A 71,282-nucleotide genomic window follows, 5' to 3' on the forward strand; every position below is an offset into this window, starting at 1 on the left:
GTGTTCTCAGGTCCTGCAGGTGCTGCCTGTGAGGGAACCAGGCTTTGAGAACCACTGTTCTAGAGTTTAGGAAGTTGGCAATTGGGGTAAATGGGCTGAGTTCCAGGAGAACCGGGGAGGGACCATTTGAGACACGGCTGCATCTCAGCTCTGTCCTGGGCTGCAGTGGCCACTGTCATCCCCACAGGGACCTGCATTTTCAGCCGCTCCCTGGGGAGCCTGCCCTACTGAGGACAGGGTGTGGGCCAGGGGGCATGGAGGACCTCTTCCTGTGGGCTCTCCAGAGTCCCTCTGCCTAGACCCTGGCCTCAGTTACCGCCTCTGTTAAAGGGAATAAACTGAACTCCCAGCAAGGGTAACACTGAAGGGAACACACCCCAGAGCTGGGCAGGAAACATGCAACCATCCTCAGCTACTGTTGCAGTTTTGCATTTTCCTGCAGCCAAGCTTCCTGTATCAACACAGGTGGAGCTCCCAGATATACCCTTGTGAGGAAAAATACAGGTTGCAGAAGGATACAGAGTTTTATACCTGGATTTGATCCATAGGTGCCTATATGAAAAATTCAAGAATAAAAGCGGGCAAAGAAGGAAATACTCCAACTTCTGTTTTCCTGGGGTGGTAACTACTATATTGTTTTCCTTCCTACACCGGGAAGGGAGCACACAGGAGTTTTGCTTCCATTTGTTAGTCTCTAAAATATATCATTTGAAATTTTTAGGTGGTAAGTGTCATCAGTGTTTTTTCTTTATGTCTTGATGTTAAAGTCGCATCCATTACTAAACTTTTTCCTGCTCCTTTAACACTTTGTACATTTAATTCTTTGCTATGAGTGTACTCATTTTTGAAACAAGGAATTAAAAATTTCCCCCCAAATGCCTCTGCTTAATGTCACTATTGAATAACAGGTTATTTTGCCACTGATGTGAAATGACACCTTTTACTGTTTACCAAGGTCCCATATGGTGGCTCAGTGGTAAAGAATCTGCCTGCCAAGCAGGAGACTCAGGTTCAATCTCTGGGTCGGGAAGATCCCCTGGAGAAGGAAATGACTACCCACTCCAGTATTCTCGCCTGGAGAATTTCATGGACAGAGGAGCCTGGTGGGCTACAGTCCATGGGGCTGCAAAGAGTCTAAATGACTAAACAACAATAACAACAAAGCCTCATATATATGTGAATAGGGTATTAAGGGCTTTATTCAATTCCATTAGTTTTTCTGATTGCCCTTCTACCAATACTAGATCATTTAATACAAAATTAAATTGGTATTTTTGTCAGAAGAGCACGTGTTCATGGTCAATGATGTTGGCACAACACAGGAAGAGGGTAATTTCCCATCACCCCGAACCCCACCTCCACCTGGGTTAGGGTTCCTGGCAGGATTAGGGACCAGAGCCCAGACAGGGTGCCTGCACTTCAAAGGCAGCCCTTCCCAGCCCCTGATCAGCAGGTGGGCATGGGGTTCCAGTCATTCACCAAGATTCTCAGGGGTCCTTATATATGAATGGACATGGTGCCCCTCTGGGGCTAGCAGTATGATGATCTGTGACTATTGCATTTTGCTTCCCTGGTGGCTCAGATGGTAAAGAATCTGCCTGCAATGCAGGAGACCTGGGTTCAATCCCTGGGTCAGGAAGAGTACCCTGTAATTTACCGATGAAAAAAATGAAGTCTCAAGCCATTAACTGTCTTTTCCAAAGTCAGGCAGCCAACTGATAGGTGAACATTTTCAGGGTAGAGCTGCATAGCAGGACATGGGCTGTTTCTTTTGCCTGGAATGTCTCTCCTCATCAGGCTTTCACACTTTGTGATTCTGTATGTTGGACTGAGACCACAAGCCCGTGGAGGCAGACACTAGGTCTGTAGGGTTCACTGCTCTATGACCAATGCCTGTAATCCTGGGAGATGTGTAGTAGGTGGTCAGTGGTTATTTGTGGATCGGCAAGGTAATGCTTAGCCTACTGCCTGGAGCCTAGGAAAGGCTTAAGACATGCTAATGTCTTAAAATGTCTTAAAAATGCTGGAGGGCATTTGCCTGCTAACAGGCTCTATCTCCAAGTGGCCAGAGCAGAGTCTTCTCAGGCTGCTCAGAATTCCAGCATTTCAGTAACAGAGAAGCCTGTTCGACTACCCATCTGTGCGGTGCATCAGTGCTATTTCTTCGAGTAACACAGCCTGTGAGTGAGCAGAGCCTGCGTCGTTTTGGCTGCTTTTATCTAAACTTTGATAACAAACCATCTTTGACAGTCAGCTGAACCTGGGAAGTGCAGAGAAATCACGGTCATCCACTGGGCTCTCTCAGACCACCTCGTTCCTGTGCCGAGGCCATTTGGTTCTGTCTCCCTTTGGGCCATCCAGGCCTTCCCTTCATCACCACATTACGAGGAGGGAGGTGCCTCATAGATTCACTGCCCTCTGATATGATGAGAGTTCTAGATTCTCCTACATATTTTCTCAGTTACTAAATAACAAACCCTTCAAGTTCAGGTCATCCAGCAGGACTCCTCTACCCCAGGAGAGAAATATTGGTTGTTTTTATTGATTAATTTGAAATCCATTTTTTTGCAGGTATTTTTAAAAATGAAACATGTCGGTAGCTAATAATGCAGAAGCACGGCCAACTGTATTGCTGGGTGGTAAATTTGTGTAAAATAGCAAAGAATAAAATCTTTATAAAAGCTGCTTGCAGAGATATATACTTCAATATATAGAAAAAGGGCTTCCCTGGGTCTCAGTGGTAAAGAATCCATCTGCCAATGCAGGAGACTCAGGTTCGACCCCTGGGTCAGGAAGATCCCCAGCAGAAGGAAATGGCAACCCACCCCAGTATCCTTGCCTGGGAAATTCGATGGACAGAGGAGCCTGGCAGACTACAGTCCATGGGGTCACAGAAGAGTCAGACACAACTGAGCGACTAAACAACAACATAAAGAAAAAGGATTCCAAGGATATATCAGTTATCTGGGGATTAAACTCAGGAGTAAGACTGACTTCTAGGAGAAAGCCAAGGAATGGACATTCATATGTTCTGTAGCTGTACATTTATGTATATTTCATGAATGTTTTATAACCAAAATATATTCATGCATTAGTGGGTAACTGAAAAAAAATACTTTAAAGCAAACAAAATCAACAGAGAGTTATAAAGTGGGAATACAAATCTGTGTTCCCACCCATTCACGTCCCCTCGCCCTCCCAGGTAGCCAGCATAAACAGTGGTTCCTTAGATCTGTAATCGTTCCTTTGTGAGTGAATAATTTGTGTTAAAAGAAAATGTTAATAGCAGTTTTCGTGAAGTTGGATGGTTATGCATTGGGTGTGGCCCCAGGAGGAGAAAGGAATTAGACCACACCTCCCACAAAAAGGAAAAGAAGAATCCACAGATGAAACACTTCTTTCTGAATGTGATCTGTTATGCAGGTTACTGAGACACTGACTTCGTGGAACTCAGTCTTTTAAATAAGACTGATGTTAATTAGATTTGTACTAGCAGCTATTGTGTGCCCGACCCTGTTTCAACTCTAGCTCAACTGCCTTCTCTTGAAAATGGAGCTCACATCTTATTTCCATTTTATTTGTTATTATCGGAGAACTTTTCAAACCCATCCCAAAGTAAAGAGACTTGTACAGCGACCCACCCCCTCCCTCAGACTCACTGCTGGTTTGATCACCACTACTTCCTGCCACTTGCTTTCCATCCTTATCCTCCACGCCCCCATCACTATTTTAAAACGAATCCAGACTTTGTATCATTTCACCTAAAAATAAACAGATAAAGATTGTTTGCTTGTTTATTTTTATTCTAATCACCTAACCCCAACATGGTTATTATTACCGATAGAAATTAATAACCATTTCTTGCCATCTAATAACCAATCCCTCTTAAAAAAAGAATAACCAGTTCCTCTTTCATATTGTGTTTTTTAGTCAGGCCAGGGGAAGACCTAAAGTTGCCCAACACCGTAAGGCATTTAAACAAACAGCGAGTGATATCTGAGAATTAGGGCCACCACATCCCCAGGATCTTGTTAGAAATGCAAAATCCCAGACCCAGACCCTCCATTTCAAGGAAAACCACAAGTGATTGTATGTATACTGCACGAACATATCCAGCCCACTCTGGATTAATCCACTTTCTCCCTGAGACCTGGATCTTGCTTAGCTACGTGTCTCCTTCAAGGATTACACCCAGAGTGAGAGTTTGACATGCCACAGGCATCAACCAGGATCTTGGGGACAGAGAGGACCCCACTATTCTAAAGCTCCCACTCTTGTGGAAAAGATGGATGGCAAATTTATAATTAAACAAAATAATTGCAAGTTGTGATTATTTATATATATAAGCTGGGTGAAGTCTCTTCTGAGACTTTATTTATTTTTAAAATTTTTCTTTTGTTTTGGGATATAGCAGAACAACAAACAATGTTGTGATAGTTTCAGCTGAACAGCAAAGGGACTTAGCCATACATATAAATGTGTCCATTCTCTCCCTTTGTTTTATGACTTATTTTTTATTGAAGTATATAATTTACAATGTTGTATTAATTTCTGCTATACAGCAAAGTGACTCAGTTACACATACACACATTCTTTTTTATCTTCTTTTCCATTATGACACCCTGTTTAAATTTTACTGGCTCCTGAGGCCTTGTCCCCACCACTCCAGCATCCCACCTGCCTCCCTCCTCTTTCTTCATTTCACTCAGTGGTCCTCACCTCCAGATGTTGGATGTGTTCACAGCTTTTTTCTTTGGCTAGGACATGAGGTATAGAATAAATATTTATTGAACGAAAGTCTACTCAAAGTTTTTGAACAATGAAAGAAAGCACTCACTAGTGATCAATGTGCAAGTGAAAGTTGCTCAGTCGTGTCCGGCTCTTTGTGACCCCATGGACTATACAATCTGTGGAATTCTCCAGGCCAGAATTCTGGAGTGAGTGGCCTTTCCCTTCTCCAGGGGATCTTCCCAACCCAGGGATTGAACCCAGGTCTCCTGCATTGCAGGCAGATTCTTTACCAGCTGAGCCACAAGAGAAGCCCAAGAATACTGGAGTGGGTAGCCCGTCCCTTCTCCAGCGGATCTTCCTGATCCAGGAATGGAACTGGGTTCTCCTGAATTGCAGGTGGATTCTTTACCAACTGAGCTATCAGGGAAGCCCTGAACCCAAGTGATCAATATATGAATCAGCTATTTAAAAAAAAATCTATTTCATCCCTACCTACAGGAAGAGTTCCTATGAGGATAGAGGTTGATACAAACAGCAGCTACTGAAAATAACTTGCACGGGACCCTGAGGTGGGTGGGTCCCCTCAGGGCTGGGAGCCCTGCCGGCACACCCTTGCCTGGGGTTGTGTCCTTTGGAAGAAATCCAGGAAGCCCGCCAGAGGCCAGGGCGCCAGTGAGTCACTGAGGACTCTATGCCCTTGTGGCCAGCCTCTGGGTCACCCATCCAGATTTTAATTTTTCTCACCCGAGGGCTCTGCATCAGGAGGCTGGTGTTTTATTGTCCTTCCTAGACAAAAAAGGGACCAAATCTCAGCTTCATCAGTATAAAGATCTCAGGTGTCTCAAGACCTGTCTGTACATTTAGAGCAATTCTACTTAAAGCAAGATTTTTGGGAGGAGGAGGGAAGAGCGTAGGTTGAGGGCTGGAGCAGAGCAGATAGATTGTGAAGCTCTCAAGGAGGATGAAGGCAGTGAGATGAGGCAGGTGTGGGAACGAGTCTGAGAGATTTTGCCCTCTGTCTTGAAACAGGGGTAGGAATAGAGGATTTAACCAACACGCAGGACAGCGACAGCCCCACGCCTATAAGGGAATCCAGGAAGTGACGGTGGTAGCGCTTCAAACAGGAGGAATGTAAAAATCAATGCTGATGGATACGTCTCTCCATTTGCAAGCTGTAACACGAGTGTTTTCTCTCCAAACTCAAACACACACAAATGTACACACCACAATTCCATATACCCAAACCTCAAACACAAATTCTAGGAGAATTCTTGACATAAGACAGGTAAAAAGATAGTGTGATGGAAGCTCGGGCAAATAGCATGAAATACAATCAACAAGGGAAAGATTAGTCATCACCAAACTGTCTCCACCCTTGGATTGTGCAGAAGCTGCAAAATGAGATGGAGCTGCAGATAACAGTGAAGAATAGCCAAGAATATTGCCACGTGGAAAACTCATGTCAAATAGGAAAGAATAAGCTCTCCTTTATAGGTTGTGTGCAGAAAATGGGCTTAACTAGAAAAAGGACTCAAAGGACCCTTCCCAAACTTGTTAATCATGGTTACTGGTGGGGAGAGGCTAGGACATTCATACTTATCCTAATGTACAAGTGTGACCTTGTGAGGACGTGGCCTTCTCTACACGGTGGGAGTGTGTGATGAAATTGATTGCAGCCTTTTATTCTATTTTTTAATTTTTTGGAGGTGCCCTGTGACTTGTGAGATCTTAGTTCCCTGACCAGGGATTGAACGTGGGCTCATGGCAGTGAGAGTGCTGAGTCCTTACTACTGGATTATTAGTCCTTCCTACAAGTGGGAAGTCCCAGTTATAGCATCTAAGAAACTAAACAGATATTAGTTACAAAGTCTTCCATCAAACCCCATAGATTCTATGGGCTCTTGCTCCATTATATTCTACAGCAGAATCTCCCACATCTTCATGGCACCCAGACCTTCCACAGCCTATGAGTGGCTTTGGTTGGAGTCATTGGCTCTTTGAAAAGGTGATTCCATCAGGTAAGTGGTTTGGCAGTTGGTGTTAGAGTCTCATCCTTGAGCTATCTGCCTGGGCTGGGAAGGACAAGTCTTGAACCTCTGTGTCCCTGGGGTCCCTCCTGGGTGCTAGGGAGTCACCTCCACAGTTGCAGGCCCCCCACCCCCACCCTGCCACACACACACACTAAGACACACGCCCCTTCACTTCCTATTCCTGCCTTTCCTCCTGATGTCTGACCTGTCTTAGGTGTGGGGTCCATGGTGGTCTCTATGGTAAACTCTGAGGTTTCCCTTCCCTATCATCCCCTGGTACCCAGAGGTACTCAAGGTGCATCTCTTGTAAGATGGAAGGACCTGCTCATCTACCACCCGGGCAGCCTCAGAAAAGCATCTCATTTATAAAACAGCCTCTGGTAGGACAGTGCTCAGTGGGGTCTGGAGACAACAGGGGGAATGTGTGTGGACTGAAGCACAGAGCTTCTGACTCCATCTCGGCGGCTCCAGACTCCTAAGCTCACCATGTGCTGCCCCAGGGCTTGCCACCCTCCCCTCCCTGCTGCTTCCTCTGAAGATCTGCTCTCTGTCCTTCTGACCCCTCTTGGTTTCAGTATTGCCTCCTCTGAGCACCTGCTTGACCTCTAGGATAGGCTGGGCTGCCTTATCCCCTCAGCAGCCTGTCTCTCTGGGGCACTGACGCCTCGGTAAAGTGATGAGAGGTGTGGTCATTTGTCAAGATGTCATATCCCACCAGCGACGGGAAGCCCCGAAGCCAGGGGCTGGAGCCTCTTTCGTTCCCTCTGAGCTTCCCAGCACAAGGCCTGGGACTGTGTAGGCGCTCCATACATATCTGTGGAATGAAAGATGGAAAACAGACAACTCTGGACAGAGATAGGGAATCGCAGGGTGGAGGGACACTGTGGAGCCGGGTGACAGGGGAGAGGCTGGTTTGAGAAGGTGACTCAGCCCCGGTCCAGGAGGGGACCAGTTAATCAGGCCTTCTTAGGTGCCAAGGCCCCAGGAACACAAGGACACTGAGAGCACCACCAAGCGAACTTTTAAGGTCAAAACTCCTACTTCGGAGTCCAGATACTGCTTTTCGCTCCTCTCGCCCCAAACAAACCCCAAGAGCTTGAGAATGCCTGGCCTGAGGACAGAGGTTTCTGCTCTGTCCGCCCCCCGGCCTCCTTTGGGGTCTGGTTTAAGACTTGGTGGGATTTAGCGCCCAAACTCCTTGGTTCCGGGGCTCCACCAACTCCTAGTGCCTAGAAATGAGCACTGTATCCTGTGCTTGCCCACCCAACTCTGTCAACTGGGAAAACTTGGGGGTGTCTGGCTGGTGGGGATTTTAAAAGTTTCTTGAAGGATACAGGATGTGCTGCAAGGTCCTGGATGTGCAGTCAACGCTCTGTAGTGCTGGGTTTTAGCACTGGGATGCTGGCCACCACCATCAGGCTGGCGCTGGACGCCTGACGCCAATTCCTCCCCTTGCCCACTCACTCCTCCCGCCACGGCCAGCCTTCTTAGAGGTGCAGAGGCAGACTCGCTGACCTTGCCGGAGACTGTCCCTGAACCATCTGTTCCCCTTCAGTCAAACAGAAGGAGAAAGGCAAATAAATCTAGAAGTGAGATGGCATCGAGGGTGGGGAGGGAGAGACCCACAGTAGATGCAAACTAACAAATAAACGAGAAGGTTTCTATTGTATTCATAACCCAACCTTCCTTCCCCAGGCCAGGCCCTTTGCTGACTTCTCTGACTCAGAGAACCTAAGCATAGCATTCTTAGGGGGACCCTTTCATTTCAGTTCAGTTCAGTCGCTCAGTCGTGTCCGACTCTTTGTGACCCCATGAATCGCAGCACGCCAGGCCTCCCTGTCCATCACCAGCTCCCAGAGTTCACTCAGACTCACGTCCATTGAGTCAGTGATGCCATCCAGCCATCTCATCCTCTGTCGTCCCCTTCTCCTCCTGCCCCCAATCCCTCCCAGCATCAGAGTCTTTTCAAATGAGTCAACTCTTCACATGAGGTGACCAAAGTACAGGAGTTTCAGTTTTAGCATCATTCCTTCCAAAGAAATCCCAGGGCTGATCTCCTTCAGAATGGACTGGTTGGATCTCCTTGCAGTCCAAGGGACTCTCAAGAGTCTTCTCCAACACCACAGTTCAAAAGCATCAATTCTTCAGCACTCAGCTTTCTTCACAGTCCAACTCTCACATCCATACATGACCACAGGAAAAACCATAGCCTTGACTAGACGGACCTTTGTTGGCAAAGGAATGTCTCTGCTTTTGAATATGCTATCTAGGTTGGTCATAACTTTCCTTCCAAGGAGTAAGTGTCTTTTAATTTCATGGCTGCAGTCACCATCTGCAGTGATTTTGGAGCCCAGAAAAATAAAGTCTGACACTGTTTCCACTGTTTCCCCATCTATTTCCCATGAAGTGATGGGACCAGATGCCATGATCTTCATTTTCTGAATGTTGAGCTTTAAGCCAAAATTTTCACTTTTCTCTCTTACTTTCATCAAGAGGCTTTTTAGTTCCTCTTCACTTTCTGCCATAAGGGTGGTGTCATCTGCATATCCGAGATTATTGATATTTCTCCTGGCAATCTTGATTCCAGCTTGTGCTTCATACAGCCCAGTGTTTCTCATGATGTAGTCTGTATATAAGTTAAATAAGCAGGGTGACAATATACAGCCTTGACGTACTCCTTTTCCTATTTGGAACCAGTCTGTTCCATGTCCAGTTCTAACTGTTGCTTCCTGACCTGCATACAGGTCTACTCTCTTAGCAACTTTCAAATATGCAATGCAGTCTTAATAATTACAGTTGTCATGCAGTATATTGCATCCCCATGACTTATTTATTTTATAACTGGAATTTTGACTTTCCTTACCCATTTTGCTTGCCCCACACCGCTGTCAACCATCAATCTGTTTTTGTATGTTTGAGCTTGGTGTTTTGATTTCACTTTTTTAAGATAACTCATATAAATAAGATCATATGGAATTTGTCTTTCTCTGCCTGATTCGTTTCACCTAGCATAATGCCTTTAAGATCCATGTGTGCTGTTGCATGTGGAAAGACTTCAGTCTCTTTTGTAGCAGAATAGTATTCCATTGTATATATGTATGTGTACACATGTGTGGAGATATATATATACATCCATTCATCTGTTGATGGACATTCAGGTTGTTTCCATATCTTGGTGATTTTAAGTAATGCTGCAGTGAAGGGAGGGGTACTGCTGCTAAGTCGCTTCAGTCGTGTCCAACTCTGTGCGGCCCCATAGATGGCAGCCCACCAGGCTCCCCTGTCCCTGGGATTCTCAAGGCAAGAACACTGGAGTGGGTAGCCATTTCCTTCTCCAATGCGTAAAAGTGAAAAGTGAAAGTGAAGTCGCTCAGTCGTGTCTGACTCTCAGCGACCCCATGGACTGTAGCCCATCAGGCTCCTCCATCCATGGGATTTTCCAGGCAAGAGTACTGGAGTGGGGTGCCATTGCCTTCTCAGGAATGGAGGGGTACAGATATTTCAAAAACACAATTCTTCATTCATGTACTTATCAACTTATTTATCCCCCCATATATCTATTTAATCATGTAGTAAATGAACACCTGCTTGGTGGTGACAAACCAAGGTCACGAAAGGGTAGAGATTCTCAAAGTTTCCATCTAAGGACCTCTTCACATTGAAAAAACCTGAAATTGATTATGTGGGTTATCAATAATTACTGTATCAGAAATTACTGAATCACTTAAAACATGTATTTGAAAGTAACAATAATACACCCACTACATATCAACCTAAAAGCATATTTTGTGGAAAAAGTAACCATATTTTCTAAAACTAAAAAAGAAACGTCGTGAGAACGGTGGTTGGGATTTGTTCGTTGGTTGGTTTATTTACCTGTTTTGCAGCTCCCTTTAATGCCTGGCGTAATAGAAGGCAACCGGGTTCTCCTATCTGCTGTGATAGGCCATCGCATAGCCTCTGGAAAATTCCAGCATGCTGACCGAGTGAAGCAAATGACATCGTATACTGTTATGAAATAGCCATGCTCTCATGACCCTCTGAAACGGTCTTATGGACACCACGGCCACAGGACACACCCGCCAAGGGCAGTTGCACCAGATGTGTCTGGGGAACCCCAAGCAGCCCGGCGCGCCCCTGAAGCCATGGCTGCCCCCGGCTCTGTCTCCCTTGACCTCCTCTCCTTGTCTCCTTTCATCCCTCCCCATCCTCCTCTCCAAAGTTCCCCTTCCTGTTCCTCTGCCTGGCTAGATAACTCTCTGGAAGCTCGGTGTCTCTGCTCAGCTCAGGCTTTTCAGACTCTGAAGCCTGTAGCCCTGGTTTTTATTTGGTGTGTGGCCTGGGGCAAGTTATGTAGCTTTTCTGTCCCTCATCCACCCCCTCTTCAAGGTGAGGAAACTAAGACCTGACTCTTTGTAGAGTCAAAGAGATTTTATGGTTAACCGATATTAATGACGCGCCTACTCTCTGCTGGCGAGTTGTAGATGCAGGGAATGGGACAGATTCTTTGGCCCTCAAGGATTCTACATTACAGAGAAAAGGTGCATTTTCATTCATAAAACAAATGTTTTGAGGGCTTCCCAGGTGGCTCAATGGTAAAGAATCTGCCTGCTAAGCAGAGACTCGGGTTCAATTCCTCGGTCAGGAAGACCCCTTGGAGAAGGAAATGACAACCCAATCCAGTATTCTTGCCTGGGAAATCCCACTGACAGAGGAGCCTGGTGGATTACAGCCCATAGGCTGCAGAGAGTTGGACATGATTTAGCGACTGAACATCAACCTCCTATAGGCCTGATACTGGATAACATGTGCAAAGCACCAAAGTTCAGATTATGAAATTCTGTGCAGTGGTTTTTAAAACAAGGACTTAGAATATGGTTAGAGCTTGAGGCAATGGCACCCCACTCCAGTACTTTTGCCTAGAAAATCCCATGGACGGAGGAGCCTGGTAGGCTGCAGTTCATGGGGTTTCGAAGAGTCAGACACAAATGAGTGACTTCATTTTCTCTTTTCACTTTCATGCATTGGAGAAGGAAATGGCAACCCACTCCAGTGTTCTTGCCTGGAGAATCCCAGGGACGGGGAAGCCTGGTGGGCTGCCGTCTGTGGGGTCGCACAGAGTTGGACACGACTTAAGCGACTTAGCAGCAGCAGCAGAGCTTGAGGATGTATCCTTCAGTAGAAAATGCAAGTTGCGGCAGCAGAGGGAGAGTGAATGAGGGCAGAGTGGCCTTGCTGAGCTGCGGAGGGAGCCAGCCCAGCTTCCTGGATGTGTGGTCTGTGCATTTACAAGGTTGCTGAGCTTGAAGGGCCTTGTGGTTGGGTTAATGCTCTGCTGTGATGCTCCTGGAATTCCTCACTTTTGAACAAGGGTCTGGCAAAACTATAATTTTGCACCGGGGCCTGGCAAATTGAGAAGTGATTTCACCATCAGGAGTGCACCTAAGGGGTGGGGATGGTGCGGACACATTGCACCACCCCATGTTCTGCTTCAGTTAATCTCCCCACCGCCCCCCCCCCACCCCGCCCCGTCCCTCCCCCCCAGGCCAGTGCCGCCAGGAGTCACTGGACACAAGGTGCCTTGGTGTCATTCCTCCAGCCCCTGACTGGATTGGGATGAACAAAGCAAAATAATGCAGGGTTTCTTAACCTCGATGCTGTGGACACTATGGACCAGATAACTCCTGTCACGGGGGCATCCTGGGCACTGTGGGTCCACCTGGGAGATGTCAGGAGGGCCAACCCCGGGAGCTGTGACAACCAAAGAATCTCCAGACTTTCCCAAATGTCCCCTCGGGGTGGGGGAGATCACCCAGCTGAGGATCTTAGTTTGAATCCAGAGCTCGGCCCCAGGCCTAGCTTCTTCCTGTCTCTTCCAAGACCCAAAAGACATCTAATCTCAGCCTTGTTAGTACAAAGATACCAGATTTTTCTAGCTATACCATTCTGAGTAATTCCACTCAAGATGGAAGTAAGATGTATGTGCCGGGAGGGGGTGGGGGGGGAGGAGGATGTGGGGGTGTGTGTCCGGGGTGGGGAAGAGCCTGACACATTGATTTCTAGATTTTTCTGGAAGACTTAAATCAGGGAAATGAGGCAGTTATAGAAACAGGGCAAAAGCTACAATCATCAAAGCATAGCTTGGCACTGGCACTTTAGACAGGCAGAAAAATACATGTGGACAGAGATCCACTTACGTGATTAATAGGGGTGTTTCTTTCTGCCCATTCTTACTGTGAGGGCCTTGGCTAGCATCTCTCCTCTTGGGAAAAATAAAAATTAGGTCTGGGACTTCTTTGGTGCTCCAGTGGTTAAGAATCCACCTGCCAGTTCAGGGGCAGGGGTTCGATCCCTGGTCTGGGATGATGCCATATGCCGTGGAGCAACTTAGCCTGTACACCACAATCATGGAAGCCTGCCAGGGCTAGGGCCTGTGCTCCACAAGAGAAGCCACCACAGTGAGAAGCCCGAGCACCGGCACTAGGGAGTAGCCCCCACTCGCTGCTGCTGGGGAAGGCCCTCGCCCAGCAACGAAGACTCAGTGCAGCCAGAGATAAAAATTCATTAATTAATTTAAAAAATTAGGTCTGTCTAACTTAGACCATGAATACATCTCCCTTCCCACTCATCTCCCTGCCCTCATACCAGCTGCAAAAAAGACTGAAACATGAACAAGGATGTATGAAAATCACTGAAAAAAAAATATTGTTCTGCTTTTAGTATATGTGCTCCCGAAGCGAGGGCTGAAAATATACTGAAGAAAAGATGCCTCAGTAGAAAAAAGGGCAAGTAGCACAAATAGTCTGTGGAAGAAATCACACACGTGACCAGCAAATTATAGAAAAGATGAATATCAAATGTACCATTTTCTGTTGAACCAGCCATTTAGCAAAAAATGTCATTGTTGTTTAGTAGCTAAGTCATGTCTGACTTTTTGGTGACTGCATGGACTATAGCCTGCCAGGCTCCTCTGCCCTTGGGATTTTTCCAGGCAAGAATTCTGGAGTGGGTTGCCATTTCCTTCTTCGGGTGATCTTTCCAACCCAGGGATTGAACCCAAATCTCCTGCACTGGCAGGCAGATTCTTTGACACTGAGTCACCATGGAAGCTCTGGAAAAAATTAAGAATCAGTAGAATAATGTCTTTCCACTTTGTAAGTGGGAGGAGGTAGACACATTTTCTACACCACTGCTGCTGCTAAGTCGCTTCAGTCGTGTCCGACTCTGTGCAACCCCATAGATGGCAGCCCACCAGGCTCCCCAATCCCTGGGATTCTCCAGGCAAGAACACTGGAGTGGGTTGCCATTTCCTACACCATTGGTGGGGATGTAAAGACTGGATGACGCTGCTCCCCTAGGCTCTGGTGCCCAAACCCCACTTCTAGGCATCATCCCTGGAATCTAGGCATCACGTTTGCCTGTCTACAGGCTCTCTGTTTCCAGCAGTCTTTCCATTGCAGCCCTCAGGCCTTAAAGAGCCTGTGGCCGTATTTTGTTTGTTCCACAGGCTATTTTAAAAGACAGCTTGACTCAACTTGTTAGGCTATGAGTTTAGTCTTCAGCAGACACCTTAGCACCCAGGGTCTTATTTACATTTCTGTCTCCTCCCGGGCTTTGAAGGGCAAGTTACTAAAGTGCTGTGTTTCTGGGTTTCTACACAGGCAAAATGGAAATAATAATAGTTCTCACCTCACGGGGCTCCTGCGGGATTAAATGGGATACTACTTGCAAAGGACCTGGAACATTGAGGCACACATGGTAAGTGTCGGTGCAGGTCAGCTGGGATGCAACGGAGAAAAGCAAGAAGCAGTAAACAATTCTAATGTGGCAGCTCTCATAAACATTAATTAAACTTCAGACCAGCAAAACAGAAAAAAAAAAATGGAAAGAAGACAGAAGAAAAATGAGGAGGAAAGCAAAAAGGAAAGAAGTGAATCTGTATATGAAAGTCGCTCAGTGTTCAACTCTTTGCGACCCCATGGACTGTAGCCCATCAGGCTCCTCTGTCCATGGAATTCTCCAGGCAGGAATACTGCAGTGGGTTGCCATTTCCATCTTCAAGGGGATCTTTGCGACCCAGGGATGAACCCAGGTCTCCTGCATTACAGGCAGATTCTTTACCATTTTAGCCGCCAGGGAAGTCCCAAATCTACATATATTAGCATGCAAAGAAGTCCCCATTCTACAGCTAAGTGTAAAAAAGCAAATTGCAGAAGATAAAGTACTGCTATTGTTATTTAAAATTTTTTAAAAATATAGATATAATGTAACATTTGTGATATCTTCTATATCATGTGTAATATAGATTATGGATAGAACATGTAGAATTATACTTCTGTGTTTTAATGATGTTTATCTCTGGGAATGAGACAATTTGGGGACTTTCTCATTTATTTGTTTCCTCTGGTGCTGCATTTGAAACAAACCCATCACTGCAGTGCCTGCTCAGAGATCACTTCCTTCACGTGACTACATCCTTGAAGCACCCAGTCTCCTCACTATTCTGGCCCTTGCTTTTCCTCCAGTGCCATCTGATGCTATATGTACTGTCTGTCTCCAGAGACCCTGAGCCTCTCGAGGGCAGGGACTTGGCCTCATTGCCACTGTCCCCTGATATGGGAGAGGCCCTGGCAAGCTACCTGCCCAGTCAATGAAGAAAGTGGTCACCCGGTGAGCTTCTCCAAGAGGGGAACAGCATTTCTCCTCTAAACATTTACTCTGGGCTGAATATCCTGAAGCCAATAGGAGCAAAGAGTCCAGAGGGCCTCCTTCCACTCTCCTCTGGACCAAAGTCGGCTCTTCAGCACCATCTGTCTGACCCACAGGCTAGTCAGTTTCTCCCCAGCCTGTATGGAACCCTGGCTTCTGTTCTAGCATTTCTCCTCATAGCAATCCCTCCCTGCCTCCCTTCCCTCTTTAATTCCCTCCTTCCTTTTCTCCCTCCCTTCCCTCTGTAGTTGTTCATTTAAAGCTATAGGCCCTGCCAGCATACACTTCGCAAGTTTGGGGATTTTGTCAGTTCTGTGAACATTATCCCCTGAACTGCAGTAGAACTTGGCACATAAGAGGGCCTCAAAACACTGTTGGATGGATGTGCAGCTCCCACTAGACTAGAGGTTACAGAAGGGCGGGGTCCTTACCTGCCAACAGCCGGGCAGAGATGCTCGTAACTACCTGTAACTGTCCATTGGAGGAATGAATGTCTCCAAGAGCCTCTCACTTGCTGATTAAAAAGAGGGCTACCAACTTGGCAGGTGTACCTAGGAGGTGAACTTGGGTGAATAAGGGGTGCAGGGAGGTGGCTGAGAGTGGGAGGGGGTGAGGGGATTGCGGGTCAGCCAGTGGTCCTCCTGAGGAGCAGGTTCGGCTGTGGACAGAGCAGCCTGTGCTCTGAGGGTAAAGAGAATGTAGCCGTGATTTTAGTAACCAATACTGTACAACACTAACATTGGTCAGGCTTGGGGATCTTAGTTCCCTCACCAGGGATTGAGCCCTGGCCCTGGGCAGTGAGAACTCAGAGTTCTAACCACTGGAGCGCCAGAGAATTTCCTAGGAATTATTTTAAACCCTCTTCATACGCTATCTCATTTCATCCTCACTCCTAGGAGGTAGGCCCTATTATCTCCATTGTGCAGATGGAAACACTGAGGCGCTCAGAGTTGAGGCAGAGTCAGGATTTGGAGCAGACACAGCGGCACCAAAGCCTGTGGTCTTCACCAGGTCTTCCCCTCTTACTGGAGGTCAGGGTGTGGTACATCCCAGGATGTGCAGGGCACCACCAGACTTCCACCTGTCCTAAACGTGATAGGAAATGCAAGGCATTTGGACATCTTGCTGTCTAGTGTTCGGTATGGTGAGACATGAACCGCCCGTAGGAGAAAGGGGTGATTTGCTTGTTTGGATAGTATAGGGCTGGGGAAGTCTTGGTTTCAGGTAATCACGTCTTACAGGGCCTCAGCATTTTCCTGAATATATTTCTAATCTAATCCTTTGGGTGGGGGAGGGGACATACAGGAAGAAACAATAAAATTCTTTTTTTAAAAAAATCATGTTCAGCCTAAACTTCTTTGCCTCCTCTTCCCCGAAGTCCCAAATCCATATAACTGGTAGAATTTTTATAACTTTGTATGCATGAATGAAAACCTGTTTCTTTGAAACAAATAGTCTACATGAGTGGTTTTGAGCAGGGTAAACTGGGTGTTTAAAAGGTCAATGTGTGATAAGACTAAAGCACGTCCTTTCAACACAGAAAGAGTTTAGGTGACCTGAACCACAAAGACAGACGGGGGATCCCCTAAACGATGCAGTTATGGCTTTGGAACATGTACGGTTGATTCATTATATAGTTTCTGGGTCTCACATATGAACGGGGAAGAAATAATTTCACACTTGTTTTCCTATGAATCATTTAAGCCGGTGGGTCTCAAGGAGCTAGAGAATCAGCTGAAGGCTGGGTCCAGGCAGAGGTTGCTGGCTCTGCCCACTGAACTCCAGATTCAGTGCGTCTTGGGTGGGACCCCCAGACTTCGAGTTCCTAGGTGATACGATACTCACCATCCTGATCCCGGACTTCACTTTGGGAATCACTGTTCTATGCTATGTCTGAGAGCCTAATGAAAAATAGCTTTTCAATGGACAAATAAATGAAACTGGACTTCGTTATTACAGGTCTGCTTATGCAGCCGCGGAACATTTTTCAGCAAAATGAAAACTCATTATTGCCAAATAGGATAAATTAGGGCAGGGTAGTGCTCTGAATCTTCTTTGAGCATATCAAAGCTCATGAAAAGAAAATGCCAAATACATTTTCTTGACAATATATTGTCATTTCCTTGACAATGTATTGTCAAGATATGGTACAGGATATTTTCAGTTCTTAGTTTTTTAATATTTATTTATTTGCTGTGCTGGGTCTTAGTTGCAGCATAGGGGATCTAGTTTCCTGACCAGGGATGGAACCCGGGTCCCCTGCATTGGAACCATGGAGTCCTAGCCATTGGACCACCAGGGAAGTCCCTCCAGTTCTCCAGTTCTTAGTTTTGGAGGCTACAGATTTTGTGCAAGTGAGGGGAAAAAAAAAAAATATATATATATATATATATATATATATCTTTAAGATTTTTTGTTGGTATTCCTGGTATTAAAGAGGACTTCAAAACTGATATTTATTTTATATAATAGAGTGGATCTAAAGAGTAGTATCTGTTCTTCCTTTTAGGTTCTGGTTTTAATCTGCTGTGGATTTTTGCTGGCTAGGTTCCCCTTTAGATCCTTGGGTTGCCATGATGCCATTTTGGCTTTTTAAATGTTGTTGTTTTCAGGCCGTCAGCCCCACTGAAATGAGTTCTTACATGTAGAACTCAAGTGCTTGGCACCAGGTTCAGGAAAGCCAACGTTTGTGTGCCACGTGAGGGAGATGCCAGGGTTAAACTGGAGCTACTGCAGCCTGGTTTGTAGGATTTAAACGAGAGGGCAGAGGAGAAAGGACACAGGTGGCTGCCTGTTTGCTGAGCACTCCTGCCGAGCGGGGTCTCGCTCCAGCTTCCTTGAAGACCGCGCTAGTGGAAGCTGTCTAAAGAGACCCTGGGGTGCTTGACACCCTCTCCAGGTGCCGATATTTCGTAATTATGCTTTGTGACAGTACGAGATGCTTCAGCTTCTGAGGTCAAATAAACACATTCGGGCATTCACAGAGGTTGTTGCATTTTTTAAAAAAGTTATAAAAGTAAGATGTAATCATAGCAGCAAGAACCAAAGAAGACCAGAGACACTACAACAACAATCTTCCTTTCTGGTTTAAATTTTGAAACGAAACCAGGATGTTAACAGTGATTAGTGTGTTCATTTTTTAAAAATATTAAGGCAGGAATTCCCCAGTGGGCCAGCGGTCAGGAGTTGGCATTGTCACTGCTGAGGGCCCAGGTTCAATACCTGGTTGGGGAACTAAGATCCCACAAGTTGTGTGGTGCAGGCAAAATAAATAAATAAAATAAAAAATAATGAATACCAGACACACTAATTGCACCCCTACTGACAGGTGGGAACAAAACCCCAAACAGCATGAAGTAAAAAAAGGTCAGCTTTCTCTCCATAACCTTCCCCCAACAAGTCCCATCCTATTTCCTGGGTGTAACTATACCCCAAAATGTGGCATATGACCTTTTCACTATTCCCAGTGAAAAGGTGGGACCAAAAAGTGACCAAAAAGCACAGCATGTGTTGATCTTAGAATAGAACAGGACTGATGCTCAAAACCCGACTTCCACCTTCACCTAAGCTATTTTCCCTGTAGTCTTATATTCTGCCTATTTTTTGCCCAAATTGCTGGCTGAGTGAATGTTTAAACCCGTTGACACTAAGTTGTGGCTGTGCTTCCATGACTTTTTGTTTGGAGAAATGCAAAAATGTGCATTTCTCTCCATGGATGATTCTATTATAAAAATTTCTTGGTGTCTTTTAACAACAGTGCCTCTGAAGATTGCTGAAGACAGAGAATGTCTGGGAGAGACTGCCAGTAGGTGGGGTTGAAATCTGAAATTTTCCTGTCATTTTTTTTCTCTCACTTCTAAAGCACATGTAGAGGAATTTGGGGTAAGTTTTCAAACTCACCTCTCTGGAGAAGAAGCTGTTTGGTTGCCTGGGAAGATTTCTGTGAAAACCATCAAGGACTCAGATGCTGAAGGGCAACCACTGTACTAAGCTAGTTTCTCCTTCTGCTGACCTGGGTTGTCACAGTGGGTCCCCTGATGTTTAAACTGACGGTACAGTCAACAAATGACATCTATTTTGTGTTTATAATCTTCCTTAAGAAGACTGCATGTTACTGGGCTATCAGGTGTGTGTGTGTGTGTTCTCTTTTTTAAAGTAACCTAGGTACTTTGCCTCTTACCTTAAGGCAAACAGCATGTGAAAACCAAGGTGTCAGTAGGTCTCGATAGCGCTAAGGAACCCCAAACCCACTCACCTCATTCTACTCCAGGGAACTCTCTGCCCCCCGATTCAATTTTACCTGGACTGGAAACCTGCAAGGCGCCTCTTGCCAATGCCAGAACTGAACCCCGGAGAATTCACGGAAATGTTAATAGATCTGGCTTTGGGGACAAAATACATTTAAAATGTCCCTTGCCTGCAAGGCGTAGACTACACAGTAAAATAATTTTGTGATGGAGGAAGTCCTAGGTATCGCTTGTTAGAAACAAGTAAAAAATCATTCAAAACGCCGGGAAGACCCTTTTCAATTGGCGATTTTACAGTTTCCAAGGGGAGGAGGGCGGGGGAGGAGTAACCAGGGCCTTCAGGTGTGTCTTCCAATCGCGATAGCCCGTTCTGGCTGTGAATTGTGCCCCCATCCCCCTTCCGTTAATTAAATAAACGCTCCGAGCATTTTACGGCACACGACGCGGCCCTTGGGGACCTGTTGCCGCCGTAGCTCCCATTCTTAAAAAATACTCAGCTCGCAGAGGGTCGAAGAGCTGGCAACATGAATCTCCAGTACCTAAAGGTGAAAAGAGAGGTGCTGGGTAGAGGGCAGATCTAGGGGTCGGCAGGGAGAGAGCTGCGGGCGGGCAGGCTGCCAGAGGCGGGGTGCGGGGTGGTGGGGAGTTCCCTGGGTGGGATGGGCGCCGGTGGGGGGTGCACCGTGGCCCCTGGGCTCTGCGTAGTCTAGGCTCGGGAAGCCGAATCCGCGCCGCCGGGCACTTGGACACGGTGGGTCTCCTCCTCGCCTGGCGGCGACCTGATAAATAGGCGAGGGCCGCCGGGCTTAGCTGGCCTGGAGGTGCCTGGTGTTCAGGACGCCGAGCCGAGAAAGCCTCCGGGAACACTGGGTTCGCGCCTCAGCCTCCTGCCTGCGCCCCCGAGCGGTTAGGCTGCACCCGGATGGGCCCGGGGACGTTAGTGGGTGGAGAGGTAACAGGCACCTTTGAGGGCGGGGGTCCCCCAGGGCAGGGGAGGCGAGAGCCAGCTTGTGTCTGATAGGTGCCCGAGAGCCGCTAGGATAAGTGACTTTGAACTGCAGGCAAATTTGTGGTTTTGAGGTAGTTAGACGATTAAAAATTCGCCTGCTGAGAAACGGGGCGATGGTGTCAAGTCAGGAACTCTCCCCGAGACCTCTGCACTCGGTGACCCTCTCTGAAGCTGGGGGGCTCGACGCTATACTTTTGTTGATTTGAGAGAGTGTTTGCGAGGAAAAACTAAGGGCTGCGAAACTCCTTCGAGGACCGGCCTGGCACGGAACAGAAAAGTGTTGGGTTGGACCCTGGGCTAAGACGAGAAGCATCTGTTTGTGTGTAGCCGCCGCTTTGAATATCACTAAAACAATTGCTATTTTTATTTGATTGCTTTTTTGAAGTGACTGTGAATTGATGCATGTGGCTCCCCCAGCGTGCGCCTGAGTGGGCTTGGACAATTCGGACGCTCTTGGACGCCAAGAGTCCCTCCAATGGGTGCCATTACCGCGAAGGGAGAGTGTGGGATGGGGCGTGATTGGGGGACCTCCTGGGTGGCTACAGGCCCCGACTTCTCGACTCTGCTTCACCGGGTCCCGCCACTCACTAGGGTCCCAGCCGGAGCCCACGCTGTTCCGCGGGGCGGGACGCGCACCTTTTTGGGTGCGCGGCGCCCGCAAGGGCGCTTCGGGCCTCCACCTGTGGCTCGGGCGCCCCTTCCCTGGGGCGGAAAGAGGAGTCGTGGGCCTGCTCCAATCCCGCTCGACCCGCCCGGCCGCCTTCCCGGGCTTGCGCTGGGGGTGGGGGTGGGAGCGGCGGACGCCCGCCGCCTGGGGCTGGAAGCCTTGTTTCCAGACGCATCTTTGGAGGTGGCGCACTGTCGTAGCGCTGCTGTCCTAGCATACGCCTCGTCGCCTCCGGTCTCCAGCGCCATCTGAGCGGATTGGGGGCTGGGGTCCAGGTTTCAAGCGGGTATGTTGAGTGCAGGCTCCCTAGGTGGCGACAGAGGGAAGCCGCTGACCACCCTTCAGCCCCAAATCCTGATGGTATAAGGCGTGCGGCGAGGCTGGTCCCCACGATCCCCAGGTTTTGTTTAGAGTTAGGCGGCTGAGAAATCGCGGAGGGTCGGGTGGGGGCATCATTCTCTGGCGTGGCTACCCAAGGGCGCAGCCACGCAGTCACGCGTCTTCACGCGGCGACGATCGGGGGTGCCTTGCGGGGAGGCCTGTCTTGAGTGCGGGAGCCATCAGCTCACTTCTCTCGGCTCAGAGCAGAAAAGTTGAGCTCCAGGGAGGGCTGGGGTTTCTTACATCCCGACCAGGGCGCGCGCTTTCCTGGACTCAGTCCCTGAAGCCGAAGGTTGTGTGTGTTTGGGCAGGGTCCGCCTGGCGGGGAAGACTGCGGTTCGTTTGAGTCGCCTTCCTCGTCCCGGGCGCGGAAGTCGCGCTCTGTCATGAGCGCGTGTCCCTTGGGGAGGGGCAGCGTCCAAGCCCAGGCCGCTGGCTTGGGAATGAATGAATGGCCTTTGTCGAGCCGTTCGGAAACCTCACTGCCTCCGAGGCTCCCTTCAGGGCCCATTGGCTCCTTTTGCCTCTGCCGAAGACTCCCCAGAGCTGCGAGGAATTTCTGTCCCTCCGGCTGCCATTGGCGAGCGCTGCCGCGGAAAGGGCTGTCAGGTCTTGGGGTCGGGGTTGGCACCTTGATGCCTGGTCCTGGCCCCCAACCTGCCCGGCGGCGCAGTTGCCGCGTGGATGAGACAAGTTGTTCAAGCCGCAACCCAGGCCGGGTCTTGGAGTCAAAGCCGGGGATGGAAGGCCCAGAGTGAAGGAGACCAGGTGCGTCACTGGTCTGGGAATCTGGGGCGCCCGGAGGCGCCGCAGCCTCCCTCGAAAGTGCCTGGGACCCCAATCTTCCACGCCCAGGGCGCCAGCATGCCTGTCGCGCCGGGTCCGATTCCGCCCCCATTCTAGAATCCCAGGGGCGCTGCTTCTGAGGTTTTTTTCCCCTTTAGCCCCCAGGCCCCGGTATTTGAAAGCGAGCTGTCAGGGGTCGTTGTGTGCACTGTCTGTCTGTACTTCCTAGTACAAAGCCCGGAGGCAAACCTGAAAAGCCCCCAGTGGTTTCACCTCCAGGTTTTGTTCTCCCACCTGGTCGGCAAATCACCTTGAGTCTGCCTACTAAGGCCAGGGAGAACGTTTCGCTTGGAAGACGCCTATTTTTATTTTGGTTACTTTAGGCCCATTTGGGTTTTAAGAAATGCTAAAGCACAAACAAACCCAAGCAGGAGTAGGGAAGAGGTGGGTGCATTCATTCCGTGGACTGGGAGCAGCGTCCACTCCAGGCCCACTGGTATTGACAACTGCAGTATTGGATTCAGAATCAGATGGAAAGAGCCCCCTTCTCAGATTCCCTGTGAATGTTTAAATTCAGCTCCCAAATCCAGTCAGGATGTCCCAACAAAATTCCCCCTCAAGAATTAGAGACTTTATCTTTGTAGCAAAAAAAAAAAAAAAAGTCAGTTACAATTATTGGGCCAATGGATTCCGTTTCTTTAAAAAAACTTTAATAGTGCTTTCTGCCTTCAAGTCTGGGTGGCAAATACATAATGGGGTGGGAGGCAGCGTTTAGGCGGAAGGAAGTTTCGTTTTCTGCCTGCATCTGCGAAACGGAGGGGAACTCACCTCTCCAGCGGGGGTCCCTCTACGGCCCCTCCTTCTGCCCCCACCTCTTGCCTCTCCCCTACCTGTGACACTAGGGTTGTATTCAGCCCCGCACCTCGTTTCTCTGTTGAGCTGAGGCTTCCAAGTGCCTGGCCCGTCGGAGGAAACTGCCGAGCTGGCGCTGGGCAGGGCAGGGCAAGGCTGGGCGAGGGCCCGCGGGTGCCCCCACCTCCCTCCCGGCCGCAGCCCAGCCGTGGAGATGGAGCTTCGGGCGATGGCGGCATAAAGAAGTTGTCCTAGACTTCGGGGCCGGTGGAGAGGCCCGCCCGCTCGGTGGCGCTTGGGGCGGACTCCCCAGAAGGCCTTCCCACCCCGTCCCCTCGGAGGAACCCAAGAGCACTGTGCCCACGTCGTGCGGGGGAGGGTCTTCTCGCGGAGGGGTTGGGTCTCCCGCAGCATGACCCCACTGTAAACCTTGTTTCCCTGGAGTGGGTGGTCAGGACGTTTTAGGAGATGAGGGGACCTCAGGTCTTGAGCGTCCCCTAAATCGGGGTCTCTAACTGCCCGTGACGGCGTCTTTCGGAGGATGGGGAACGGCGGCCTAGGTGAAAGGGGTTGTGGGAGTGGGGGGGCGGTTCTTGGATTCGGATCCCCGTTCCCAGCTCTGCCAGCTTCAGGTGTGTGCGTGGTGAGGGTGACTGATGGCAGGCGTGGTGGGGGACCCTGGCCTCAGGGTTGCGGCCGTCAGCGAGGTACCTTCCACTGGACTCTGCTCCTAGCCCCACGCAGCGTGGGTCTCCGCGCGGCGCCCGGCCAGGGTGCGGGGCGGAGCTAGGCTGGGACTGGCTGGGGGCCGCCCCGCCCGGCGCCGGGGCCTTCGCGCCGGCCCCCGGGGAGGAGTTATGATAATTTCCTTCTCATTAAGGCTCCCCGGTCCCCCGGCTATCGCCGGGACACAGTGCGGGCGCGGCTTCCCGGGTCCCCTGCAGCGGTCTTCACACCCGCGGCGGCAGCATCTACAATCGCGGAGCCGCCGATGCGCGCCCAGTGACCCGGCCAGCTAGGCCCGCGCGGCGGGGGCGGCGGCAGACGCCTGGCCACCGTGACCCCAATTTTGGATTTACCGCTCGGGGGGTGGGGGGAACCTGGATTTAACTGGCGATTGTTTTGGGGGACGCCGGACGCCATGTTGTGGAAAATAACCGATAATGTCAAGTATGAAGAGGACTGCGAGGTGAGCTGGGCACAGGGGCGCAGCCCGGCCCCACCCGAGTACAGTCCGGGAGGCGGGGGCCTCTGGACCGAGGTCGGGGGCGAGGGCGCAGGAGCAGCGAACAGGCACCCACCGCATGCCCTTTGATGGGACAGAGTCCACTTCTCCGGACACCCCCTATATTGCGTTTCTCCGGGGTCCCCTTCCCGAATCGGGCCTTTCCCTAAATATCCAGCCTCGGGAACGGGGCCTGGAAAGAGAGTGGCATATCCTACCCACAAAGCTTACCGGCCGGTTTCACGCGAAGCAAAACAGCCCTTCTTCCCGTTTTCTCGGAAGAGCGCCGGGTCTACAACTCTTAGAGGTGGCTTTTACGCACGAAACCTCCGTCCAAAGGCGTTAGACGAGGCGGCCTGCCGGCGACACCTTTGCGGAGTCTCCTCCTAGGCGGGCTTGTCACCTGCTCCGCTACCCCCTCGGGGAGACAAGAGAACAGCAGAAGTTTGGCTTTCGGGAGAAGTGGGGGCTGGGGAGGGGGGGCGCGCTGAGGCCAGATGGGGCAGTAAGCGCTCGGGAGTGCTCCATCCTGTTGGACAGGTTGAGCTAGAGTTTCGGAGAGTGGGAGGGAGGGAGGCGGCGAGCGGGAAGAGGAAGAAGACGCAGGCGGCGCGAGGCGTGCTCCTGGGCTCCGGGAGAAAGGCGAACGGTGGCTGCGGGGACGCGCGAGAGCCGTGCGTCCGGGGCACCTCGAGGGGCCGCTCCAGTTTGCAGGCCCGGGCACCTCCGCTAGGGGGCGACGGCGTCCTGTCTCTCCGGGTCCCCCAGCCCCCGCTCCCGCTACCCCTGTGACCCGGGGACACATGGCGACACGTCCTTTCAGAATTAAGTCGAACAGCCCTGGGGCCAGGAAACGTGTACAGGCAAGGCTGCCCAATTTTCGGGGTCCTTCCTCCTCCCTGTGTGCCCGATTGATGGGGAGACTGATGGTCGGGCAGGACGGTCTCACTCCGCCGTGGTCTCGCATCGGTAGCCCGGGAGCGCACGCCTGGCTCCAGCGGGTTCCACCCCGAATCCCTGGGGCGGCACTGGGCTGCCGGCCCGGCTAGGGAGGGTCTCTCGCCCGGAGGTCTTTGTCCTGAGGGCGTGGAAGGGAGGGTCCCTGGGGCGGGGGAAAAAGCGTATTTCCTGCGCGGCACGCATTATCCGCGCCGCGCCTCTTCCCCACTTTTGGCGGACAACGCTGGCATGTGCGGACTTGTGGGCGATCGCGCTCTGCGCAGCGTGCAGACCTTCTCCCAGGATCCCTGCCTCAGCTTCTCCCGCCCCAAGATCTGGGATGCGGACTGGGCGCCCCCGATTGCCTCGGGCGACAGAGCGCCCAGACCTTCGCCTCCGGGCCCCGGGGGCACCTTCCCCCAGGTCTTTTCTCTAGTTTTCCTTTTTCAGACTCTCGGTTGACAACGAAGCTACCCCGGGGCACGTTGCTCCCCCAGGGGCCTTTTGGCTCGAGGGCAGGGCCCCGCGGGGTCGGGCTGGGCGGGAGCAGTGGGTCCCCAGGCGCAAGAGGCCCCGCGCGGCCGCACTCGGTTCGCAGGAGCGGGGTTTCGTCCTAACCGGGTCTCGGTTTCTCTGCCCCAGGATCGCCACGACGCGAGCAGCAATGGGAACCCGCGCCTGCCTCACCTCTCCTCCGCCGGGCAGCATCTCTACAGCCCCGCGCCGCCCCTCTCCCATACCGGAGTCGCCGAATACCAGCCGCCCCCCTACTTTCCGCCTCCCTACCAGCAGCTGGCTTACTCTCAGTCGGCCGACCCCTACTCGCACCTTGGAGAGGCGTACGCCGCTGCCATCAATCCCTTGCACCAGCCCGCGCCCACCAGCAGCCAGCCGCAGGCCTGGCCGGGGCGCCAGAGCCAGGAGGGGGCCGGCCTGCCCTCGCACCACGGGCGCCCGGCCGGCCTGTTGCCCCATCTCTCTGGACTGGACGGCGGCGCCGTGAGCGCACGCAGGGAGGCCTACCGACGTTCGGACCTGCTACTGCCGCACTCGCACGCCCTGGACGCCGCGGGCCTGGCCGAGAACCTGGGGCTCCACGACATGGCACACCAGATGGAGGAGGTGCAGGTGAGCGCCTCGGCTCTGCCCGCTCCGGCCCGGACCTGTGCGCCCCACTGCCTCTCTCCTCTTACCCCTACCCCAACCCCGGTCCCCCGGCCAGGCTCTCCCCGAACTTAAGCAAACTTTGTCATTTCTCCTTCAGAATGTGGATGACCAGCACCTACTTCTGCATGATCAGACAGTTATTCGCAAAGGTACGCAATGAGCCATAGTCCTTGTCTTCCTCTGGCCCACACACCCTACCCTGTTGTGGTTCTTAAGGGCGCTGTGAAGTTATTAATTTATTGGCAAGGTGGAGCCTTTGAGATCTGACTTGAGACATTCGTGGTGGAGGGAGTGACAGGTTTTAGGGGTGAGAAGAGAGGGCACTTTAAGATCTAAATGGAAAAAGATGCTCTCAGGTGCTGCCTCTCAATCTTTTGTCACTTACTAATTTTTTCCCCTTGGGGAGTGTCACTTCTTGGATTTGAGAGTGTTTGTACAATGCTCCAGAAAGAACTCCAGAGTGAGTTAAGCCTGTGATTTTGGAAAATTAGTGGAGTGTTTGGTCCTGTGACAATTTTAGTTGTTGAATGGGTTGCTGTGATTTTATTCCTGATTCCAAATACAAGGTTAAAGGGCCTTCATTCTGATCTGTGAGAAGATGGTGGGAAGCAGTTTGGCCTACAAAACATACAGCCTTAAAATGCACGGGGCTGGGTGATCTGTTGGTTTTAGGCTGGGATGAGGTGGGAGGGGGTTTTTGGAAAATGGGATTACTTGGTGAGTGAGTGGCTCATGATATTAAGTTACATCTAGCCAGGATTACCAGTTTGGTTTTGCTGGGAAAGACAGTCATCCTAAATCAAGGGTAGTTATGACCTGTTACTTGAAGTTAAACTGTTTGAGATCAACAGGGAAAAATTAAAAACAAAAAACAAAAATCCTTATAAAATAAACTGAATTTCCCAGTAAACTTAGAACAGATTTATTTGTATTTAAAACTGCTATGATCAGTTGCATTGAAAAGATTTTAGCAAACGATTGGAATATGTCCTGCAGTTTTGAATATTCCTTGAGTGAAGAGGGAAAATCACCATTTAGTTAAGAAGCTGTCTTTTGAAAACAAATGTTCTAATTAATCAGATTATAATAGTGGCTAGAAAATGCAAACCCAGATTTTGACTAATTTCCCAAGGTGTTAACTTGTGAATTTCAGATTTGATTATCTTGAGGAATAGGGCTTTAAAAAAAAAAATCTGTTTGCAGTTTATAGCCCAACACGCAATGTTACTGTCGAGGGGCTCCTTCACTTTTGGTGAGTGATTTGAAAAGGTCTCTTGCTTGGGACTGCCACTTCTGATCTTCATTTACAGGTCCTATTTCCATGACCAAGAACCCCCTGAGTCTCCCGTGTCAGAAGGAGTTGGTGGGGGCTGTGATGAATCCCAGCGAGGTCTTCTGCTCAGTCCCTGGAAGACTGTCCCTCCTCAGCTCTACATCTAAATACAAAGTGACAGTTGCTGAAGTCCAGAGGCGGCTGTCCCCGCCTGAGTGCTTAAATGCCTCATTACTGGGAGGTGTTCTCAGAAGGTACATGGGGACACGTTGTGGGCATGGTCCTTGGATAGGTGGTGGGGGATGAAAAATAAAGCACCAGGGAGGTATTTTTAACATTTATGTTAACTTTTATACCTAACACTGAATTCTAATCGGCTGGGGGGAGGGGGGCGGCTTAGTACATTTCATCTCTTTTAGAAAGTGCCAAGTGTAGAAAAAAGTGCTAAAACAATGCTAATAAATTCTCATTCGGTTGGAATTTGATTCCATGTATGAAGTGGTAGCATCTGTATTTAGGGTAGCGGAGCTCCATGGGTCTGATTCTCCCCAGGGGAGTAGTTTGTGTGTGTGTGTGTGTGTGTGTTGGGGGGTGCTGCTGCAGTTTCTACAAGTGAAAATTTATCTGCTCCAGTACAACATGCAGTGTTCTGTGATTAAAAAACAAAAATGCTGGCAATGCTAAGAAAGATTTTTTAATTTTATGGAGATAAGGACTCCCTGTATCACTTGATTAGGAACCATATAATGTCGAAGGTCTTTTGACAGATTTCTATTTTGATAGCAGGTTAGGCATTTCAGCATTTTAAAGTGGTTTCTTGAGAAAAGAATTTTTTTTTTTTTGCTTAGAGCCAAGTCTAAAAATGGTGGCCGGTCCTTGCGGGAGAAGTTGGACAAGATTGGGTTGAATCTTCCAGCCGGGAGACGGAAAGCAGCTCATGTCACTCTCCTGACGTCTCTCGTGGAAGGTCAGTGGAGGATTTTTTTGTTTTGTGGTATTTGTAGTTGGTGCTGTGTTGTGTCTTTTAACATTTCTCTAAAGAAAAGCTTAAAAACAACTCTTAGTCACAAGTAGAGAGAGGGATGCAAGAAGTGATTTGCCATGTTCATTACAGTGATTCAGTCACTTAATCAAATGTTAGCCCCAGAAAATCACTGTTAAATTTCCTATCAGATGAACCAGTTTCTGAAGGATGAAATGATTTGGTACATGTTTTTTCGTTGTTTTCTTGTTTTAAAGCTGGTTCCTTTGGGTAAAAATACCGTTTCTAGTTTTTATAGCTGTGGACTATTGGGATTATGGTTAATGAAGAGAAAAGCCCTTGTATACAGTGAGACTGGTCCAATTCACAACTCCTTTGTTAATTTCCCCATCAAAAAAAGTAATAGGGGGAGAAAACCCTGATGGGGCCCACAGATGGGTCCCCCTCTCCAATGCTAAGATAGTTAGGATGTGATATTTCAGTTTCTTGAATGGGCTTACACCCACTAACCTGGAAAGTAGCCAAGAATGCAATACGGCCTTTACAAAGGGGGCGAGGGAAAAGTGAAATAATTATTTTTAAAAACAAAACAATCTGGTTGTTACTGCGCGCAGGAAAATGAGTTGAGCACGGAGAGGCTTATCGCCAGTGCCTCGTCCAATCAGCGGGGCGCTGGGGGCCCGGGGAGCCAATGAGGGGTGGTCTCCTGGCAGCCAGGCGATCTTTTGAACATTTTCTTTCCCTGGTTTACATGGTGCCACCGCGGTGCTAAAAGAGACTTGGCAGGGCCCGGCTCTACCTTTTTATGAGTTGTCTTTGGAGGTCAGGGCCAGGAGAAAGGAGCTGCCTGTTAGATGCTCTTGGGGACCAGCTGTCCTGCATGGAGAATGCTGGGCTCTGCGTGTGTGAAACATAAATGTGGCTCTGCAAGGTTTCTTCACCAGCCAGGCAGGGGTGCTTGAATGAGAAAGTGAACAATGGATCTCAGATTCTGATTTAGTGAGTCAGGGAGGGAAGTGGATAGTGGGGGTGCCACCAGCTGGGTTTTTGTAAAGCCCTGACAGCCCCACATTTGGAATCAGACACTTCGGTGGGTTCCTTGGGTGGGAGATGACCACCACCACCCTACCATACCGCTTGGTTTTCTCACTCTCCGCCCCCAATAACTTAGATATGGGTAGGCCAGGTTGGTAGGTAGAGCTCCTGACATTTCTAGTAGGATACACTCCTCCCTTTTTTTTTTTAAATTGGCCACACCATGAGGCATGTCGTATCTTAGTTCTCTGACCAGGGATCAAACTTGTGCCTCCGTTGCTTTGGAAGCGTGGAGGCTTGACCACTGGACTGCCAGTGAAGTCCCCCTCTTAAAAGAAACAGTCTAGAGACTTAGCTCAACCAGCAATGGGGCGCCCTTGTTTAAAAACAAAGATTTTGTCCCAGTTTGCTTCTTTGACAAACATGCTCACCTCCCTTAAATTTTCTGACTTCTGCACAATGATACAGAGAAAACATGGTGTGAAAACATGGAGACAGAGCATCCCCATGATCTACTCAGGTTGGCAGAGGACTGGGTTACATTGGTCAAGAACAGTTAAAAATTTCAGTTTTTCCCTCCTGACGTTGTATGATTTCACCCTCTATTCCTAGGGAAGAGTACCCACTGAAAGTACCCAGGAAGTTCTCCTTACCAGCTGGGTTGTTGGCCCCACGTATGATTTCGTTTTAGAGTACAGAATGACCACTAGACTGATTGTTGTTCAGTCTCTTAAGTTGTATCCAACTCCTTGGCGACCCCATGGGTTGCAGCACACCAGGCTTCCCTGTCCTTCACACTATCTCCTGGAGTTTGGTCAAACTCATGACCATTGAGTTGGTGACACCATCCAACCATCTCATCCTCTGTTGCCCCCTTCTAATGCCCTCAATCTTTCCCAGCATCAGGGTCTTTTCCAGTGAGTTGGCTCTTTGCATCAGGTGGCCAGGGTATTGGCGCTTCAGCATCAGTTGTTCTGATGAATATTCAGGGTTAAATAGACTGATAGTGCTGGAAAAGGGGAGAAGGGCCAGTTTGCCATGGTGACCACAGCCACCCTAAAGTCTGTTACCATTGCCGATTATTCTAGGTGAGGCAGTTCATTTGGCTCGGGACTTTGCCTATGTCTGTGAAGCAGAATTTCCTAGTAAATCTGTGGCTGAGTATTTAACCAGACCTCATCTTGGAGGGCGGAATGAGATAGCAACTAGGAAGAACATGCTGCTGGCCGCACAGTAAGTATCCAAACTTGAGAATTTGATGCCCTGATGCTCTGACCTTGAAGCCCAGAGGCCAGCACAGCCCCTGGTGCTCAAGAAAGAAATGCTCCTTAAATAAGTTAGGGTGTTGAGCAAAAGGAATGTCGAGGAGTGTAAAAGTACAGTCAAATAGGGTAACTTTTGGGTAGGATTTAGAAGACTAAGAACAGTGAGAGTATGGCTCACAATGAATGTTTTTGAGCTGCTTAGTTATTTAGCTCAAAATAGTTAAGCTAATTCGTTTATCTTATTTGCATGTCTTACAAAAATGTGTTAGAAACAATTTATTTTGTCACATCCAGTAGCGATGATGTGCCTTCTGCTTCCTGATAACAAGATGTTTTTCGATTTTAATTATTTTGGCTATACCACGTGGCATGCGGGATTTTACTTGCCCAGCCGGGGATGGAACCTGTGTCCCTTGCAGTGAAATTGGGAGTCTTAACCACTGGACCACCCGGGAAGTCTCCTTTGTGTTTTAAAACGACCCAGTTGAATGTATAGGAGTCATAGGCAAATTAAATGTCTCAAAAACAACTTAATGCAGCTGAGGGGTTTCTCATCGAAACCAACTGTAAATTGATTTTAAAATCATGGTAAATGAAGCAGAACCAGTCAAGTAGGAAATAGGGCAGAAAAGAGAGCCGATGAACCAGCCTATATCACAGAGTGAATTTCTGGGAAATAAATTCCCGGTTCTTGACAGAATTGATTGTTTTATAGGAACCAGACTGCATCAGAGAGAAAACACTCTCCTGGGCTGGAATTCTGACTCTGCCTCTTTACTAGTCCTGGTGACCTTGGCCACTGGATTCTGGAGTGAATCCTTTTATCTTTTCTAATTGCAGGGAAGATTAAATAAGATAGTGCTTAAAGGAGTTTAGTTTGTGGCTCTGAACAGAATAGGTGCTAAGTGCAGCAGCTTAGGCTATTGGTGTTAGTTTAAAACCTATTGGGTTGGTCAGCCCCAGATTCTCTTTGCCTCCAGGTGTCACCCCCACGGTAGTTTAGTCTTTGTGCTCTATACCTGTTACGGGCCAATGTTGAGCTCAAGCTCAACGGTGTGCGTTGACTGTCTTCACAGGCAAGTGTGTAAAGAATTCACAGATCTTCTCAATCAAGATCGAACTCCCAACGGGAACAACCGACCCACCCCGGTCCTGGAGACCAACATTCAGAACTGCTTGTCTCATTTCAGCCTGATTACCCACGGCTTTGGCAGCCAGGCCATCTGTGCCGCAGTGTCTGCCGTGCAGAACTACATAAAAGAGGCCCTGATAGTCATAGACAAATCCTACATGAATCCCGGAGACCAGAGTCCAGCCGATTCTAGCAAAACCCTTGAGAAGTTGGAGAAGCACAGGAAGTAAAACAAGGGGGTGGTGAACCAAGGGCCGAAGAGTTTGGAAGGAAAAGGACTCCCAGATCATCTCGACCAGGACAGACTGGGCACCCCACTTACTTGGGGGGCAGAATTGTTACCCACCTTCCCATGAAAAAAAGCCTCTGTTGATTTCCAGCTCTTCACGTGCCCTCCTGGATTCCTTAGTATTTAGGGAGTGCTGAAGCGTCTCCTTCACTCTGGACGAGATGTTGGAAGTGCTGGTTCTTTACTCTTAATGAGTTATGTTTTATTTTTTTGGAACCCCATTCTTCCTTACTCTGGAAGTGGTGCTACAAGTTTTCGAACCTTTTGAATAAATCCCCGGGCTAACAAAAACTCACATTCACTCAGCTGTTGAAAGGTCAAATTGATGGGATTCAGATCAACAATAACTTTTAGTGTTGAGGTGAAAGTATGTAGTTTCTTCAGCCTCGTCCTGCATACCAATAGGAGGCAAGGATTCTGTCCACCTAGCAACTGGTTAATAGGTGGCATTTGTAACACTTTAAAACCCCTTGTTGAAAGGGGCCCTTCGGGTTTACGAAACTTGTAGAAACAAAGCCTGCTGATGACTTTATGTTTTTTCTTTAAAAAAAAAAAAAACTTTGAAAGTTAACTCTTCAAGGAGGAGACTCTTTGAAATGACATATTCCTTTAAGGTATGGAAGCTTTATTTTGCGTATTTATTTCACATCTTAGTGAAACTTGAAAAGGGTAGGCATGGAGCATTTTTTTTTTTTTTTTTTTGCTGTCTGTCATCCCCCAGTCCCAGAGGAGGCTCTGTATTTTGAGAAACTGAGTTGAGTGTACAGATTTTATTTATGCATAATTTAATGGGGTCTGTAAATACGGGTGCACTTCTTATGCCTTTTTGAGAAACGGGATTCGATTTTAATATTAACTTTTAAAGGTGACGGGGTAATCTAAGACATATCTTTAGGTTTTATTCGTATGTACACAGGGTATTAAGAGTTAAGAGGATCTTCGGCTCCGTTCTTGACTCTGGAAGACTCTTATTTAATTGAAGCTGTCTGTCCACAAAGCAATAACTTTGTCTTGTTCCTGTTGGGCTGACCCCCCGAAGAGGTACAGAGCGAGGTACAGCGCGTGTGGGTGAAAATGGAGTTTTGGAATTGAACTCCTTGCCTGTAAATGTTCCCTAAATAATTGTTGTGTATATGAAACCTGTATAATAAAAAGTATTCTCGATAGAAGCTGTGAAAGTCTGGTTGGAACCTGATGTATTTTTTCATCCCTAAGAGGAGTGGCAGAGATCATTTCCGGTTTGACTGTAGCTGAGCAGTAAAGCTGTGTGCCAGGGGAATCCCTCATAAGATTGCTTCGTCACCCCATGCCATGCACTCAGCAGCTCTCAGCTTCGTAGGGTACCATCTCCCCTGACATAACAGCTGCTGGGAGATGTGTGAGGGATGGTTGATTGACAAATAAGAGGAATCTGCAGTTTGGGAATCCTGTCTTGTGTAAGACCACTTACTGAGAAACACGGTTCATATGGTTAAGTTGCATCAAAATTTTGAGAGTGGACATGAGATGATTGTGAGTAAAGACTTGGGCAGATCCTCTTTGGGAGGACTAGGCATTCAGTCAGATGCAGGCAGTGGAGGTGTGTGGTAGGTGCCCTGAGTGTTTTCTCCATGGAATTTCTCCATCTTTGGAAACATGATCGTGCACGTAGACATTCTCATCATTTTGTCTGCTGGGCAGATCAGAGGTTGGGTTTCTGTCCTTGGGGAGCAGAAGAGACTGGCAGGGCTTGTGTGCTTGTGGGATGTTTGCTAGGATCTTGGATGTTCACCGACAATCCTTAGGTTTCAAGTTGAAGTGGCCTGGCACATCCTCCAGGAAGTGATATGTTTATAGTTTGGCCTGAGTGGCTGGGCTTCAAAGGCAGTGTGGGAGCAAAAGGGTTTTCCATGTCGGATAAGGCTGTTGCTTCAACTCCAGACTCATAAGTCTTGATTCATAACTCTACCAAATGCTTAGCAATTCCTGATTTAATATTGGCATTAGATGTTATTAAGTAACTTAAACTCTGCCAACCTAATACTTTGCTCTTGGCAGCTTGTCCCTGGCCATTGAACATTCCCATTAAGTTGGATTTATCTGGTTGCTATCTCAGGATTACAATTGCTTTGCTTTAGAGCAGTGAAAAGAGGTCTCACATTGGCAGTTATTTCTCAATCGAGATGTGAGACCTTGGGTGTTAAGAGGAGATGAAGGGGGCAAAGGATTGAAGGAAAAGGGACTATTTGCTTATCAGCATCTCTGCTTGCTTTTGGACTAGACTCTGGCTTTGAGGAGCTGTGCTGAACTGCAGGGCAGACAGTGTTCTGGAATCACCCCAAAGTCAACCCGGGATTGAATGAGTCATAAAGCAGGGCTTACGCCTGGCTCAGCGCTCAGTTCTCCTTTTTCTTTGCTCCCACTGAACACCAGCAGGACAGCCACTGGCTTCCTGGGTCCAGTGTGTGGTAATAGGTTTTACTTCCTAATACTCTGAGCTGATGCCATGGGGAGCAACTGAGCACCCTTACAAGGTCCCTACCGAAACCTTGGCTGCCTTGATTTCTCTCCTGCTCTCTGAGCACGTCCGACTCCCATGGCCTAACCTCAGGCCATCAGACACAGACTCTTGTTTTTAAGCCCTGTGTTGGTAAGAATTACATTTCATTCTCCCTTTCTCCTTCACCCTGTGCTGTTGTTGCCTTCCTGGCTCCTTGACAGGTTGATTTGCTTTTTATGAAGACACATGATGCTGCTGAAGTCTTTGGCACTCCCGGAGAAGAATGAAGACGCTCCTTTTTTTCCTCATGGTTGCACTGAAAGAAAACCCATCGCTGTCCAATGACACGCACAATCCAGAGTTCATTTTGGAGAGAGACTCAGCAGGTCTCTGCGTCTACAGACTGGATATCTGTCCATCCGGGCACCTTGGAGATAGATGCCTGCCTGTCTCCCAGACACTTAGAGGTTCTCTGGAAGGTCAGATGGGGTGTTGTCAATAGCCTTTCATGGCTGTCTTTTCTCCATGTGCATACAATTTAAGTTGTGACTTAGGAAAGGGACGATTAGTCTGTTTCTCATTTGAAATGATTTCATAACAACCATCCTTTCCATTTTGGGGGCCTAGTGTCAGGGTGAGATCTGAGATCCTGTATTTGGATATTAAAAAACAAAACAAGATAAGGTCATGGATGGGTAAGGCAGAAACTCCTAAGGCTCAGCAGTGGTGGGAATGCTGGTGGGGAACCCACTGCCTTTTTCCTGGGATAAGTGTTGGTTACCAGCTGTTAGGAATTCCTGTATGGGTTGCTGTGATGCTGGAGGACTTCAGGGTTGATCCTTCTTGAAGGAGGATGGGCCTACATCTCAATAAACTCATCAGAAGTTAAAATTGCTTCAAGTCCAAAGTGTATTATTGTACATCAGCTATTTTCTTTTTTTGGCTGTGCCATGCAGCTTGAAGGATCTTATTTCCCTGACCAGGGACTGAACCTGGGCCCTGAAAGTGAATGTGCCAAGTCCTAACCCCTAAACTGCCAGGGAGTTTCCTACACCTCATTTGTTTAAAAAATAATTCACTTACCTTAAACCTCCTCAGAACACTTACATTAGCCTACAGTTGGGGAAAATCATCTAACACAAAGCCTGTTTTATAGTAAGGGGTTGAATAGATCATAATTGTTTTTCTTTTTAAAAAAAATTTTGGCCACACCCCTTGGCACATGGGATCTTTTTTATTTGCTGAATTCTTTATTTTTGGCTGTGTTGTCTTTGATGCTGTGCACGGGCTTTCTCTAGTTGCAGTGAGTGGGGCCACTCTCTGTACTAAGTGCTTGGGCTTGTAGTGGTGCCCTCTCCTGCTGCAGCTCTAGGTGCCCGGGCTTCAGTGGTTGTGGCACACAGGCTTAGTTGCCTTGTGGCATGTGGGATCTTCCTGGACCAGAGATTGGACCCATGTCCCCTGAGTTGGCAGGCAGATTCTTAACCACTGGACCACCAGCGAAGTCCAGCATGTGGAATCTTAATTCCCCAACCTGGGATTGAACCCTCACTCCTTACATTGGAAAGTGGAGTCTTAGCAACTGGACTGCAGGGAAGTCCTCACGTAATTTGTTGACTACTCTACTGAATGTGGAAACTAGAATGGCTTTGAGTGTATTGGTCACTGACCTTTGCTGCTGCCCAGCGTCACGAGAGGATCTCACTAGCCCAGGAAAAGGGCAACATTCTAATTTTGAAGTATGGTTTCTACTGAATGCCAGTCACTTGTGTTCCAACCTTAAGTTGAAAAATTATAAGTTAAATCCTCGTAAGTCAGGGAGCATCTGTAGCATCTCTCTCGTCTTTTCCTTTTCCCAGGGGTGTGTTGGGGTGGTGAAGTGGCAGTTTAATTTGCCTTCCTTTACCGCAGGTGGAAAAGAGCCTGATGCTGGGAAAGATTGAGGGCAAGAGGAGAAGGGGGTGACAGGATGAGATGGGTGGATGGCATCACCGACTCAATGAACATGAGTTTGAGCAAACTCCAGGAGAGGGTAAAGACAGGGAAGCCTGGTGAGCTGCAGTCCATGGGGTCACAAACAGTTGGACATGACTTGGCCACTGAATAACAATAGCAGGTGGAGAACCCAGGAAACGGCTGTCCTGGGCTACAAAGGGAAGAACAGTCTGAGGTACTTTTAAGCATGTTTTCCAGGTCAGGGAGCTTTCTCTGATCCCTGGGTGGCTGTGACCCTCAGCCAGTGCCTCTTAGTTGCCTGTGCTGAGTGGGTGGTGAGGCTTGTCTCCTTAATTGGAGATAAGAAAGGTTTGCTTTCAAAATTTTGAGGCCGTAGTGCACCTATGCGCTATTCTCAGGGGCGGCTTTTGCTCCCTGATGATCTGATCATTGTTGATTTATTTTCTCAGATACATCAGATTTCTCTTCCAGTTGACGGTTTTCATGTACTTCTCTGAAATCCATAGGCCACCAGGCTGGGAGGCTTGGTGACAATTGGAGTCACCAAAACCTGACCCCTTCCTGGCTCTGCCAACCCAGGCTGGCATTATGTTCAAGGTCCATGGATGCAAGGCGTATCAAACCTCTGTCTTCTAGTAACATGGAACATAATCTGCAGAAACAAACCTGATCTCCTGACTTTTAAAAACTACACTGGAGTCCATAGTTTCATGGAGTGCTCCATTACTTTTGGCACCATCATAAACACTAGTTTTCTTGCCTCTTTTGGGTAACATCTTGATGTGGGAGATGGATGAGAAAAAAAGTGTGAAAACTGACAAGAGTTGAAAGGCCTAGTTCCAGGAATGTGTTCAAGGAAGAGCTTTGGTAAGAATATGTACAAGGTCAAGTCTCAGGCTTGTGGGATTTTAGTTGCTTGACAGGCGATTGACTGGGCTTTCAGAGCCCTTGGCAGTGAGAACGCAGAGTCCCAACCTCTGGCCCATGAGGGGATTCCCTTGTTCTCTTTTATCATGATGCATGGAGTGTTCTTTGTGGCTTCCCAACATTTTCCAAGGGAAGATCTTGATCTTAAGGAATGGTCCCAAAAGAGAGAGTCTGAGAGGTGGTGGTTTGAAGAGGGTGTCTTGGCACCTGGCCCTTGCTGAGATTAGAAGGCCTTTGGGACTTCACAGATGTTAGGAGTTGAATTGTACTCCCTAGAAGTGGGGTATGTCCAAGCCATAACCCCTGTACCTTGGTCTCAACCTTAATTTGGAAATAGGGATGTTGTGAGTAAATAAGATGAGGTCCTGCTGGAGTCCAGTGGGCCTTAATTGTCATGACTTGTATCCTTACAAAGAGAGGAGAGGCACAGACACACGAGCGGAGATGGCCACGTGAGATCGCAGGCAGAGGTGGAGGGTGGCTGGCCACCTCCCGACGCTGGAAGAGGTGGGAAGGCTCCTCCTCCAAGGATTTCAGATAGAGCATGGTCCTGTGGACACCCTGACTTTGGATGTTTAGCCTCTGATGAGAGCAGAGCTGGTCACTGTGTCATTATTTTCGTCCCAGTCCTCCCGTTCCCCTCCCCCACCTCTCCTCCATCTCCCCTTGGAGGTGGGGGTGGTGATGGCCCAGAGTGGGGACTCTGTTTCATTTGCCCCAGCAGTTCCTTTTTGAGGAACCAGGAGGGAATCATGTTTGGGCCTGAGGACTTGAAGAGGGGGTGTGATTTTTCCCCAGATTTGACGATGTCTGGAGACATTTTTGGTTGTCACGAGTAGGGGGAGGGAAAATTGCTGTTGGGATCCTAGCGGGTCGGTGCTAAACACACAGGACATACACAGGAGCACAGGACAGCTCCCCCCACAAAGAACCCCCCGGGGTGTCAGCCATCCAGAGGCAGAGAAATGCTGCTGTAAATGAAACCTGGATGTGTTACTCAAAGTGATCACAGAACTTGCTTCCTCAAGCTGGATTACTGTCTCATTTTCTACCTGATGTGAGTCTAAAATGTTTAAAAAATAAATAGGCTTTACTTTCATAATGTTTACATAAATGAATAAATATTATGTGAAAAATAAGTATTTAAATGGGTAAGTAAAGAAACCTGAGCTAAGATCTCCAGAGAGATCTGCACCCCTGTGCAACTATTTCTTAACTTTGTTTTTTGCTGTTGAAAATTTTTCTTAGAAAAGGGTTTTTACCTGTTTCCTAACTTTGGAATCAGTGCAGTTTCTCACTGTAAGCAATTTCCTGGAGAACAGGCGAGGAAGGGTAGGAAGCTGCTCCCCTACGCCCCTGCATTCCTCTGTTTCTTTTTCTCTTTGGCCAGGAATTCTGATTTTCTTCAAGCAGAGATTTTGATGGATTGCTAACATCCATGCATATTCGTTTAACCACAAGACAGGAAAAATTCAGTGGTGGCAGGCACCAACTGTTTAAGAAGATCTTTAGAAAGACAGAATTTTCTCAACTGTTCCCTTTTAATTGTTGTTTTCTCTACCCATTGTTGCTAACTACTTTTAGCTGATGACAGAATGAATTAAAGTGTCACAAACAATTTCCTTTTTATTGTTGACAAAAGTAATACATGTCACACTCTTGTACACACTTAGAATATCTTTGGGAGTACAGATGAGCACCCAGGACGTGGTTGTCCTGTGCAGGGATCTGGGAGGCTGACACCAGGGCTGGGGGGTCGAGGGTGGCTGGCAGACGATCTTCCACTCTCTGTCATGTTGTCCAGTATAAATGTTTTAACTTGAATGTGGTCAAAACAGGGCTTCCCTCAGAGCTCAGTGGGTGAAGAATCTGCCTGCAATGCAGGAGACCCAGGTTTGATTCCTGGGTTGGGAAGATCCCCTGGAGAAGGAAATGGCAATCCACTCCAGTATTCTTGCCTAGAGAATCCCATGGACAGAGGAGCCTGGCAGGCTACAGTCCATGGGGTCACAAGAGTCAGACATGACCACCATACATCTCGGTGGACCCAGCAAAACCACATTTTGAATGTGATCAAAACCAGCAAAACCTGGTATCAAATCTAACAAACAAAAACTTTAGGTTTAGTAAAACACACAGACAAAAAAAAAAATCTAGGGAAATCCCTGGCGGCTGAGTGGTTAGGACTCCACACTTTTCACTGCCAAGGTGCGGGTTCAATCCCTGGTCAGGAAACTAAGATCCCGAAAGTTGTGTAGCGTGGTCAGAAGGAAAAAGAAAGAAAATGCAGAAAAACCAATTTTAAAAAAATGTGATGCTTACTGTAACACAACCTATAGAAAACACATATACACCATGTTATTTAATTCCCTAATAACCCTGCATGCATGCATGCTAAGTTGCTCAGTCATATTCAGATCTTTGTGACTCTATGGACGTAACCGACCAGGCTCTGTCCATGGGATTCTCCAGGCAAGAATACTGGAGTAGGTTGCCATTTCCTCTTCCAGGGGATCTTCCCAACCCAGTGATTGAGCTCTTTAATGTCTCCTGCCATTCTGTACGCCTAGCACCACCTGGGAAACCCACCTAATAATCCTATTTTAGCCCATCTTGCAGATGAGGCGCCAGAGGCTCAGAAAAAGGTGAGCGAGATGCTGAAGCTTTCATAGCTTCCGGAGCAGGCTTGGCTGCCTCCAGGGGTGCTGTTTCTAACCCAGTGCTGTCCTGTCCCCACATGGTAGGATACTACCTTATCCAGCATGTAGTATGTGCCAACCGCTGTTTTAGACCTTTTTCATATTAAACTAGTTTACTCTTCCCAACAACCATAGGATGTAGGCATTATAGCCCCATTTTACAGATGGAGAAACAGGCTCCAAGTGGTGAGCTGCCTGGGCAAGGTCCCTTCCTCGATGGATGGGCAGCTCCAACTCCAGCATCTATCTTGGGAAGCAGCAGCCTGTCCTTCAGATTTGCTGGTCAAGGGAAGTTTCCTGGGAGGGACTATGCTTTGGATTCTGAGCCTTTAAGGAAGGGGCCAGACATAGAAGATAGAACTTCCTGGCAAGATTACATCAGGGCAATGGGTAGCTTTTTATATTATTATTAGTGTAAAGTGGGGTCCCCAGGAGGAAATGCAATGGTACACAGAGATGAGGGTGTTTCCCCTCCCATCCCCATCTCCCCAGCTGGAGACCAATCTCATTACCAATTAGGTGTGTGTAAGGAGCTATTTTAGGCACATACACACAATGACATGTATTTCTTTTTTAACCCAAATGGTGGCATTTTGTACACACAGTCTGGCACCTCACTCTTCTCACTTGGTTTATCACCTTGATGGCTCCTCACTGGTTCATATAGAGCTGCCTTGTTTTGCAGAATGTCGTTTTGTGCGTGATGCACAGATAATTCATCCTGTTCTGACCAGGTTTAGAAAGTTTCCAGTCTTCTGTGGTTATAAACAAGGTGGCGGGGAGCGTACCTGTTCGCCAGCCATTTCACAGGGGTCTTTATTGGTAGGTTCTTGGATACAGAGTTTCATCCCTGCAGTCTGCAGTGTAGAGTCTACATGAACGGGCCTGCTGGGGGTGATGAAGTGGGGCCAGGGGCTGCTTTATGTGGAGCGTTCAGGGACTCTCACCAAGGAGGTGATATTTGGGTTGAAGGATCGGGAGGGATCATGTAAAACTCCCAGGATTGGGCCTCAGCAAAATTTACTGAGATGGCAGAAGATTCAATATATCGTCTTGTAAGTAAGACCCAGAGAATCAATCACAGGGAATAAAAACCCATGGAAGTTGCCACTGGCTTTTTTTTTTTTTTTTTTTTGGCTGGAAATCTACACAGTAAATCCTAAAGGAAATCAACCCTGAATATTCATTGGCAGGACTGATGTTGAAGCTGAAGCTCCAGTAGTTTGGCCACCTGATGTGAAAAGCTGACTTGTTGGAAAAGATCCTGATGCTGGGATAGATGGAATTCAAAAGGACAAGATGATGAGATGGTTAGATAGCATCACTGACTCAATGGACATGAATTTGAGCAAACTCCGGGAGATAGTGGAGGACGGGGAGCCTGGTGTGCTGAAGTCCATGGGGTTGCAAAGAGTCAGACATGACTTAGCCACTGAACACCACCACCAACTAGACACTAAAGCGGGACCCTGGGACTTCTCTGGCAATCCAGTGGTTAAGACTCCCAACACAGGGACTTGGATTTGATCCCTGGTCAGGAAAGGTCCCCCAAGCTGCAGACAAAAAAAGAAAAAAGAAAAAAAAGAAGACAGAGCCCTGAGGTGGCTGGTCTTGGGGCTCAAGATGAGTTCCAAACTAGCTCTGAAGACTGGTACTTCCAGATGCCCTGTCACACCAGGACCAGGAAGCAGAGAAATGAGCATGCTGTGTGGTGCTGGCCTTGTCTAACTCAGAATTAAAAATTCCTCAAGCTTACAGTGTCTGTCCAGGAGGTGAGGGTGGGGTTGAGCCTATGGGTGGGGCTCATCAGAACTTTATTGACTGTCAACAGTGGAAGGAAACTTAGAGGTCCTTGGCCAAGCCATTGGTTTGGAAAAACAAAATTTGTTTAAATGGTAAATTCTTCTGCCCTTCAAGTGGTTATTTAAAAGAATTACAGGTAATTAATTCAGGTATTGTTCATTTATCATGATAATAACAGGTATTGTTTGTTTATCATGTATTATGCACTGGGATCTAGGCCAAATGTTTTACATTCACTATTTCATTTCAATTTTCCTTTTTTTTTTGCTTAAGGATATTTCTTGCAGATCTTTACCAGCTGATACACACAGAAGTGCCTCACTCTTTTGTGTAGATATATAGGTGATGGACAGGGAGACCTGGCGTGCTGCGATTCATGGGGTCGCAAAGAGTCGGACATGACTGAGCGACTGAACTAACTAACTGTAGGATTCCATTGCATGGATGAACCATTTATTCCATTGTACAGATGGGCCAGAGCTAGGCATCTTTTCAAATGATTAGGTGAATGAAACTATATGTGACAGTTTGTTCTTCCATGACATTATTGTTTTTAGCATTTACTGTGTGATTGTGTCTATGAGGAATCTGAGAGGAGTAACTTCATCAGGGAGGTGATTTGAGACATCAGAGGAGGGGCTGCAGTTTCAGACCCACCTTCTGCAAGATGGGTTTTTGTGTTAGTTAAAGAGAAAATTGACACAAAGGCCCCAAAACAGTATGTTGAAGCAGGCACCCAACATGTAATGTCACCTGCTATCTTTTCTTATATACTGCCTGCTACCACGCAGAAGCCTGAGCTGTATGGGGTCCTTCATAAACACCAGTACCACCTTCCTTGAAAAACCGCTTCTGTGGTCCAAATCTCCCTTTTGGAGATTAACTGTCCTCTTTAAGGAACCGAAGGCTCTGGTAAATCCTGCAGTGAAGAAACTTTCGTTTAACCCATTGTTACCTGAACTTGAGGACATCATTTTAATCCCTCCTCCATCCCTCAACTGCCGTCAATATCTCAAGGGCCCAGAGCCTGACAACCTGAGAAACGCTGGCTGTGGCTGACACATCGGTGATCAGAAAAAAAGATTATAAAAGATTGGTGTCAACTGCTCAGTGAGTGATGTCTCTCTTGTCTTATTCATGATCTCTGGGGAAGCTCCCAACTGCCCACTTTCATGCCTTTTTTCCATCCTGTGAGGTACCAGGGTACAGTAAGCAAATTAAATAGCACCCAGGATGCAACTTAGGCAGCACTCCACCCAAAGAGCTCCCTCCCAAGAAAAATGGGGCCTAACCTGGTTCTTTCATGAGAACATTTTACCCTGGGGCTGCCCAGGGTTTAACGTCTGGAGTTACAGTATGTTATTTGCTCAGTTTCTAACTCTTTGTGACCCCATGAACTGTAGCCTGCTAGTCTCCTCTGTCCATGGAATTCTCCAAGCAAGAATACTATGGTGGGTTGCCTTGCCCTCCTTCAGGGGATCTTGCTGACCCAGGGATTAAACCTGGATCTCCTGCATTGCAGGGAGATTCTTTACTGTCTGAGCCACCTGGGAAGCTCACAGCGTAAAAGTGAATGGCTTTAAAAACCTCTTTACCATCTGAGCCACCTGGGAAGCCCAAGATTCCCCCTGGAGAAGGGGCATGGCAATCCACTCCAGTATTCTTGTCTGGAGAATCCCACGAGCAGAGGAGCCTGGAGGGCTACAGTCCATGGGGCTGCAAAGAGTCGGACACGACTGAGTGACTAACACTTTGACGTAAAAATCTCAATGCAAGTAGAAACTTCTTAGATGATAGAAATATTTTAAAACTGGATAGAGACAATGAAGATGCAAACTCCAAAAGTTTATGAAAGTCACAGCACTGTGTACACACAGTGGGTGACTTCTGTGGTATGTAAGTTACAACATTTATAAAGTTGCTTTTTAAAAAAAAGGCAAAAGAGAAAGACCCAACAGTCTCGACTCCCGAGTCTGCAGAAGGAGTCTTGTTTCCTCTGCAAACAACACGGGTTTCCGCAGGACTGAGTGTGTGCCCCGCCGTAGGTGGGCTGGAGGGGTCTATCTGGATTCTCTCCTGTAAATGCATGAATTCACAGTTTAGGTGGTGGGAGCCTCTGCCCACGTAGAGCTGACCAGATCAAATGTCCGCCCCCAAGGGCATCATCACCATGCAGCCAGAAGCACTTGGGCCAGCTGCTTGCTTTGTGATTTGTGGTTGACTTTGCTGGGTGGTGGTTTCTGAGGAAGCACAATTACATTGATTGAGGTTTTCAGGAAATGGTCCCTGAAGAGAGGTAAGAAGACCTTAATTATGGGCCTGGCTGCCAATTAGAGTGAGATCCAGAGTTTATGAATCCAAGAATGTCTCACCAGACTTCTGCTGCTCTGTGGCTTTTAGCTCCAGAACACTCACATGGGAAGGTGGATTCTGAAACTTATGGTAGAGGCTCCCTACTGAGTCTACAGTTTCTTTTGAAATAATTTAGCTGCTTTTCCAGGGGCTTCCCTGGTGGCTCAGACAGTCTGCCTGCAATCCAGGACACAAGGGTCCCGTCCCTGGATTGGAAAGATTCCCCTGGAGAAGGGAATGGCAACTCACTCCAGTATTCTTGCCTGGAGAATCCCATGGACAGGAGGAGCCTGGTGGGCTATAGTCTGTGGGGGTCACAAAGAGTTGGACACGACTGAGCAACCAACACTTTCACTTTCAGCTGCTTTTCCTTAAAGATTTTCTGACTATAATGTAGGAAAGAGAGTTTCCAGTTTATGATCTCTCTCTTTTTTTTTGGTCACACAGCACGTGGGATCCTAATTCCCTGACCAAATCCATATCCTCTGCATTGGAAGCTCAGAGTTTTCACCACTGGATGGCCAGGAAAGCCTCCAGTTTATAAATCTTGAAGGGACTCAAATTCCTCTCTTTTTTTCTCATGAACGCTCTTGAGTTTCTAGAGTACCTCCTATGTGCCAGCCCCAACGTGAGCAAAAGGATGCACCCTGGGAGCCAGACAGGCTCTTTCCCATCTCTGTGGAGTGTCTAGCCCAGCAAGAGTGTGTAGTCCATATCAGCCTCTGCCCTCCCACTGTCCTTTGCCGTGTGACCTGTGACAAGGGGTGACCCCTGCCCCACTTGTGACAAAGTGCTCACAGACTGTCCTCCTGATCCTGAAGTTTTGAAATCACTTTTTGGTAAGTCTCTATGGACCCCGCTTTATCATTTCTTCACTTATAAGGTATTTACTGAGTACCTACTATGTGCCAATTCATTTATGGCATATGGTGATGAATCAAATAGACCTGGTCTCTGCCTCGCAGATGATGATCTTGCAATGATGCTCATCACCTTTGCCCTTTGCCCCCGTGGGACCCTCCCAGTGGCCCCCCTCTCAGAGATAAGCACCATCTGTGCCCACTTTGCAGATGTGATCATCAAACGGCCAGTGGGAGCTGGGGTCTAGCCTCCTGTCCCTTCTATCTGGATGATGACCTACTATAAGACCCCGAACCTCCACAGCTGAGGCAGAGGGTAAGCTATGTGGACCCCACCCTTCAACCCCCACGCTTCAACCCTGACGCTCAGCAAAGCTGAAGAATCCTCCTGCCTTTCAAGATCATTTTCATAAGAAATGAAAATCTCTTCTCAACTGGCCCTGCCTAGTGATTTACAATTCCCCAAACAGGGCGGTCCCACCTAATCTTGGCATCCTAGGTCCTGATCCTCTCAGCCCTCTACCCCCATACCCACCCCACCTCAGTCCCTATTTATGTCTATGGACTTTCCATCCTCACAAAACAGAGGAATTTTTATTTTTTTAATAAAAAATAATTAATAAAACTTTTAAAATTCTTTTAAAAGGTTAAGGAAAATTATGATAATGTCTTAAAGTGTACATTGAACAAATACTTTTTTTTTTAGACAAACAAATGCAATATAAGGTATTTGTATCATTCAAAAATAATTGAAAGAAGTGAAAGTGTTAGTTGCTCAGTCATGCCCGACTCTTTGTGATCCCATGGACTGTAGCCTGGCAGGCTCCTCTGTCCACGGGATTTTCTAGGCAAGAATACTAGAGTGGGTTGTTATTCCCTTCTCAAGGGGATCTTCCTGACCCAGGAATCAAACCTGAGTCTCCCACATTGCAGGCAGGTAGTTTACTGTCTGAACCACCAACCCCCAAAATAATTCAGTTCAGTTCAGTTCAGTCACTCAGCCATGTCCAACTCTTTGCAACTCCATGAATCGTAGCATGCCAGGCCTCCCTGTCCATCACCAACTCCCAGAATTCACCCAAACTCACGTGCATCAAGTTGGTGATGCCATCCAGCCATCTCATCCTCTGTCATCCCCTTCTCCTCCTGCCCCCAATCCCTGCCAGCATCAGGGTCTTTTCCAATGAGTCAACTCTTCACATGAGGTGGCCAAAGTATTGAAGTTTCAGTCTCAGCATCAGTCCTTCGAGTGAACACCCAGGACTGGTCTCCTTCAGAATGGACTGGTTGGATCTCCTTGCAGTCCAAGGGACTCTCAGGAGTCTTCTCCAACACCACAGTTCAAAAGCATCAATTCTTTGGCGCTCGGCTTTCTTTACAGTCCAACTCTCACATCCATACATGACCACTGGAAAAACCATAGCCTTGACTAGACAGACCTTTGTTGGCAAAGTAATGTCTCTGCTTTTGAATATGCTATCTAGGTTGGTCATAACTTTCCTTCCAAGGAGTAAGCATCTTTTAATTTCATGGCTGCAGTCACCATCTGCAGTGATTTTGGAGTCCCCCAAAAATAAAGTCTGACACTGTTTCCACTGTTTCCCCATCTATTTCCCATGAAGTGATGGGACCAGATGCCATGATCTCAGTTTTCCAAATGTTGAGCTTTAAGCCAACTTTTTCACTCTCCTCTTTCACTTTTCATCAAGAGGCTTTTTAGTTCCTCTTCACTTTCTACCATAAGGGTGGTGTTATCTGCATATCTGAGCCACCAGGGAAGTCCAAAATAATTAGAAATTAACTAAAGACAGCAGAGCTGTTAAGAGAAGGGATCTGGTGCCAAGATCAGCCCGGACTCAATACCTGCTTCTGCCACATCATAGCTGTGTGACTTTGGTAAGTATTGCACTGCCAACCTGTTTCCTTGTTGGGCCCATGGAGAGTTGTCGAAGATTCCCATGGCAATGCAAGTTCAGTGCTGTGTATGGTGCCCACCCCCAAAGGGGTTCTGTCTGTGGGTTTTGTTTATTTTAAAATATTTATGTATTATTTATTTATTTTTGACAGTATCAGGTCTTAGTTGCGGCATGCGGGCTCTTTCATTGCAGTGTGTGGGCTTCTCTCTTAGTAATGGCACACAGATTTGGTTGCCCCGCAGCATGTGGCATCCTAGTTCCCCAACCAGGGATCAAACCAGGTTTGATCAAACAGGTTCCATGTCCCCTGCATTGGAAAGCAGATTCTTAACCACTGGACCACCAGGGCAGTCCTCCTGGGTTTTATTTGAGGCAGCCCCACATGGGACCCAGGGTGCAGCTGTGGATGGTGGTTCCTGTGTATATACCTTGCTGTCAGTAGAGATGCTCACACTTGGAGAGGTCCAGACCTAGGGCTGGAGGCTGGTGGGGAAAGTGCAACTTCACGGGGTGGGGGTGGAGGGGTGTCTGCTCTGCCTCCTCCTTGGAGAAGCCTTCTTGGACATGCCTTTGCACCGGCTGAATGGAGACACCTGCAATACACTTCATAACAGAATAGGTTGCACGCTCATCTTGGTGATGGGACAGTGATGACAAGGGGTCAGAGGCCACATTTTTATCTATCTTTGTCCCCCTTCAGTTCAGTTCAGTCCAGTGTCCAACAGGCAGAGTGACTGGACAGCAATGCTGGGGTCAGACTGCCTGGGTTTGAGTCTCAGCTTCTCCACTTACCAGCTGTGTGCTCCTGGGAACGTTGTTTAACCCCTCTGTGCCTCTATTTTCTCATAGGGGATAAAAGTAATAGTGGCCTCAAATGAGAGGATGACTTTGAGGAGTAATGAAGGTCATGCATCTACCTTTCACCATGTCTGGCAGTAGGAATTTGTTTCCCTCATGGACCCATTCAGCACATACTCATTCCCTGCCATTTACACACCAGATGTTCTTCTAAATAATGGGGAGGTCAACAGAGAACATCAACAACTCAACGGACATGAGTTTGAACAAACTTCGGGAGATAGTGAAGGACAGGGAAGCCTGGTGTGCTGCAGTTGATGGGGTTGTGAAGAGTCAGACACAACTTAGTGACTAAACAACAATGACAACAGAGAGCAGATAGTCAAAGATCCCTGCCCACCTGGAACATCTATTCTAGCTGGGGTGCCAGTGGTAGGGACTAAGTTGGATAATGGGCAGGGCTTCATCAGGCAGCCCCTTGCAGCCCAAAGTATGGGAGTAGAGTTAATTCTGAGAGCAATGGGAAGCTTCTGGAGGGTTATGTTTCCAGACCACTACTCTTAGGCAGAGGAGGGATAAGAAGGGGTTGGGAGACCAGAGAGGAAGCCCTTCAGTGGTTCCATGAACAAGGATGGGGCCAGGGGTGGTGGTGGGTGAGTTGAAAGGCAACCCCCTGCCAAAAGAAATGTCCATGTCCTAATAACCTGTTGTTTGTGATTGTGACCTTATCTGGAAAAAGTCTTTGCAGATGTAATTAAGTTGGCGATCTCAAGATGAGATCATGCGGGATAACCAGATGGGCCCTAAGTCCAATAACAAGTGTCCTTTGTAAGGGACAGAAGAGAAGATAGATTCATGAAGAGGCGGAGATCCTGTGACCGTGGGGATGGAGACTGGGTGAGGCAGCTACAAGCCAAGAACACCTGGATCCACCAGAAGCTGGAGGCAGCAAGGAGGGTCCCTCCCCTAGACCCATCAGAGGGAGTGGAGCCCTGCCGACACCTTGATCTCAGACTTCTGGTCTTCGAAATGAATGTCATTCTATGCTGCCCACATTATGTTAATTTCCTGGGCAGCCCCAGTTCACCAAGCTTTTCTGTCCATGGGATACTCCAGGCAAGAATACTGGAATGGGTTGCCATTTCCTTCTCCAGGCAATCTTCCTGACCCAGAGATGGAACCTGGGTCTCTCGCGGGCAGATTCTTTACCGTCTGAATCACCGGGGAAGCCCTAAAGGAACACTTTATTCTATCAAGGAACGGAGGGTCTTGGACTCATGGTCTCGAGCGCGGGCTCTCCTGGGTAGGCTATGGGCGGGGCTGCTTCACCATTTTGACAACTGGGAGGGGAGGGGGCGGGGTCTCTGCACACGGCCCGCCTCCATCCCGAATTGAGTGTGGGTGAGCGGCTTCTGTGCACACCTCCCGCAGAGCTGCGTGGTCAGCGCAGGCGCAGCTGTATCCTGCAAGGAACTCTGGTCCGAAGGCCAGATGCATAAGCCTCTGAATATGGCACCCTGTGGGCCACTGACAGCAGAAAGAAACAACAATGTTAGTCTTTATTTTATTACCAGATTCTGATTCTATTTCCTGGGACTTGTTACTGGGCTTTGCTGGTTACCCCGGGGCTGCTCCCTCTGCGGACTCAGTGGGAACCTGCGTCTTTACCCTCATCTTCACCCTGTGCAGCGAGTCATGCCAATCACTAACGTCTAGGGCCCAAGGTCAGGCCCAGGACAGAATCCGACGTTCACTGTCAATGAATGAGGCGCGGAGAGGAGTAGCCCTAAGCTTATAGTGCACAGGCTGCCTTGTGTTGCTTTAAGGAACCCTTCCTAATTACCCTGCAGATGCGCCAGAAGTGATGGAAATAGGCCCAGAGCATGGCAACCTGTCTCCAGGCTCACAGGGCCAATGGGAGGCTGAGCTGGGTGCCTAGCCTGTCCGGATCGACCTAAAACCTGTGCTCCTTGGTCTCAAACCTATGCTGGGCCCTTTGGAAGGAGGAATTCTCCAAGAACTTTTTCTTCTGGAAGCTGCATTAGGGCTGTTGGGACAGGAAGGTGTTCTGTGCAGCTGGGGATGAATCTGCTGGAGATTTCCCTTTGGAAACTGGAGGTGAGGGGTCCCTGCTGGTCCAGTGGGTAAGACTCTGCACTCCCAGTGCAGGGGGCCTGGGTTTAATCCCTCATTGGGAAACTAGATCCTGTATGCTGCAACTGAAGATCCTGCTCGAAACAACTAAGACTGGCACAGCCAAGTAAACAAATAAATAAAGATAAATATTAAAAAAATAAAAAGAAACTGGAAGTGGAGCTGCAGGGGAAGATCCAATGATTAGATGATGTAATAACAAGTAATAATAAATTTAAACACTGTAGCAATAATAAAAAGAGCTCCCCTTCAAGTCCTAGGATGCTTACAGGATGCCAGGAACTCTGCCAAGTAGTTTTGGTACATTATCTTTTGAGTTTCTATTATCTTAATCATTTCAGTCTTCCTTTCAGCATTTAAACTGCATCCAACTCCTACCAAAAGTGATGTTTCCCTGCAAGAGAGAAGAGCACTGCAGGTCACCTATAGCTGCTCTCTTCATATTAATAATATTCACGGGATGGGAGGCCAAAGAATTGATGCTTTTAAACTGTGGTGTTGGAGAAGACTCTTGAGAGTTCCTTGAACTGTAAGGAGATCAAACCAGTCAATCCTAAAGGAAATCAGTCCTGGATATTCATTGAAAGGACTGATGTTGAAGCTGAAACTCCAATAGTTTGGCCACCTGATGTGAAGAACTGACTCATCAGAAAAGACCCTGATGCTGGGAGAAGATTGAAGACAGGAGAAGAGGGAGACAGAGGATGAGATGGTTGGATGGCATCACCGACTCAATGGACATGAGTTTGAGCAGGCTCCGGGAGTTGGTGATGGACAGGTGAGCCTGGGGTGCTGCAGTCTATGGGATCACAAAGAGTTGGACACAACTGAGCGATTGAACCAAACTGATGGAATGCTAGCTTATGTGTGCTAGTACTACACACACACAAACACACACACACCTGTGCAAGTGTGTGTATATATATATATGACATGTATACATATATATGTACATGTGTTGTGTACTCATGCTCAGTCATGTCTGACTTTTTGTGACCCCATGGACTGTAGCCTGCCAGCCTTCTCTGTCTTTGGAATTTTCCAGGCAAAAATATTGGAGTGAGTGGTTATGCCCTCCTGCAGGGGCTCTTCCCAACCCAGGGATTGAGCCTGCAACTCTTGTGCCTCCTGCACTGGCACGTGGTTTCTTTACCACTAGTGCTACCTGGGAAACCCTATGTATATGTGTGTGTGTCTACATATACACACACATATGAATGTAGTCATATATATACAATGCTGCTGCTAAGTCGCTTCAGTCGTGTCCGACTCTGTGCGACCCCATAGACGGAAGCCCACCAGGCTCCCCCGTCCCTGGGATTCTCCAGGCAAGAACACTGGAGTGGGTTGCTGTTTCCTTCTCCAATGCATTAAAGTGAAAACTGAAAGTGAAGTTGCTCAGTCGTGTCCGACTCTTAGCGACCCCATGGACTACAGCCTACCAGGCTCCTCCATCCATGGGATTTTCCAGGCAAGAGTACTGGAGTGGGGTGCCATTGCCTTCTCCGATATATACAATATATAAATACATATAAGTACAGTCATATAAATACAGTCATATGTTTACAATCATATATATGACAGGTGTATATATGTATATACAGTTATAATATAGTCATATAAACACTACAAAAATATATAATCATATATACAACCATATATATATAGTGTATATATATATAAACATTTATGTATACATATATAGTGTGTGTGTGTGTGTGTGTTAGTTGCTCAGTTGTGTCCAACTCTTCACGAGCTCAGGGACTATAGTCCACTAGGCTTCTCTGTCCATGTAATTCTCCAGGCAAGAATACTGGAGTCAGTAGCCATTCCCTCCAGGGAATTTCCTGACCCAGGGATCAAATCTGGGTCTCCTACATTGCAGGCAGATTCTTTACCATCTGAGCCACCAGGAAAGCCCCATATATATACATTCATATGTATATAATATGAATTTGTATATGTATACATGAATATGAATATGTATATAATGTATATAATAGACTTCCTGCCTCTGAATCATGGGCCACATGGAGGAGGGGATATTGCCACAGGAAGGGACGGATGGTAGTGATCACATTGGCTTCATTTTGGCTCACTGTGCAGAAGGCATGCAGCTAAGCTTTCTGTACACATTTTCTTTTCTTTCTTTTTTCTTTTTCTCCTTTTTCTTTTTAAGGCTGTGCTGTGCAGCTTCCAAGATTCTTAGTTCCCCAACCAGGGATCAAACCCATGCCCCACTGCACTGGGAGTGTAGAGGCTCAACCACTGGACCACCCAGGAAGTCCCCACATTTTTGTATTTAATGTCCCCCACACCTGAACACTTAGAATTCTCACCCTGTACTAGGTTGGAAGCTTCGGGCACAGAGGAGTTTCCTGGACAGTTCAGTGCTGTGTCTAGAACAGATCCCGGCGTGCCGTGGGTGCACAGCACATTCTTGGAGCAATGAATTACACTGCGTAAGTATTTGTCAAATTGAGCCGTGTTTCCACCCCCAAGTACACACAGCCAGGAAGAGGAGGAAGGAGAGTGTGGCATCTGGATCTGTTTACACTCACCATGGAGCCTGCTCCTTTCTTCCCACATGGGGCAGGTAGGGGAGCAGCTGGTGGGAGCTGGGATGGAGCCCCTCAAGGCTGGGGCAGTGGTGCAGTGGGGTGCCAACACTCGGGGTTATGCCAACACTTTCAGCCCCTGGCTTTGAATTCCCAGGACATGCAGAGACCTAGGCCTGGAGGAAGCATGGGTGCTAGGAGAAGACCTTGGCCTCAGAAGGGTCGTTCATTTGCAGAGTCTAGCTCCTCGTGAAGCTGTGTGCACCGTGAGCCTCTGGGTCCAGAAATGAGTCATAGTACATTTCCACCTCTACGGGGTTTGTTAATTGGAGAGAGGTGGACACCACACTGGATTATGTTTAAAAAATTTCCAGATTATGAAAAGAAGTTAGTGAAGTACAAAGTTTCCAACAGAACAGAAGAGAAAGTTTTGCTGCAAAGTAAGTTTTATTGTCCTCCCTGACCCTCATCCCTCTCCCTGGGGGCTTTTGTTACCAGGACTTCCCTGGTGGCTCAGATGGTAAAAGCGTCTGCCTATAATGCAGGGGACCAGGGTTCGATCCCTGGGTCAGGAAGATCCCCTGGAGAAGGAAATGGCAACCCACTCCAGTACTCTTGCCTGGAAAATCCCATGGATGGAGGAGCCTGGTAGGCTTCAGTCCACAAGGTTGCAAAAAGTCGGACACGACTGAGTGACTTCACTTTCTTTCTTTCTTTCTAATGCTTTCCTTCCAGAAAGTCTGTGTCCTTGTGTGTGGTATGGACCCCTTGCACCCTTTATACTTTGTACTTTACACACTCTTGTGCACTTTGTCTTCTTTCCATAAAGTAATAGCATGTATAGTCCTATGGCATCATTTTCATGGCTGCATACTATTCCACTGTGTACATGTAACATAATGTACTGAATATTTAACACTGGTGTGGTTTTATTTCCTTTGCTAGCATAAATTATGCTGCAGAGAAAGTACTTGAAGACTCATCTTTCCTAACATGTGGAAGAACATATGTGCATTTTATCATATGTATGTATATAGTATAGAAGTAGAATTCCTAAAATAAGGGGTATGATTTTTGCAATCTACTATAGTTATTGCCAGATTACCCTCCTAAAAGATTGTATCAATGCTTATTACCACAAATACGATGATTCTTTTCCCATATTTATAAAAGCTATGTTATAAAACTTTTTGATATTTATAAATCTGATAGCTAAAAATGATATTTCCTTGTTTATATTGACATTCCTTTAACTATGTGGTTGAGCATCTTTTCACATATTAGTTTTTATTTAATTAAAAAAAAAAGTATTTATTTATTTGGCTGTGTCAGACCAGGGCTTCCCTGGTGGCTCAGACAGTAAAGCGTGTGCTTGCAATGCAGGAGACCTGGGTTCGATCCCTGGGTCGGGAAGATCCCCTGGAGAAGGAAATGGCAACCCACTCCAGTTCTCTTGTCTGGAAAATTCCATGGATGAAGGAGCCTGGTAGGCTACAGTCCATGGGATGACAAAGAGTCAGACAGACTGAGCAACTTCACTGGTCCACTGGTCAGACCTTAGCTGCATCATGCAGGATCTTACGTTATGGTGCTGGGCTCTGGAGTACGTGGGCTCAGTAGTTGCAGTGGGCCGGCTTAGTTGCCCCGAGGCATGTGGGATCTTAGTCCCACCAGCGATTGAACCCACGTCCGCTGCGTTGCAAGGCGGATTCTTAATCACCAGGGAAGTCCCCGTTTGTTTTTGTTTTTATGTGAACTGCTTGTTCATACGCTTTGCTTTTTCTTTTTTCTATTGCCTTGTCTTCTTAACATTGATTTATAAGAGCTTTTATGTATTAAGGAGATGAATGCTTTGTCTGTCATATGACTTTGTTTATACAGGGCTGGGTCAGGAGTCTGAGTGTAGTGATAGATATAAGTCCAGAATAATATTGGAGCAAAGACCAGGGTCCCATGATGCCTGGTGAGTTTGTATAAGTTCTGAGAGACTTTTGGGAGGAAGTGAGATGGAGATGAGTCTTAAAGGATGAGATAAAGCATGAGGATGTATCAGAAGATTACATATGTAGGGTGTCATGGCTGGAAATTGTGGGGGATTATAAATTGGGGGAATTATAAATAATTGTCTTCTGAAGGTAGAGGGCTGGGAGAGGGTCGGTGTGTCAGTGAGAGATGCTATTGGAGAAGGCCAGTAACAGAGTTGGTTCACTTTCCTATAAGCAGTTAGAACAAGAGGTTCTAAGCAAAATGATCAGATTTGTGTTTTTTAACTCTGCATGGATAGTAGGAGAACAAGCTTAGAGAAGGAAAATCAGTAAGGAGCTTATTGTAGCAATCTGGAAAAAGGGAGAGTGCCCAGGCCAGGGCAGGTGGACTCTTAACTAGTGGACCACCAGGGAAGCCCCTTGAATCTCACGCTTAAATGTGAATCAGTACCCAAGATCACCTGACGTTAGAGAGAAAGTTCCCAGATGAAAGATGGTGATGAACTCCAAGAGGAAAAGGAATTCTGATGATGTAAGGAGAAAGCAGAAAACTTCAGAGAAGCGGAGACAAGAGAGCTGCATCCCCTTCTCTCCCCGATCCCAGCACTGGGTGACCCTTGCTGACTTCCCAGTTTGCAGTTCTTAAGGAGCCCCTGCCCTTTCCACCCCCAGTTTCTGTGATATGGTCCTCTATCTACCAAGAGCCCCCTGGGCGTTTAAGATGCTGTGAGTGTTGTTCCTTCATTTCTGACCTAAAGATTCTTCTGTCCTGAGGAAAAATATCTCCTATCCAGGATTCGGGCTTCCCAGGTGGCACAGTGTTAAGGAATCCACCTGCTAATGCAGAAGATGCGTGTTCGATCCCTAGGTTGAAAAGGTCCCCTGGAGGAGGAAATGCTTGGGAAATTCCATGGACAGAGGAGCCTGGTGGGCTACAGTCCTTGGGCTCGTAGAGTTGGACACGACTCAAAACACACACACAACACAACAAGACACAACCCAGGATGTGTCTGCTCTGGCCCCACTGTGCTGACCCCAGGCAGCTGGAGGAAGAGGCCCCCCCACCCCACCCTGGGTTAGCAGTCAGCCCAGGGTCTCTGCCAAGTGACCCTGGCAGCTGCAGCCTCCCTGTGCCCCTGGGGAGCCAGGGCCATGTCCAGAAGGCTCCATCTGAGGCTGGCCCGGCTCCTGGCTGCCCCTTGGCTGGCAGAGGATGGAGCGAGTTGGCTCAGTTTCTCAAGTGGAAGTCGTGAGCTCACACGTGGTTTGTGCCCCTCACCAGTGTCCTCTCTCTTTTGCTGAACCAGGCAAATCTCATACTTCTTTGCATCTTCTCTCCTCCCATGTTCAGAAGTTCTGGGAGAGTCAAGGTCTTGGTGAACCTAACCCTCTTCAAATGGTGTTCGTGTGCGCGTGCTAAGTCACTTCAGTCGTGTCCAACTCTTTGCGACCCATGGACTGCAGCCCTCCAGGCTTCTCGGTCCATGGGATTTTCTAGGCAAGAATAATGGATTGGGTTGCCATGCCCTCCTCCAGGGGATCTTCCTGACCTGGGATCAAACCTGCATTTCTCTCTTTTTTTTCCCCTAACCTGCGTCTCCTACGTCTCTTGCATTGGCAGGCGGGTTCTTTACCACTAGTGCCACCTGGGAAGCCACTCTAATAGATTATTGTATATTTATTTGAAAACTCCTAGAATGAAAGCACTCCTGTATCCACAGCACCTGGCCCCAGGCCTGGGCTCTTGGAGGCACTGAAAGATATTTGTGTGGTTGAAAGGATGGGTGAATGTGTTGCTTTGTTGTCTGAATGAGCCCTAAAACTTCCTTTCTGGGGGAAAGACCCTGGGGACATAAGCCAGGAGACAGTGGTCTTTCCCCCCACTAACTGGTTTGACTACAGGCTGCTGCTCAGTTAAAGTCTCTGGACATGAATTAATTATTTTTTGACTGTGCTGGGTCTTCAATGCTGTACATGAGTGTTCTCTAGTTGTGGCACGCGGACGTCTCATTGCGGTGGCTTCTCTTATTTTGGAGCACAGGTTGTAGAATTCGGGCTCGGTAGTTGTGGCACACGGGCTTAGTTGCTCCGAGGCATGTGGGATCTTCCCTGACCAGGGATTGAACCCATGTCCCCTGCACTGGCAGTTGGATTCTTAACCACTGGAACACCAGGGAAGTCCTGGACCTTAATTTTTTATCTTGCAAATAGAGATAATAACAGGCATGCAGTCTCCTTGAAGTGTTGGGGAGTGAACAGAGACCAGGAGATGGGGAAGTGGAAGCTCTAAAAGGGAAGACAGGTGTCATTCTGCACTGGGGTGGGCGTGGCAGCAGGTAGCTGCAAGCGAAGGGTCCCAGGTGAGCTGGAGCCCTAGTCTGGCTTTGGGTGCAGCCCCACATCCACAGGTATGCACAGACATGGAGATGCACAGGTATGTATTTCTTTTTGCAGGCTTTTGCATGGACACACACTCCCCATATGAGCACGGGCGGATGTGTGTGAATGCACACATGCACCCCCACATCACGCATTCCTTGGTGTTCACACCTACTCATGTTCACATCAGCAGGAAGAGATTAGGAGTGGAGTCTGCTGTGGGCCCTGCTCTGCTCCAGCTGATGGCCCTGTGGTGAGGCTGAGGAGCGGGGTTGCCAAGAAGCCGCTCACGTGGGGGACATGTGCGTGAGGTCAGGCAGGCAAGGCTGTCTCTCTGACTCTGTCCCAGGTGCCAGGCTGGGCAAGGCCACGTGCTGGGCTGAGGCATCCAAGCCAGCGTTCGTGGGTGCCTCTGGGCTCAGGGCTGGTCTGTAAAGGGAACAGCTGCCGGCAAACCCAGCTTTTCATTTAGTGAGTTGTCCCAGGTAACTCCAAAATGCACCTGAATTAATGGTGTTGAGGGCTGATCAGTGGTATTGAGTCTGATTTCTCTCCTCATCCTTTGTTTTCTCATTTCTCCACAGTCAGCGTGCATTAGCTTGAACAGTAACCAGGGTCATAAACGCGGCTGGTTGAAGATATCCCTGATGGACATTTGAGTTGCTTCCAGTTAGGGGCTATTTTGAATAAAACTGCCATATATATTTTTGTCTATACTGCTTGGTGGACACAAACGCTCATTCCTGGAATTGTGGGATTACTGGGCTAGGGATATATGTTTTACTTAAGTGGATAGACAGACTGCCAGAGTGGGTACATCATTTGACTTTCCCACCAGCAGGGTATGAGTGTTCATTCTCGTGTGTGCTAAATGTCTTTTTGATTTCAGCTGTTCTGGTATGTATGGGTTGGTATCTCACTGTGGTTTTAATTAAGATTTTATTTAAAAAAAATTGTTTGTTGGATGAGACCTAAAACAGACTCCCACACAACTTGAGAAGTTTTGTTTTTTTAAAAAATGTGTTCCTGTGCATCGGTTTTCAGAGAGAAGGAAGTCAACATTTGCCTTGCACCTCCTCTCTGGCAGATACTGTGCTAGGGGCTTTACAGATTTCATCTCGTGTCATCCTTGTACGAGATGTGGACAATCCCGGGATAGAGTGGGGACAGGCACCGCTCCCATCCCCAAAGAGCTGAGCATGCCAATGAGACGGGTTCACACTCCCCGAGGAACTGATTCAGCAATTGCTTCAGTGACAGGCGCGGTGTGAATGTGACAGATGTTCCTGCAGAGAGAAAACTGCTTTCGATGGGAGCCACACAGGAATCAGCTAGGTCTCAAGCACATGTGTTTCCTGTTGATCCTTGCATCAGGACTGCAGATTGTAGGCATGGGGAGCAGAGGCTGCCTGTGGTTTCCCCGCAGACCCATGTCCTTGTGCATGGATGCTGCATCTGCCCCGTGCACTCTGGGTCTTCTGGATTTCTGAATTTCTTAGGCCAGGGACATTTTCTAACCAGTCTTTGGTGAAGGTTGTAGGTGAAGGTTATTTTTGTTGTGTGAAGGCATTTTGTTTATTTATTTTTGGCTGTGTTGGGTCTTCGTTGCTGCATGTGGGCTTTCTCTAGTTGTAGCAAGTAGGGGCTACTCTCTAGTTGTGGTGAGCAGGCTTCTCATTGAAGGCTTCTCTTGTTTCGGAGTGTGGGCTCTAGGGCTCGCGGGCTTCAGTATTTGTGGATACCACCCTGTAGAGCTCTGGCACAGGCTTAGTTGCTCCATGGCATGTAGGATCTTGCCGATCAGGGATCAAACCTGTGTCTCCTGCATTGGCAGGCAGTCTTTATCACTGCGCCAGCAGGGAAGTCTGAGAAAGCACTTTTGAGTCCACTACCGTTGTCTCTTCTTCAAGAGAATGTTTGAACACTAGAAAGCCGGTAGAAGTGAATCTCTGGGGTTGAATACATTTTATATATTGAAAAAGTCAACATCTTGTCCTTATTTTTCTCATTGTGCTATTGTCTAGTGGAAAATTCACCACAGTGGATTTTGCAAACCACTAGAGTGATATAAAAGTATAGAGGTTGGTGCTAAACCTTAGTTTAGAAACTAAGCCTGCTTCTTAGAGCTGTATGACCTTGGCGAGGTCACTCATCCTTCTGCAATTCAGATTCTGGGTAAAGGCTCAGAAGGTTATCTGTCTGCAGATACAGTGCCTAGCCCATGTGAGGGGGTCCACTAAATGTTAGCTGAATGACCTTCTGATGTATTTCAGCTCTGCAGTCTGTTAGCCACAAATGTAAAACCTTAAAACACTGTGAAAATAGAAAATGCTTTTCTTATGTTTGGTGCAAATTCATATGGCAACAAGGGACTTTCCTGGTGGTCTAATGGCTAAGATTCTGTGTTCCAATTGCAGGGGCCCAGGTTCAATCCCTAGTCAAGGAACTAGATCCCACATGCCACAGTTAAGAGTTTGCATTGCTGAAACTAAGACCCTAAAACCCAAATTAATCAATTAATATTAATTTATCAATTAATGTTTTAATAATTAATATTTTAATCAGCCAAATTAATCAATTAATATTTTAAAAATCCATGTGGCAGCAAAACCTGACATAAGGCTATTTTATAGTCTTTCTTGATCCCACTTGGCATGAATATTCATATGTTTTTCTCTAGAGATCTTGTATTTGATACTGAGATGTTTCCCCATTGCAAAACATATGCAATGTATTACATTTCTACAGTCTACAGCATCCTAAATTCTGATATACATTTGCATTCCAAATGCCAGAAACTAAATTCAGATTTACTTAGGAAAATTTTTAAAATAGTGTGTATCATCTCATGGACCTAAAAAAGCTGGGGATAGTTCTGGCTTCAGGTGTGGCTGAGTCCAGGGGGTCAAATTATGTCTGTCTCTGCTTCTCTCATATCACTCTGCTCTGAGCATCTCTCCTTTGCTTTGTCAGGTCCATTGGCATTCTTGCCTCAGGCAAATGGAGAGTATAGGGCATCATATATGATGTCATATATGACAAACCTAGACAGGGTATTAAAAAGCAGAGACATCACTTTACCAACAAAGGTCTGTATAAGTCAAAGCTATGGTTTTTCCAGTAGTCATGTATGGATGAAAGAGTTGAACCATAAAGAAGGTTGAGCACTGAAGAATTAATGCTTTTGAACTATGGTGCTGGAGAAGATCTTGAGAGTCCCTAGGACAGCAAGGAGATCAAACCAGTCAATCCTAAAGGAAATCAACCCTGATATTCATTGGAAGGACTAATGCTGAAGCTAAAGCTACAATACTTTGGCCACCTGATGCGAAGAGCCAACTCATTGGAAAAGACCCTGATGCTGGGGAAGATTGAAGGCAGAAGGAGAAGGGGGCAGCAGAGGATGAGATGGTTGGATGGCATCACCGATTCAATAGACATGAATTTGAGCAAACTCTGGGAGATGGTGAAGGACAGGGAAGCCTGGCGTGCTCCAGTCCATGGGGTCTCAAAGAGTCGGACATGACTTAGTGACTAAACAACAACAAGGGCATCATAATTGGTTTAGTTTGAGTCACGCCTACAACTCTGCTTTGGATGGGGGGTGGGGTTGGTAGCTTCTCAGAGGTATGAGGGGCAGACCAGAGCAGCAGGTGCCCACCAAGTCAATTATGAACTAGTTCTGTGGCAGTCTGATCCTTCATGGGCTGTTCCAGCTCCAGGCAATGAGCAGTCAGGCGATGAGCACCTGGAGGAGGTGAGACTCTTGTTGTCAGCTCAACTTCTCCCTCCCTTTAAATGGTTATTTATTTGGCTGCATCGAGTCTTAGTTGTGGCACTTGGGATCTTTCGTTGTGGCATGCAGGCTTCTCTAGTGCGTGTGCCTCGTTGCCCCACTGCATGTGGGATCTTAGTTCCCCAACCAGGGGTTGAACCTGCGTCCCCTGCATTAGAAGGTGGAATCTTAACCACTAGACCCACCAGGGAAGTCCCTGAACTTCTTTTTGGCTGAGTCCGCTGTGCGATGAGAAGTCTGAGCATCTCACTGCCGCCTTACCTCTCACTTCTCCAGTCAGAGCGCGGGGTCCTTCAAGCCACCGTGTTTCTGCACGTCTCCATGATGGGAAGAGCCACAGCACATGCTGTTGCCCCTGCTGGGATATTCTCACCACACATCTACCTGGTTCCAGCCAGTTCATTTGTGATTCTCAATTAAAGGACACACTTTCAGAAGAGACCTCTGCTCTTTCAAGGTTCTCGTTTCAATTAATCCCTGCCCTTCTTCTTTTTTTCTTCCCCAGCATCAATTTCAGTTTGTAATTACATGTTGACTGGGACTTTCACAGCCAACTTCCTGCTCAGACTGGAGTGGTTTGATTGCTGGGCTGTGTCTGTCTCTCTCATTGCTGTACCTCCTCAGTGCTGGACACACAGCAGGTGATCAGTACTTTCTGAATGCATGAATGGGTGAATAAATGAGTGGTAGGAATTGAACTTAAACCCTGCAACCCCAACTGAGGGGCTCACACTGCTCACCATAGCCCACATCTCAGTATCTCCAGGTTGAAATGAGACCTGAGTCTGTCTTATTCTGGCGTGTTCTAGAGCACACTGTGGTGGTTTTCTGTGTTCTTCCTTTTCTGTCTATATTTCACCTGTGACAGTCCCCAACTAGGGCCAGATTCCTAGCTTTCAGCAGCTTTGGAAGCTCTCGTCCAGCTCCAGCACCTCTCCTGTGCCTGCCTTTTCTTACCTGGGATGTGGTTCCACCTGGATGTCCCCACATGGGCAGCTTCCTGGCAGATGAGCCCCCTCTGTGTCCCTGGGCTTTTCCAGACATTCAGGATGGCTCTCTCAGTCCCAGGGCGCTGGCCAGCACTTTCCCATGAAGTGCCATCTGAGTCACGGCACCATAGATGTCACGCAAGCATATGCTCCTTGGTCTTTGTCTCGTCACAACAAAGATTTGGAGTGATGGACATTAAAGCCCCCTCGGCGTGTCACAGCTCTCGGGTCTTGGACAGACCGTGTTACAGCTCTCAGGTCTCGAACGGACCATATTATAGCTCTTAGACAAATCAGTGTTACAGCTCAGTGTTACAGCTCTATTTTATTTAGAAGATAGCAGGAAAATCCATCTTCGAGGTGTGAGAGCATGGTCAATCCAAAGACACGAAAAGAGCACCCCAGCGTGCGGAGGGGAGAGAGAGAGAGATCCCTTTGGCTCTTCTTTTTATATGTTTTTTTCTTCCCCCTGGGGCTGCCCTATGCAAATTGGGCTTAGTCAGGAGTGCTGTTCTACCTTAAGTCCTCACTTTGGTCCTCAGACCTTCCTTTGACCTTCTTCTGTTCTATTTTCGCAGGCTTTTCTCTTCCTTTTCTTTTAGCCACTGCCATTTTGGACTCCTTTTCCCTATTCTAACTACCTAACATTCCCCGCTCAAGAGATGGGAGGCCCAATTCTTTGAGAATAGGGGCGTCAAGGTCTTTCTGGCTACTTCCTGGTGAACTGGGACGGCGAGGGGTATTGGGCCTCCCCCTCTTGCTAGTCTCAAGCCTCAGAGTCCTTATAGCAGTGTCCATTTAAGGGTGAGTGATATTTTCTGTGGTTGGCTGTAGTTTAATATCTTTGTTGAACTGGCACTGCATGTTGTAGCTTGTTGACCTGGTCAGAGACAAAACAGGTTAGACAATTGATAATACATGGAGCAATCATAAGTAGCATCAAGGCATAACAAGGACTAGTACGGGCATTAGCCAATTCTAAATTCACATTGCCAGGATGGCTCAAGTCCCTCCTTGTTCAGGGATCAGAAGATCTATCTCCTGTCTGTTTTGGAGTACAATCTCTGTCAAGCTGTGTTGGCTCTTTAGAGCTATCCTGCCCCACAAGAGCGTACAGTGAACTCACTTCTTTCTTTCCATGCCATGCCATCCTTTGGGGAAACTGATCTATGTGGTTCTGCTGGGTAGGGTTCTCTCCTAGAGCCTGCTTGTGGTCAGGAGACTGAGCACCAGGGAGGCTGGTGGAGGCCCGTGGCACAGGGAAAGCCAATCAGAGTCCTTTCCTGAGATTTCTCTAATTTCTGCTCATGACGTCAGATGATTGTGACGCTGAACGCAGTTCTAATTCCAGAGAATAGCCACTCTGAGAGAATAAAGCTGGCTCACCAAGAGAAGCAAAGACTGAAGGATAGAAGACCCTTAGAAAAGGAATGACCCCCTTTAATGGACACCTCTCCACATGCCAGGCACCCCACATACGTTTTCCCTGAAGCATCACCAGCATTATGAGGGGAGAAGTTAACATGGGATGATGAAGCTCTCGGAGGTGTTCAGACATTTGCCTATATTTCAACAAGGTGGAGCCAAGCTTCAGAGCAGGGTCTGCCAGAAAGCTCTGTGGCCCGTGCACTGGTCTGTGGGATGCATGCCTGCCTTCCTCCCTCCCTCCCCACCCGCCCTGGCCATTTTGGGGGAGTCCCTTGCCTTGGAGCTGGTCTTGCCCCAGGAGACATGAGGGCACCCTTTGTGTACCTCTGTGATCCCAGTGGGCAAGGACAGGGTGGGCAGAGGAGCCTGTGCCAGGGCCTGGGATGCTGTCTTGCTTCCCCTCCTCCGCCCTCCTGCAGGGCAGATGCTTCAGGGACACAGTGGAAGTGACTCTTAGAAATACCTGTGAAACAAAGGGTTTCCTTCATGACCAAGAAAGTCCCTTTCCCAACAACAAGCAGGACGCTTAACAAACAGCTGCAAAGCACACCGATCCAAGGAAGCAGTTGGGGAAAAAAAGCCTGCATCTCTCACTTGGGTAGCCATGTCCCTGGGAGGGAGGCTGGGGCAGATGGAAAGCACCACTCCCTCACCTCGCCCCCCCCCACCCCCCAACCTCGTGGCCAGAGGAACCGCTGGCATGTCTTAGAGTTGGAGCAACCCAGCTCTTGACCCCATCAGCCAGAACAAAGAGTTGAATGCACTTCTGAATGGGGATCCCCGACCCCGAAGTAGGGCTGGGGGGCTCTCCTGAGGACAGGAAGGCCCCTCCTTGTGCCAGATTTTCAGCAACATCAGGATGTGGAGCGAGCCCAGCTTACCACATCCCCTTGGCGAACTGTGACAAGCAACGCACCAGCTTTCAACACCACCCTTGTTCTCCATCAATGGGCTCCATTGTAGGCATGAATTCTCTGGCTCTGGGAGTTGGTTCTGTGCCCTGGCCAGAGTCTCAAACCAAGGGACCTGGGCTCATCTACTCCCTTCCTCAGTGTTGGGAAGCATCCCCAAGGTCTTGCCCAAGAGTCCCACTGGGGGAGTTTCCTTTTGCTCCATCAGTGGAGGGGCAGAGCACTGGCAAACATGCTTGGCCATCCTCCGTCTGGGCACTTGAGCCTCTAAGTCTCTACTTTGCCCCCTCTCACTGCTTCTCACCTGATGTTCCCCATTTAAGCCCGGGACAGAGGTTGGCAGACTACCACCTGCCGACAAATGTAGTCCACTGCTTGTTTTTATAAATAAAGTTTTATTGGAATAGCGATGCCCATTCATTTACATAGTATTTGTGGCTGCTTTTGCCTACAATGGCAGAGTAAAATAGTGGCAACAGAGATTGCATGGTCCACGAAGCCCATCATTTGTACTACCTGGTCCTTCAAAGAAAAACTTTGCCCACTCATGTTCTAGATCCAAGGGGAGCAATAGAGAATTTAAGGTTTGGCATTTTCAGTCTCTAGCTTGACTGACTGATTCATTCACTGGACAAACACTACCTGAGCATCTTCTATGCCCCAAGCTCTGAGCTGGTTTCTAAAGATACAGAATGGATAAGCTAGACATGCTGCTTGCCCTCCAGGGAAACAGAGGAGATGATTACCGTGCAAGCCGTTCACACACATTTAGACTGTGCTAAGGGTTACACAGGAAATGGCAGTGTGCTATGTCAAGAACACAGGTAGGGGTCAAGGACAGTTCCCCGGTGGGAATAATGTATCAGCTGAGACATCAAGGAGGAGTGGGAAATAGCCAGATCAACAGTTCAGGAAAGAGAGGACAGAGGATCTTCTAGACAGAGGGCCCAGTCTGGGCAAGGCAGGACAGACCATGGCCCCAGCCAGGAATGGGGTGAGGCCCTAGGAGAAGACTTGAGAGATGGGCCTCACTGGATGGGTGCTTGCCCCCTGGGCCACCCATTCACTGTAACTAGTCTGATGAGAGGCTGGGACAGTGTCCTTCCTTCTTTAAGACAATAAGCTTTCCCTTCTCCCTTGTGCAAAGCTCAAGCTAAATCAGGTTAACAGTTTCTTCTAAAATGGTGTCTGATTTGATAGCCACTAGCCATATGTGGGGTTCCCAGGTGGCTCAGTGGGTAGAGAAGCCTCCAGCAATGCAGGAGACATGGGTTCAATCCTTGGGTCAGGAAGATCCCCTGTAGGAGGGCATGGCAACCCACTCCAGTATTCTTGCCTAGAGAATCCCATGGACAGAGAAGCCTGGCACGCTGCAGTCCATAGGGTCGCAAAGAGTTGGGCATGACTCAAGTGACTGAGCATGCACACATGCACAGATGTGGTAATGTAAATCTAAATTTAAATGAATCAAGATATGATTTAAAATGTTGAGATCCTCAGTCACATGAGCCATGTGGCAAGTGCTTGAGAACCTCATGTGCAGACTTAGAGTATTTCCACCATCAAAGAAAGTCTCTCTGGGTGACTTTGGCTTATACGAGGACCCTGGCCTGATCCTCCATCAGGACATCACCACTGGGGACTTCCCTGGTGGTCCAGTGGTTAAGACTTCCAATGCAAGGGGGCACTGGTTGGATCCCTGGCCAGGGAACTAAGATCCCACCTGCTGTGCGCTGCAGCAAAAAAAAAAAAAAAAAAGTCACCACAGAAGTACTTGTCTATCAACTAGAAAAATAAAAAGTCTGCGATTTGGGATTTAGGCTCTTCCATTCACAAACTGTGTGATCCTGTGGCAGGTTATTAATTTCTCTAAACTTCAATTTCTTCACCTGCAAGACAGGCCCAGAACAGTGTTGGTCTTTCCTCTAAATGCAACTGTAATAATTTCAACCTTGGCAATAGAGTGAAAAAAATGAACAACCTTCATGGTGCCCTGAGAATCCCTGAGGGAGGAAATTGTCTTTGTTTGTGAAAACTGCTGAGTTGCTATGAGATGAGACCTGAGGGGTGGGTGACAATATCCAGTGGCTTTCACTGGAGGTTAGTTTTTATTCATTCATTCATATGAATATGTGGCCAAGTGTCCGACTCCTTGTGACTCTATGGACTGCAGCACACCAGGCTTCCCTGTCCTTTACTGTCTCCTGGAGTTTGCTCAAACTCATGTCCATTGAGTCGGTGATGACATCCAACCATCTCATCCTCTGTTGTCCCCTTCTCCTCCTGCCATCAATCTTCCGCAGCATCAGGGTCTTTTCCAATGAGTCAGCTCTTCAGCTCTTTGCATTAGGTGGCCAAAGTATTGGAGCTTTAGCTTCAGCATTAATCCTTCCAATGATATTCAGGGTTGATTTCCTTTAGGATTGACTGGTTTGATCTCCTTGTAGTGCAAGAGACTCTCAGGAATCTTCTCCAGCACCACAATTTGAAAGCATCAATTCTTTGGCACTCAGCCTTCTTTATGGTGCAGTTCTCATTATATATGTCCCCAAAATGCAATGCAAACTAATTTAAGGGAGAAAATAAGTTTATGTAACTTTAGTAATCTAGGGGGTGAATCAAATCTGGCTCTAAGGGAAAGCTGGATCTGGGGCTCTAGGAATAGGAAAAGGGCTGAGTCTTCCCTCTCTTTCTTTGGTCCCTCATTCCAGTCTAATAAGACAGTTGCCAACAGCTCCAGGGCAACATGAGCTTCCTGATTCCACAGCGAGGGGAACAAGGAGTTTCCCAGAAGCCCCGGTAACTGTGTCTTTGTGAGTCACTGGCTCTGATAGGGTCACGTGCTTCTCCTTGAACCTATGAAATGGGATGATCTGATTGGTTTGCTAGAGAAATTAAGGAACAAAGTCAACTAAGGGAACCCAGGAACAAAAATATAGAGTTGGGCAGATGCTGGGTGTGCAACAAGAGATGTTCAACACCCTGTGCTGCTCTGAGGTGGCAGAGGGTGGGCTGGGCCCTGTGCCCTCACTGAGCTTATATTCTAGCAGGAGTATCGACCCTTAACCCCATGGCCCTTCGCCTCCCTTCCCTTTTGGCCCAAGTCCAGCCCAGAGAGAGGAGTGAAATTAACTGTCCTTTGTTATTGGGACATTTCCTGAGAGCAACAAAGGGCCTTTCACAGGAGAACACAGAGCAAGTAGGTGCAGGACGACCTGGAAGTCACAGAATTTGGTTGTTGAGGTGCCAGATGGAAGACACCCAACAGGTCATGTTCAGAATCTGGAGCTGAAACACACATACTCTTAAAGAGAAACATCCATATATGGCCAGTGTAGCAGGTACACCTTTTGGAGTGAAGGGCGCTGGGCTGGATACTCAGAAACTGAAAACCCACGTAAGGTTCTACAAAAGTCCGTGTTCGGTGGCAGCCATGTTCTCTTCCAGGCTTCACCCTCACTCTGGCTGGATGTGTCCCTCTGGGAACTGCAGGGAACTGAGGCCCCAGGAACTGGTTCTCAGGCCCACCCCTCTCCAGGCCACCAGACCACTTTCAGTGGAGAGTTCTAGGTGGAGGGAGTAGCAAGTGACAAGACTGTGGAGAAAAGAACATGGAGAAACCAAGGGACAAAAAAGAGAAGGCTGGAGCAGAGAGACAGACAGGGAGGGCGATGAGGGTGGACGTGGAGTTTGGAAGCTGAGGAAATGAGCTTCATCACTATCCTGAGAGCCTGTGATGCCCTTGACGGGAGTGAAGTAAGGACGGAGTGGGAGGGATGGGCTGTGTGAGTTTCCTGGGGCTGCTGCAATTAAAAAACAAAACCAACCAACCAAACAAAAAGTGTGGCTGAAATGAGAGAAATGTATTTTGTTGGAATTCAGAGAGTTAGAAGTCTGAACTTACGGTGTCAGTTCCCTCCAGTGACTCTGGAGAGGGGTCCTTCCTGGCTCTTCCAGCTTCTGGGGGCTCCTGTCAGTTCTTGGTTTTCCTTGTTTGCAGCTGTGTCACCCCAACCTCTGCTTGTGTGTGTGCAGCCCTCTTTTGTGTGTGTGTCTCTGTGTGTGCTCTCCTCTTAGGAGCACTGGTCGTTGGTCTTAGGGTCCACCGTAATCCAGTATGATCTCATCTTAACTAATTACACCTGCAGAGAGCATATTTCCTATAAGGTCCCACGTGAGGTTTTAGGTGGACATGAGTTTGGGGGGACACTTCAGTTCGTAGTGGTGGTCTGATATGATTCTCACTTGGCACAAAGGACTCCAGCAGCACGAGGAATGGGTTGAAAGTTGCTAGCTTTGGCGGGCAGGAGAGAGGCGGAGAGAATCTGGACCAGGACGTTAATGGTGGCGATGGCTGGAGCCCAAAGATGCTTTGGAAGCAGAATCAACAGGACTTGGTGATAGACCAGGTGTGGGCAGATTGAAAGGGAGATTGTAAGAATGTGCTCTGGGTTTCCAGGTGACCAGTCTGCTCCATCATCAGTGAACCCAACTTGGTGAGGCTTAGGGTAGGATACGAAATAGACTTGCAGAAGGAAGAAAAGGAAAAAAAAAAAAATTAAAAGAAAGAGAAGGTGGCTTGGGCTTGTTTCCACCCCAGGAGCTTTGCACACAAGCTGCAGGAGTTCTCTGGGGACACCTTACCACCTCCTGGCTCAGCGCGTGGGCTCCACATGGAAATGCTGATGGCCCAGCGATAGAATAAATAACCCTCCCAGTGAGCTCATCCTAAATTAGGTCTCTTCTCCTTGCTCACTCCAGCCCCTAGACTGAGGAAACTGCTGACAATGTGATGGAATGTAGCATCCTGTGGCCCTGGGGCTGGGACTGCCCAGTGCCAGGTGACAAGCTTGCCTTTTCTGTCCCCTGGTGTCTGAGGGACATGGCCTGACACAGTGGGCAGGGGCAGGTGCTCAGAGTCTGGATCTCTGACTCAAAGTGCTGGGACAGGTCCCTACCTTTCTTCCTTTTGTGGACTTCTGGTGTCATAAAGGTAAAGAACATGCTCACTGGAGCCAGGCAGCCTGGGTTTGCTTAGAGTCGGGGTTAGTTCCTTGTGGCTGGGTTAGTAACAAACTAACATAAAGTTAGTGACTTAAAAGCTACGGAAATGTAGGGACTCTCCTGGTGGTCCATTGGCTAAGACTCCATGCTCCCAGTACAGGGGACCCAGGTTCCATCCCTGGTTAGGAAACTAGGTCCCACATGATGTAACTAAGAGTTCAGTTCAGTTCAGTTCGGTTGCTCAGTCGTGTCCGACTCTTTGCGACCCCATGAATCGCAGCACGCCAGGCCTCCCTGTCCATCACCAACTCCCGGAGTTCACCCAGACTCACGTCCATCGAGTCAGTGATGCCATCCAGCCATCTCATCCTCTGTCGTCCCCTTCTCCTCCTGCCCCCAATCCCTCCCAGCATCAGAGTCTTTTCCAATGAGTCAACTCTTCGCATGAGGTGGCCAAAGTACTGGAGTTTCAGCCTCAGCATCATTCCCTCCAAAGAAATCCCAGGGCTGATCTCCTTCAGAATGGACTGGTTGGATCTCCTTGGAGTCCAAGGAACTCTCAAGAGTCTTCTTCAACACCACAGTTCAAAAGCATCAATTCTTCGGCGCTCAGCCTTCTTCACAGTCCAACTCTCACATCCATACATGATCACAGGTAAAACCATAGCCTTGACTAGACAAACCTTTGTTGGCAAAGGAATGTCTCTGCTTTTGAATATGCTATCTAGGTTGGTCATAACTTTCCTTCCAAGGAGTAAGCGTCTTTTAATTTCATGGCTGCGGTCACCATCTGCGGTGATTTTTGAGCCCCCCAAAATAAAGTCAAGCATGCTGAAACTAAAGATCCTGCATACCACAACTGAGACCCAGTGCAGCCAAATAAATAAATAAACTAAATATTACTATTGCTTTGTTGTTGTTCAGCAGCTAAGTCATGTCTGACTTTTTGTGACCCCATGGACTGCAGCATGCCAGGCTTCCCTGTCCTTCACTGTCTCTCAGAGTTTGCTCAAATTCATGTCCACTGAGTTGGTGATGCCATCCAACCATCTCATCCTCTGTCGTCCGCTTCTCCTGTCCTCAATCTTTCCCAGCATCAGGGTCTTTTCTAATGAGTTGGCTCTTTGCATCAGGTGGCCAAAGTATTGGCGCTTCAGGATCAACCCTTCCAGTGAATATTCAGGGTTGATTTCTGTTAGGACTGACTGGTTTGATCTCCTTGGGGTCCAAAGGACTCTTGAGTCTTCTCCAGTATTACAGTTCAAAAACATCAATTCTTTGGTGCTCAGCCTTCTTTATGGTTCAACTCTCACATCTGTGCATGACTACTGGAAAAACCATTGCTTTGACTAGATGGACCATTGTCAGCAAAGTGATGTCTCTGCTTTTTAATATGCTGTCTAGGTTTGTCATAGCTTTCCTTCCAAGCAAAATAATTCCCCCCACCCCCATCCCCCCAAAAAAAACCCAAAACGCCAATACCAAAAACCTCTCCTCTTACAGTCTGCAGACCAGATGCCTGAAGTCAGTGCCTCAGAGCTGAAATCAGGGTACAGGCTGAGGCCATGC

General features: G+C 48.0%; 1 protein-coding gene across 1 annotated transcript; it reads left to right on the forward strand.

Annotated features, from left to right (window-relative positions):
- Positions 1 to 24,317: 24,317 nt before the first annotated feature.
- Positions 24,318 to 33,892, forward strand: TFAP2C (transcription factor AP-2 gamma). The gene is made up of 7 exons (XM_027558979.1): positions 24,318 to 24,601; positions 26,219 to 26,704; positions 26,841 to 26,892; positions 28,054 to 28,270; positions 28,865 to 28,983; positions 31,122 to 31,266; positions 32,375 to 33,892. Exons 1-7 carry the CDS (start codon positions 24,554 to 24,556, stop codon positions 32,658 to 32,660), a joined length of 1,353 nt encoding a protein of 450 aa, XP_027414780.1. The 5' UTR covers positions 24,318 to 24,553; the 3' UTR covers positions 32,661 to 33,892.
- The last annotated feature ends 37,390 nt before the right edge of the window (positions 33,893 to 71,282 follow it).

This window comes from Bos indicus x Bos taurus, chromosome 13 (assembly GCF_003369695.1).
Source record: "Bos indicus x Bos taurus breed Angus x Brahman F1 hybrid chromosome 13, Bos_hybrid_MaternalHap_v2.0, whole genome shotgun sequence".
In the NCBI taxonomy this organism is placed as follows: domain Eukaryota; kingdom Metazoa; phylum Chordata; class Mammalia; order Artiodactyla; family Bovidae; genus Bos; species Bos indicus x Bos taurus.

Coding starts and splice junctions, on each gene's coding strand:
- TFAP2C (XM_027558979.1), top strand. CDS start 24,554: ATGTTGTGGAAAATAACCGATAATGTCAAGTATGAAGAGGACTGCGAG. Junction 26,893..28,053: donor TCAGACAGTTATTCGCAAAG/GTACGCAATGAG, acceptor CTTCATTTACAG/GTCCTATTTCCATGACCAAG. Junction 28,984..31,121: donor CCTGACGTCTCTCGTGGAAG/GTCAGTGGAGGA, acceptor CGATTATTCTAG/GTGAGGCAGTTCATTTGGCT.